The sequence below is a fragment of the Equus przewalskii genome, chromosome 13, assembly GCF_037783145.1.
Source record: "Equus przewalskii isolate Varuska chromosome 13, EquPr2, whole genome shotgun sequence".
Lineage (NCBI taxonomy): Eukaryota > Metazoa > Chordata > Mammalia > Perissodactyla > Equidae > Equus > Equus przewalskii.
In genome coordinates, this window is record NC_091843.1 from 73,858,910 (window position 1) to 73,930,511 (window position 71,602).

The window sequence follows — 71,602 nt, forward strand, 5'->3', positions numbered from 1 at the left end:
GATAGATACCATTATCCACCCATCACTGTGATCTCCATCAGGGGTTCTCTTGTCAGCCGGATCCAACTGCCTAGACCTACTCTATTCACATGATCCGGATTTCTCAAAATTGGGGTAGAAGAGAAAGCGAGGGGTGGAGAATCGAGTGTGCAACCTTGCACCGTGTTAATTGTTTTCTTTCCTCTCAATTACATTCATAAACCTATTTTCTGCATTGCATGTTATTTCTTTGTGCTTCAAAATTGAAACCACGTGCAGCCTTCTCCTCTCTGCACACACAATAAATGCGCTGCCCCCTCCCCCAACCCATCACACAACTATTTACATCTTGGTTACTCACTCCGCGCTCCGCCCCGAAGAAGAAATTGGCCCCATGGGACTAGGTGAGGTTTTGTGAAAGTATCTCTCAAATCCGTATCTCGGGTCCCCATCTCGGAGAGAGGCTCCTGGACTCCCCCCACACACAGGCCTCCCCCAACCCCCTCCTCGCACAGGTGGTTGCAGCTTACTCTGGGAGAGCTAGCAGGGAGGACATCCAAGGAGAAAGACAGCTCTGCAGTGTCCGCCAAGGTCCACCCCACACCCTGGCCCGCCGGTCGGCGGGGGTCAGCAGTGACGGCGAGCGCGCCTCTGCTGCCCTCTGGTCCACGCGCCCTGGGCGCAGCAGAAATCGCGCAGGGAGCGGCCGCTCCCCGGGGAGCATTCCAGACTTAGGTCTTCCCAGGCAAAGAAGTCCCACCGTAAATAAATAAATAAATAAATAAATAAAAAATAATAAATAAATAAACAAACTCCAAAAGGGGGAGGGGTAGCTGGAAAACGGATTCGCTGACAAGGAGAGATAATAAATGAGAGGCGCTTTCAGATAGATATCTCAGACGTGAAATTGCGCCCAGCTGGTTGTGTAAGCAAACAAATAGTTTCATGTTAGGAACTCTCAACTTGTGGCTTGATGAATAGAACACGACAGAGGTAAATGGGTCTTTAACTCATTTAGGAATACAACTCTCACTTTCCAAGTAAAAGGCCCAGTGATGCCACGGATCCTGAGCAGGCCCTCTAACAAGAGTTTTATTCGTCGTCCCCACTTGTGTCTCCCTGCATACCCTCCCCAGGATCCTTCAGGGCTTCCCATTTGCAGAGGCATTCAGGTGATTTGTTCTGAGGAGTCGAGGAGCTTACGGGAGGTGACTCCACCACTGTAGGAGATGTAAGGACTGTCCATGAGCGGAGAAGGAGAAGGAGGATTTTTAAAAAAATAAACTTTTTGCATGCTCCAAACAGAGGAGCTCAGGTGGGCTCGGACCGAGGGGCCTCCAGATCCGCAATGCCTCTGAGCGCAGAGCTGGGTGGTGGGGCCTTCGGGAGCGACCGGGACCCTTTGCTGCTGCCAGAGACCAAGCGTGAAGCACCGCGAGGGACAGAGTTCCAGGAGCCCAAGGTTGTTCTCGCGGCTCATCCCCACTGCCGGGCTTCTGCTGGCCCGGTAGCAGGTGGGGGTGGGGGGTGGGGCAAAGGCCCTATTTTAACTCCCTTGCGACAGTCCCTGTCCCCTGGCGGTGGATTAGGCGCAGCCTCATTCCCTCGACATTCCCGGAAGAAAGCACGTCCCGAGATGGCCTTTTTGATGTTTCCAGCAAACCTTGTGGCTAAAGTAGTTTAAATCAACTTCAAAGCCCCTAAAGTTCTCAGTCTCCCAGCAAGTGTTTGGCTTAGAAAAGCGAACGTTTGGCTTTCATATGTCACAGGTAATTTCCAGAGGGAAGTCACCTTGTGTGGGCCGCTCTCCGACTGCTCGGGTGTCTTTCTCCGGCCCTGGGGACCCCAGGGGTACCACCCCGCCCAGGGTGCCCAGCCCTACTCTCCTGACCCCGGCGGCCGGCGGCCAGGGCTGGGCGCGCCCGCATGCCTGGCTGGCCTACACCTGCTGCGGCCTCACCCCCGCCAGGGCCGCGGCTCCCCCTGGCGCTTGGCTGAAAGCGGTCTCGCTGCTCAGAGGCCTTCAGGCGGCCACCCAGGCAGAGGAGACTGCCACCTGCTCCATGTCGCCTTCTGCCCAGTGGTAGGGAGGCACAGGACGCTGAGTGGGGGCAGCCCGGCCACTACTGGGGCTGCCCCTGGGCCCTGCGACGAAGCGCCAGGCCGCGCCAAGGTCAGCCCGGCCGGGGAGGCTGCAGATGGTGGGAACAGAGAATGCCTCTAGGTTGTGGGAAGGCTCAGCCGGGCTCGGCTGCTGCCGTCTCGCTCCTGACCCGTCCCTCGGCGCGAGCACATTGCTGGGGCCCGACCGGCGCGCTCTGAGCCACGGCTCTGAGCCACGGCTCTGGGACTCGGGCCGCTTGCCCGGCGCGCGGGGCGCCCACGGGGCCCCTGAGGCCCTGCGAGGCTCTGCGTCTCTGGGTAAGACACACAGACACCTCCGAAGAGAACTGTCTCTGTGTGTCATGCAGGCGGGGCTGCCCCAGCCACAGGAGACAGCAGAGGAGAAAGCCACTGCCAGCGGCCCCCGGACGGCCCCCGGCACGGGAGCAGAGCACCTCTTGCTCCTCTCTTGGCCCAGCCCCAGAACCTCCAGGTCCCCAGCCTCGGCCTGTGAGGGCGTCTGGGAGCCACAGGAAGGCCTGCCCTTCTTGCTGGTCAATCCCGGGTTTGGGCAGGGGCTTAGAAAGGTCGCCGGGATTCCCCAGGCCGAGGGCAACGCTCCGGCGCCGTCGGGCAAGAGTCAAGTTCCCACTGTCACCTCTGGACACCAGAGCAAGGGCCCCATACATCCAGGCCTTCCGGGCCAGTCCCCACACTGGGTGCCTTGTGCTTGGGCCTCCATATTGAAATTAATTGAAAAATGCGTTTCCAACCTACAAAAATGTTTATCTGTTTTCATCAGAGGGATCACACTGTAATGAATATATTTACATCTCATTTCAAGAAAGGCAGGAAAGATCGGTGAGCGCCGGGTGGCAGCTCGGCTCCCCTCCCCCTCCGCGCCGGGCAGGAGCCCATCCCTCCCCAATCCCCGCTCTACCATCCATCGGGCAGCCCGGGAGGGCTCCCTGAGACTTCCTGGGAGGCGGTCTGGGTTAAATATGAGCTCTCCCCACGCCCCTCTTGCTTTGGGTGCCCAACTTGCAGCGAAGTCAGGCTGGGTCCAAAGACAGTGCTCCTGGGTGTGGTGCAACGGATGAGGCCCAGTGCGGGGTTGGACCCGGGGAGGACAGGAGGGCCCCGGGGGCCCAGGGCGTGGACACCCCACACACTTTATGTGCCCTGCCACCTTAGGTTTCAGGCCGACTGCAGATCGTGGGCTCACAGGGGCTTCTCCACGGAGAGCATGGAATCGCCCCGTCTGCACTGCACCCAGAATATTAAAACTTCAAGCTAGTTGTGTGTGGGAGCTTGTTAATGCATTTTTAAGGGGAGGGGGGCGGCTGGAGACTTCTAGACAGCAAATTGAAAGCAAAACTTTGCCAATGACTTCTGAAAGTGAAGCTCTTGCCTCCACTGGGCCTGTTGTGGAGCTGGGGGAGGGGAGGAGGTGAGAGGTGTTATTTTAAAAGATCTGGCTTTATTAATACGTTAAGCAAAAGCTCCCTTGGCAGTATGTGTTCTCGCAGCGCCGACTCGGATCCTATAAAACATTCATGCTCTGAAAGCTGTTACAGAGAGCAGCCCCCTCAACCCCCAGGAACACTCAAGGAGAGGCCTCAAGCGGCAGTTTCTGCCCTGAAAGGGCCACTAGGGCCCAAACTCGGCTTCTGGAAAGAACCTGCTCCAGCCTAGCTCCTCAACTCCCAGGTTCCAGGTCCACACCCCTAAGTGCCACAGTAGGGCCCTTCCATCCACCCAACAGAGCTCCAGGGCCCTCCAGGGAACCTCTGTCGCAGCATCTGGAGTGAAGGGCAAACCATAGCCAGCTCTTCAGTGGACCCTAAGGGGGAGCAACGCCAGAGCTCCCAGCACTGAGGCCCCACCTGTCTCCCAGAGCTAGGGAGAGGCCAGATCCTTCAGTCACTGGGACGGTGCAGAGGCATTTCCCTCCGCAATCCCCAGGTCCAGTGCTCACGCCTCTCCCCCATGCTCTCCAGCAAGGCAGGTTCCCACCTGCAGTCACTGAAGCAGGGGGGCCCCAGCCCCGGCCTGTGTGCTCACCGGCCTGCCCCAGCCCCGGCCTGTGTGCTCACCGGCCTGCCCCAGCCTCGGGCCCAGCTGTGCGCGGCAGCCTACCACCCACAAGGCTGCGACTGCTTCAGCTGGCAACCAAGGCCCCTGGGCTCCCCGCTAACCCTGGCCCACGCAGAGCCTGGCCCTCTGCATTGGAAACGCCAAGGCAGTGGCTTGGTTTTAGGAAATAAATCTAGCCAACTTGGTAATGGGTCTTAAAAGTTTTCCCCCTCAAACCCCCCATTCTAATAATAATTGGAGTGGAAATTAATTGGAAGCTTCTCTTGCTCTGATGACATCTGTCAAGCAACCAGACACGTGGGTTTTGCTAAATTCTTTTATTTTTGTTTAAATTTTCACTTCAATTTTAATTCTTGAAGAACAGCCTCGACAACATATATCGCACTCATTATAAGAAGCAAAGGGTTATATCAAAAATTATTAGTATAGAATCACAGGAAATCTGGTTTGGAACCAGAAAAAAATACAAAACAGATATAGATACATAGACACAGGACAATTTTTTATAATTATTTGGAAAATGTTATTTTCCCCTAATTCTTGTTTCCTTTTTTATGTGCATACGATGTTTAAATTTTACAAAAAATGAAAATAAAGACTAGTATTTTACAAAATGAATAACAATGTTTGGGGGGGGGGGGTGTGTGTTTCTACATAGGATTCAGTCCACTTCCATGTGTGTTGTTTTCTGTACAGAATATATCCACATCCGTCCGCAATAAATCCTGGAAGGTCCATTAGTCTCCTTCTGTTTTATTAAAATTCTCATGGTCCTCTCTTCCAAAATTTTTTTTTTTTCTTTTTCTCGGCAGACACAAGGTCCTTTTTCTTTCCTTTCCAACGTGTTCACAGATCTGATCCTTAAAGAATCTCTTTTTCTCCTGGTTTGCAGCTCAGGTTGCATTTCTGCAGGGTGAGCTGCTTCTGTCGTCCCGGCCCTCCTCCCCCCTGCCAGGCCTGCCCGGCCCCGCTGCCCTGCACCGGCTGCCCGGTGTCCTGGAGGCTCTGGAGTCCATGGCCCCCCGCAGGTCCTCTGAGTCTCTAGGGGGACGGGGGCAGGTGGGAAGTGCCCAAGGTCTAGGAGCACTGGATGGACATATAAGGCCAGTTGAAGCTGCTCCCAGACAGTAACATATCGCGGATGAGAGTTTCGATGGGGGTTTTACCTACCAAACGGACGAAGAAGAGCTGCTCGATGACCGAGGAGGACACGGTGCGCAGGGAGGGCAGTCGCAGCAGCAGTTTGCCGAAGCGGCTGGGCTGGTTAGGGTACTGGCTCCTCACGTACTCCTCCAGCGCGCATTGCGACTTCTCCTGCAGGCTCTCGATGTGGGCGGCATCCGACAGGCCACAGGCATCTGCCCCAGCAGCCACAGGAAGGAGAGACAAGGGGAGGGGGCACATGGTTAGGTCAGCCAACAGCAAAGGCACAAAAAACAAGCCGTTAAAAATTTTTTTTTTTAAGGAGACAGGAAAAAAAAAATAGAAGGAAAAAGAAAAGAAATTCTCGCTTCCATGCCTCCCCACTCCTTCACCATTCCCTGCCCCCAGCCCCCAATACAAATAAAATAAATCAAACCCCCACCAAGCCTAGAGGAGCTGCAAAAAAGCAGCACGCACATGCAGAGGCAGCAACCTCTCTAGTCCCTTTGTTTTTCCTCTTTCACCTTTGGATTAAATAATGTACGATGCTAGAGCCATGTTTGCTGTGCGTAGCAAACTGTCCTCCACCTGCAGGGGAGCATCTTTCTGCTGTGCTCATTACAGGGAGGACTTTTGCCCCTGATTTCGGGGTGATGAGGAGCCCTGAAGAAATATGCAGCCTGGAGGCAGTTCTTAAAGGCTTTGTGGAGTCCCCCGCTCAAACCCAAATGACCCCAACCAGAAACCTCAAGGAGAGCCTAGATTGTGTAGTGAACAAATACATGGGAGGGGATAGGGAATCATGGGCTGGCAGTGCCTGGAATCAGATCAAGCCCATGCTGTAGCAATACAGGACTTGAGATCCACTATCTATGCAAGCAGGAACTCTGCAGCAAATCCTTGGTGAGGGTGTACACTTCTATCTGTGCCTCAGATCAAGTAATTGAAAATTGGTCACATCTCTGTAAGCTGTATAATAATCAGGAGGAATATGGCTCAGTTACTCCAGGCTGCAGAAAGGAGACATCTTCAGCAATCAGACACAAAGCTGGGCTGGAGGCAGCTGCTGCTGCTGCTTCAGAACTGGGAGGTGGGGAGTTGAGGGGGGATTTGGGGATAGAGGCTTCCCGTGGCAGGACCAAGGCAGAAAAAGGCACCTACATACAATGACAGCCACTCAAAACCTGTGTGTTTATCTCCCATCAACCAAGGCTCTTCTGGGTCTCCTAAAAATATTTCAAGACAGTTTCAATATTTCAGATTTCAATCTTTCAAGCAGTTTATACTATATCAACTAACTAGAGGCAAGCACATGGAAAGGCAGGTGGAATCAGAGGAATGAAGTGAGGGCTTCCTCTACTAGTTCAAACACCTGTGTTGTTTCTTATATTAATAATAATTGTTTTTAAAAAAGGAAGATCACAGAGGAACCTTTAGCCAGTCAGGAAGTTGACTAGAGATCAAAGGCAGAGTTTGCTAATATATAGATCTGGGAAGAAATTCATGCATGGCAATGTCCCTAAAAGGACATAATATAATTGTGGATGGGCAAGTATGACCCTAAGAAGACACAGCAAATGATTCAAAGTGAAACCTGTGTTTGCTGAGTTTCTGAGCTTCATGTCTTTATATTTCAAGAACTGCGATTTACAAAGCATTCTAACACCTTCATCTACAAGGCTATGGCCTTGAGCAAAAATACAAATAAAACTAGTGATAATTCAAGAACTTCTGAGGTAAGTCTCCTTTGACCCCACATCCAGACTGCGTTGCTCTCAGATGTCTAATTACTCCAGCCAGCCGCTTGGGTACATCCACACTGGCCTGACTTGAGAAGCCAGTGAGATTTTATGGCTAGCAGGATGATGGCAGGAGCACTTTGGGGCTTCACTGCTTAGAGAGGGGACCCTCAGGTCTGCCCTTGGCCCTGCTTGCTAACCTGGCTCCAGTGAATGGCCACCATGCAGACTCATATTTACATATATCTTGCTTTCCATGCATTATCTGCCCATTATGCCACAAGATCCCTTTCAGCCTCAGACAATGCAAAATGAAAAGGACCCACTGATACCCCAGCAGATTTTTTTAAAGACCCATATGGCATCCCCTCAGGTCCGTAAAATATTTATCTGATATTTGCGATTAGGGCCCCCAGAGTGCAAGGTCACTACCCTTCTCCCAGCTAGACCACTCCAAGGGAGAGAAGCCCAGGAAGGGTGTGCTTGGCCCCTTGTGCTGGCTGCTTCGATTTCTTGCCTCCTTTGAAGGCAGAATGCCTGTAGCTGGGCCCGGCTGCCAGGTGCCAGGCGGCCACCCCTGTGGCCTCCCTCAGGCAGGAGCCCTAGCTTCGGCCCAGCTTCCCACTCCAGATATTCATTCCCACTCTGGATATTCTTGCAACAGGATTCCCCCACGTGTGGACAGACAGTATGAGCTCTCGGATCGATTGGGTGGTTGTGGTAGCAAAGCTAGGGAAGCAGTACATATTTACACGCCATGAGTTACACTTCAGATCAGAAAAGGAGGCAGAACGTGCAAAACCCATGTCTTGCTTTTTATATGATAGTGTCGATGTGGGAGCCCTCAATATTTCTTCTACAGTATATGGAAAAGAAATTATGTAAATAAATAACCATTACCGCTCAGGCCCTCCCGGCTTAGCCTTTGTAGTGCAGAGAATGTATTTCATGTTGTGCATTCAGAAGAGTTTAGTGTTCAGGAAATATAGATGTAATCAGCTGCCATAACTAGAAATCAAAGTTATTATTGTGCTGAAAATGGATTTATTGTATTTATGTTAACTAGATGGCTCCTTTCAGGGAAGGTCTCATTTATTTGAGAGAATATTTAGGTGTATGAATTAATGAATTTTTTAAAAAAGTAAGTTCAGGTCACGACCTAGTCCTTGGATGCTGTCCAGAATATTAAGGATTAAACATACCATCCGGAGGCCAAATGTGAAAACCACCACAGGGAACCCCCGTGCCAGCTTCAAATCCTTAGCTGGAGCAAACCTCGTTGGATAATATGTCTAAAACTGTCTTTTCCATCATTCAAAGTTTGCTTAAAAGTTGGATGACTTTGAGAAGGCTTCCCATGAATTCCCTTCTGGCTAGTAATCAAAACAAGTTTAGTCAAAAGTGGAAATGTGTTGTATGGAGGAGGGGGGTGAATTACTACTGACAGCTCTATTTCCATTTTCAGATATTCTGCTTGCAATTTTCCAACAAAATAATGTTATTGTTCACTTCTCGGCCTCCCTTGTACCTTGAAGACTCAGTTCAAGAAACTTCTTTGGGAAAACTTTCTTTTAAAAGGAACACTTTTCACAGGGATGTTTTAGGATGGAAAGTTGAAAGAAAAGCATGAATAATTCCACAGTCTTCCCTGCAGCCTGCACAGTCCTCGCCTCTCTCTGGGAAAGGGCATGAGATCAGAAAAGTCAAGGGGGTTCAAAGAACCTTAGGGGGGACCAGGAAAAGGGAGGGGAGACCTTTCTCGAGAAGACGTCTGTCCAGCTCCAAGTCACATTTCTGCTTCAAGACACCTCACTGGATGGGATTTTAAACCCCAGCTTCCCTGACACTGGCTCGCTTCCTGATTAATTTGGCTAAAGAGCCGGGTAGTGGAGAGCCAGCCAGGCCCCAGGCCTGCCAGAGCTAAAGCAGCCCAGTCGCTGCTTCCCAGGCTCTTTGTCACTTTTGAAAAACACGTTTCCATCAAGAAGACTTATTAAGATAAAATGCATTCAAACACCGAGGAGGCTATTCAATAAATCTTCCATTTGTTTTAAGGTTCACACTTTATCCTCTTGCAAAGAATAACTCCCTCTCCCACTAGCAGACCTGCATTTGCACTGAAAGTAAAAGGGGGGCAGTCCAAGTCCACGGCTCTGGCCACCCTGCATACAAATGAGATGCTCTTGTCTAAATAAATTATCTGCTGTTCCAATCGATATTAATACTACATTTGCTACATTACAATATTGTGCAAATTTAAGAGTCATTTTAATACAATGTAAATACGATTCTTCACGCATGAAAGCCAAGAAATATTGATAGATTACACCACTGCTTACTGCTCAAGAAGGCCTTGGGAAAGGGGTTTTGCCATCTCTGCTCAAGAATGGTTTTAATTTGGCCTTTGGAGGTCCGGGCTCTAGGATAGATTTATTAGGATGGTTTATTTGTTCTCTGAATGGAGAAATTAAAAACAATAGTGCCAATAATGGTGGTAAAACTGCAGCTAACCCAACTCACAGTGGGCAAGGCCCGGGACCAAGTCTGAGCACCTCTGCTCCCCACCAGCCTCCTTTCTGGCTTTGTTTATATTTCCCCCCATTACCTGCTGTCCCGGGTGTTTATATGTTTCCCTCTTGCAGGTTACAATAATAAAAGGCGGGCAGTGTTCTCAGAGGCTCAGACCAGAGCCTTCAAAGGCAACGTTAATGCACTTTCCTGGAAGTTAATTTGAACCATCTATCATAAGAGAAATTGTTAACATGCATGTTACCACCGCCTACATTTAATTTGATATTTTTAAGGCACTCTGTTAAATTTCCAACGTTCGTGTGTTTTGCATGGCTATGAGATTTATCTCCGGGGCGGGAATCCTCCCGTACTTGCGGGCTCTACAGTATTGCTTTTGTTTTTTATCTTTCTTGTTTAGATCGAATCCGTTTTTTACGACCCTCAATAACCTCAGCAACTGCAAACATGAATGGTTTCCGATAAGGGAAAATCAGGCAGCAATAAAGCGGGATTATTTATGATTTATTTGCGCGTATTCTTCTCTTTCCACCTCTGTGTGTGTCTCTCTGTGTCGGGAAACTCATCCAGGGAGCGTGCCACACAGAGGAGAAAGCCACATTCCCACGTTCTCTTCCTTCCCTCTCCTCCCACGGAGACGCTAAGCTCTGGCACACACGCGCCGCGCACACACAGACACACCGCACACGCGAGCACCCAGCCGCATCCACGGCACCGCCTCCCCCCGCACCAGACACGCGCCCGCCGCCGCCGCGGCCCCGCGCTGGGGGCCAGGTCGCTTGGCCGGCCGCCTGCCGCCCGCATCCGCGCCGCCCCGGCTCCCGCACGGCCGCGCTCCCAAGATGGCAGCGGCGCCGCCGGCCGCGTCCCGGCGCGGGGACCGGCCAGGCCCGAGGGCCGGCGGGGCGGCGGCGCGGCGGGGCGCGGGAGGCCGGCCCACGCGGGCGGAGCGGGGCCTGCGGGCGCTCCCGCCCCGACCTGCCCTCCTGGCGACCGCAGCCTCACCTGACGTGAACAACACGATGGCTTTGAGGCAGCTGTACTCGGCCGAGTCGACGTGCAGCGCCTTGAGCTTCTCCACCTGCTCCTGGAAGATGCGGATGTGGTCCATGAAGGCCACGACGCGGTCGGCGGACATGGGCGAGGCGTGCAGGCCTGCGGCGGCCAGCAGCGGCGCCACGTGCAGCGGCATGGAGCACTGGGCCGCGTTGAGCACGAACAGCTCGCTCCAGGTGAGGCGTAGCAGGGACACCTGGTCGGTGATCTGCAGATCCGGGAAGAAGGGGATGTTGCGGGCCCACTCGACGGCGCTGAAGAGCAGGCGCGCGGCCAGCTCGCAGATGTTCTCGATGCCCATGATGTTGTTGGGCTGCATGCATTGGCTGCCGTAGCGCGACGTGGGGTAGGGCTCCGCGCGCAGCAGCAGCGAGATGTAGCCGGACAGGTAGCAGTGGCCGTTGAGGGGGTCCCCGTTGGTGAGTGCGTACTGGCCTGGATTGGGTTGGGTTGGAGGCATTCTTCCTCGCTGAACCGCTGACAAAAAGAAAGAGAGAAAAGAGGCAATGTGCATCCAGGGGGCTTGCGAACACCGCCGCGCCCGAAGAGCACCCGACACAATGCGGAGGCTTTTCCCGCAGCCACCGCATCTTCTCTCGAGCTCGCTCTCACTCACAGCCCACCCTGGGAGGAAATCTGGGGTGAGCCCCTCCGGCTCCGCGGCTCCACATGCCCAGCCATCGCCTGCGCCCCTGGCCACCCTCGCCCTGCCAGAACTAGGCCTGACTTCAGGGCCCCCAGCCCGACATGGCCAAGAAAGTGCCACCCAACCCATCCACCACCAGGGAGTAACACACAGATTAAGGAAATCCCACTCACCCCTCCAGAATGGAACAAATCAGGGTTCAAAAAACCAAAACAGAACAAAACAACAACCAGGCGAAACCAGAGAAAGCTTGTGATTCTAGGTAAATGCCTAGCTGCCTCTTCATTTGCAAGCAAGCAGCGTTTTGCTCAAAATGTTTCCATATTCTCTAAAAATGCTATAGAACTATCCTTAAAATAGTTACAAGTTACATACCCTACTAACCACTTACAACTTTTGAATAGAAAACAAGTATCCTGCACCCCTCCCCTATCCCCACCTCCCCATCGCCCCACACAGAGTTCTCACTATTAAAAGAAACACAAAATTGAAAAATTTCAAGAAAAGAGTTGAACTTACAGTAGCCAAACATTATTGAAAAAAGTGGGAAATATAATTAATGTCTGTCCTGCGCGGTGCCACTGCAACCTGCAGCCAGCTTTTGCCCAGTGAATGCACGAGCTTGCAACTGCAAAAACACTGGATTCATTAACCATCTGAATGCAAAACGTAAGCATGCTTTGAGTTCTTAAAGCTGACCAAAGTTTTTTTTTTTTTTAATGTGTATGTTTTACTTCAACAGTGCCAGCGTTTTAAATTGCCATGTAAACAAAGACAACTTTAGGAAAAGTTAGGGCTACCGAACTCTCCCCCCAACAAATTAATCTAGATATGTCCATGTACACGTAGCTGTCTTATTTCAGGTTGTGCACTATTTTCTTAAGTTTCCTTAGATTCTAATTTTAATGCAAGCCCCAATGCAATTGAAGCTCTTGAAACATAATGGCTAGAATACTTTTTTCTAATTATGGTTTTGAACTTGGCAGTTATTTTTCAATTAAATGAGAGCACAATTCAAAGTTGTTTTTTTTTTTCCAGATGCCTACAAAATCTCCCTGGAGCTAGAAATGAAGTCGTCATATTTGCCTGCTCCCTGAGATCTGAAGGAATTCAATTTCTTTTCTTGTGGCATATAAAATATAATTTTAAAGTCAATTACAAGAAGGAGTAATCTGCATTCTGCAAAATTGACTGGTTCGCTAATTTGACTATAAGACATCTTTAATGATTGTCAGGAGATAAACTTTAACTGTAAGCAGCTAAATATATTTATAAGAAAAGTGCTGCATCTCTTGCTACATGAACATGAAGCATATCTAAATACAACATCAAAAGTTGTGTTAAAAGAAACCAAACCCATACAACACAGGGATTAAATGATGTGGAAGCTCATGCCAGCTGCAGTGTGTGCGTTATAGCCAAATCAGAAGGATCGGTAAATGCCGTTGTAAATTGTAATTTGTATGCAGTATTTAAGCAGAGGGTGGAGTTTGATGAAGAAATAAAATGAGTATCATGCTTTTAAAAAAATGACACAACTATGAAAGCACGGTTCAGTCACAAACTTTCCTTTCAAAGTAGAGGGGTGAAAACAAGGCCACAGCTCTGGAGGAGGCGGCCCCAGCTCGGTGAAGAGGCAGGGAACCAGTGAACAGTCCAGAAGCCCCCCTTCCCCCCTAATTAGACCTACAAGTGCAATAAATCTCGCTCCTTTTTTTCCAGGCTAAGCTTCCAAAAGGATGATGCAGCAATGAGTCTGTGGTTCAGGGTACTCCAGTCCCTGGCCCTCCCCCATTTTAAATAAAGAGTACGAAGAAGTGGAGGAGAAAGTGGAATGAAAAAACACAGAAACAGAGTTTTTTCTGGGGGAAATAAGCACCCCTCCCCAAGTTCATGCCAGCACAGACCCAAGCATCCTGACGCACACGCGGAAAAGAGACACACACCGAGCACATCCAAGACAGAGGAAGGAAGGGGATTTTCAGCCACAGCTCGCGATCCCAGGGATACAATCCTGAGCAGGCAGCGGGCGGGGTGGAGGAGCCGGGGAGAGGAGCGCAGGCCGGGAGGGGGAGGCAGCGGCAGCGAGCTGGGAGGGGGGGACGCCGGGGGAGGAAGGCAGCAGGGACAGGGGAAGCTGGGACGGGCCAGGACCGCAGGAGCCCCAGCCCCATACGCAGCCACCCCCACAAGAGAGAAAGAAAGAGAGCCGGGGAGGCGGGCGAAGCTCAGGGAGAGAAGCAGAGAAGAAATATTCACCTTCCCGCCTCATGCCCACTTTGAGGCACTTCTTGAGGCGGCAGTATTGGCACTGGTTGCGGTGGTGCTGGTCGATGGGACAGTTCCTGTTGGCACGGCATGTGTAAGTTAAGTTCCTGCGGACGCTCCTCTTGAAGAAACTTTTGCAGCCCTCGCAGGTGAATTGGCCGTAGTGCTTGCCGCTCGACTTGTCCCCGCACACCACGCACTCGATGTGCTGCTGGCTCTGGCCCGAGCCGGGCGGGCCCTGGCCCTTGTCCCCTGCCGTGCCGGGGGTGGCGGGCGCTCCAGGCTGGCCCGGGGTCTGCGGCGTGTGCGGCGCGCCCGAGCCCGCCTGCTGCTGTTGCTCGCCGGCGCCGCCGCCGCCGCCGCGGGCCGCCTGCGCTGCGGGGTTGGGGCCGCCGGGGTTGCCCCCGGCCACGTCGTCCTGCGGATCTCGCCAGCTGCTAACTACCATTGCCATATCTTTGGGCCCGGGGAGCGCTGGGGGGAGCCGAGCTGCTCGCCGAGGGCCGCGGGGCGCGCGGACGCGCTGGGAGGGGAAGGGGAAGGGGAAGGGGGGAGGGGGAGGGGGCGGGGGGCCCGCCGGGCGCCCCGGGGTCGCGGGAGCCGAGCCCGAGCCGGGCACCGGCCGCTGCCTCCGCCGCCGCCGCCGCCGCCGCCGCCGCCGCTACTGCCTCGGCCGCCCCGCTGCTGCTGCGCGCCCGCCCGCCCTGCTGGCGTTTTGTTGTGGTTCCTGCTGTTTTCTTTCTCTCTTTTTGCAGCCCCCCCAGGCTCTCAGGCTCCCCCCCCAACACCCCTGCTCCCCTCGCCCGCTCCCCCCGCGCTCGGATCCTGGGGGGGCCACGCTCTCCTTCCCCCCCTCCCCACCCCCCCCCAGCGAGCAAGCTCCCTTCTCTCGCTTTTTTCTTCTTCCCCAAGTTGCAAAATCAGAAATGGCACAGGCGACAGCCGGGAGCGGCGCGGGGCGCAGCGCCGGGGGCGGCGGGCATGGGCCACGGCGCGCGCACACACTCGCCCTCCGCCTCGCCCGCACCCCCGCGCACACACACACTCGCACACACACTCGCTCACCCGCGCCGGGCGCCCGCCCGCCCGCCCGCCGCTCGGGCTACGCTCTGCGCGCCGGTTGAGCCGACATAGAGGAAGCCGGCGAGGGCGGCGGCGGCGGAGGAGGTCGCGGCTGCAGGCGCCGCTGGAGCCGCTGCCTCAGCTGCAGCGGCGAGCGCCGCTGGAGGAGCTGGGGCCCGGGCCGGAGTCCGAGCAGGAGTCGGGGCCGCAGCCGGAGCGTAAGCCCGGGTCCGGGCCGCCGGCGCCGCCGCCGCTGTCCCGGCGGGAGCCCTCGCTGGGCTCGGGATTGAGGGGAGCGCGGTGAGCCGAGCAGGGCGCGGGGCGAGGCTGCCGGCGGCGATCAAGGCGCGCTCGTGTCGGGGGGCCAGGTCCAGGGCCGGACGCAGCCAGCCATTCAGGAAGGCAGCGCTGGAGAGCGGGAGGCAGCCGGAGAGGAGGATCACACACTTTGCTCTTTTTGTTGTGCCGGTGGCGCCGGGCTCTCGCCGCCTTCTTCTTTCGGGAGGTGAAGGAGGGGGAGAAAAATACGAGATAATTCACGCCGGCGACGAATTCACAGCAAAATAGAAAAAATAAAAATCAGAAGAAAAAGAATTGCAAAAAAAAAAAAAAAAAAAGCGAGAGAGACATCCAAAGTAGGTCGAATAAATAATCCTCTTCTTTTTCTCTTTCTTGCTCCTTCTTCTGCTTCTTCTGCTATAACACACAGAGCTAGTTAAAAAAACCCTGGAGATCGCCCAAAAATGTTCTTTTTTTAGTATTTTAAATAAGTGCTCTTCAGCCGGGAACCAACACCCTCCCTCCAAAAAAAATCATATATGTATAAAATAACGATAAGAAGAATACGAAGGGGTGCCTCCTCCTTTTTTTTTTTTTTTTTTTTTAAGTTTAGCCCTCTCTCTTCTGCCGGAATGGAGTAAAAGAGACAAGGAGGAGGGAGAAAAAGGAGAGAAAGAAGAAGAAGACGGGGGAAACAACTAATAGAATATGTAAGAAAAGAGAAGGGAGAGAGGAGAGAGGGGAAGAGAAGAGAGAGAGAGATTGAGAGAGAGAGAGAAAGGCGGAGGAGGAGAGAGAGAGAGAGTAAGAGAGAGAGAGAGAGAGAGAAGAGAGAGAGAGAGACCCCAAAATTGAATGCGTTTAAACGGGAGGACTCGCAGAGCAATGTTTCCGAAAAGGGGATCTGCGCGAATGTCTGTATATAGTGAACTTTGACACTACTATTGAAACTGACACGTTTCTATGGAGATCGCTGCCTTATATGGAGCTCGTGTCAAGGAGCCAAGAGAAGGGCTGCTGGCAACTGATAATCAAAGGCGACTGACTGGTCAGAGCCCTGAATCGGGGGGAGAGAAAACGGGAGGCTAAGGTTAGCCAAGCCTCCCGCACGCCATTGGTTGGAGAGCCCCTCCCCCTCCTCCTTTTCTTTCTTTCTTTTTTCCCCTCCCTCTTAGCTACCTACTGACGGGCAAGGCGAGGGGAGGAGGAGAGAAAGTGAGGGAGGGGGGTGTGCTTCTGACAAGCGCAATTTACATTGAGATCGCCCTGCGCTGCTATTTACTCTGAGACCTGATTAGTATGGGTCGTCTATGGTCACACACACACACATACACACACGAACACGAACACCAGAGGGGGAAGGGATGGCGAGGGGGAGAACGCTTTGCAGTGGGTAAAAAAGAGAATTAGAAGGAAATGATTTGGATCTCTTCTGAAAAGTTTTTAAAATTAGATTTTATGAGCATGAAGAGAGTGTCATTGAAGATGTTAGGAAAAATTTTAATGAGAATTAAACTCTCACCATTTTAATGATTCGTGAAATATGCTGGGTTTGAATTGTTTTCTTCTTTCACATATAAGCGCAATCCAAGTGTGGATTCTGCTCATTTTATATCCTTTTAAGAAACAGGGTAAGGACTTCCTGTTTTTTGGTCCAAAGTATATCTTGGTTTTAAAGGTTTAATTATGACTCCTGGAATTTGCAGCTATTGCCAGAAAATCAATCTGAATCAACGGTTCCTATTCATCCTAAAGATGATTTTAAAAATAAACTTTCCAGTCAATCCTATTTTTCCTTCTTCTTTCTTTCTTTTTCCCCCCTTGGTATCAGGCTGTTCCGAACTCCAAATTACGCTTCAATAATTATTAATAAAACAGTAGTAAGTCGGGGGAGGGGTGTTAGAGCAGCCAAGTCAGAGTCCTAGGAAAAGAGAAAAGGGGCGAGCCCACGAGAAGGGAAGAAGATGGGAGATGGGAGAGGTGCGGGAGAAGAGCGGGGAGGAGAAAGAGACGCAGGAGGGAGAGAGGGGGAGGGAGGGAGAGAGAGAGAGAGAGGGAGGGGTAGGGAGAGAGGGAGAGACTGAGGGAGAGAGAAGGAGAGAGAAGAAGAAGGAGGGGGGAGGAGGGGGGAGGGGGAGGGGGAGGGGGAGAGAGAGAGAGAGAGAGAGAGAGAGAGAAAAACCCCGATTCCCGAAGGCGATTGGTCGCGGGAGGAGGGGCGGGCCGGAGGAGCGAGTCCCGCCGCGGGGCCTGCAGGAATAGCTGGCTCCGGCTGCCACCTAGCGGACGGGAGCCGCGCCTGGGAGGCGCACAGCCGGGTCCCTCCTCCCCTCCCTGCAGGCAGCCTGTGCCTTTTCTCCAAACGGAGACAGCACTTTGAAAATTCTTTCAATGGATTTTTTTCCTTGAAAGATCGTACTGGGGGAAAATGATACTTCTATTAGTTACATATTCTCCAATCGCACACTCGCACCCCCCTCGTTTTGAGATCGCTCCCCTAGGCAGGCTCAGGCGGGCGCGGAGCGGCGCGGAGTGACAAAGCCGCCACTGCCGCCGCCGGGGGTGGGAGCCACGCTCGCCCGCCCGCCCCTCGACTCGGGAGAGCGTAAAAGTTTGTCTCAGCTCCAGCATCCCCAGCCTCAACATGCCCTCAGGTAAAGGTGGGAGTAAATGGCCACGCTGTATTGACAGAGGTAGGGTTTGTTTTTTAATACTACTCCTTCTCACTTTAAATTTCACCAGGGAGGGGTTTGGGAAGCGCTGCGTGTTTGGGGTGCGTTTTGCGCTTCCCGGTCTCTCCAGCCTGCAAGTCGGGAGTCGGCGACCGCTTAGTGACGAGCGACGATTTTAAAGAGAATAAAGGCTTTTCCGTGCCTGCCCCACAGCCCCTCCAGCTCGAATAATGGAGAGGCAGTCAATGCACTCTGCAAGCGGCGGCCCATTGTACGCAGCTGATGGAGAGGAAGCGACTGGGGCCGACAGGGGCTCCTTGCCCTCACCCCTCTCCCCAAATAAACGCGCTCACCTCTCCTGGTCAGTTAAAAGGTGAAACGAACATGATTAAAAGACCAGAAAAAAAAAAAAAAAAAGGAAAAGAACAAGAACAAGCTTTCTATATACAAATTCTAAAATTTTACTCCCAATACGGTACGGAGGCAGGCAGTCGAGGGCAGAGGAAGCAGGCAGAGAGAGGGAGACAGGGAGAAGGAAAGAGAACGTGGAAAGAGACGGAGCGAGTGGAAGAGGAGGCGAGAGCGAGCGCCAGGGAACCGGAGGCCCGCTGGACGCCCGGTCCGCGGGCCCAGCCACCCTCGGACCCTGGACCGTCAGTCATGGGCACCAGAAGCGAGATTCGGCCGAGTCCTGCCCCACCAGGCAAGTAATGCAATGATTATCATTTCTTTTGAACTCGGAGTTGGCAACGCGGACAGGCCGGGAGGCAGCCCTGGCTCTCATGGCCCCTGCAGGTCGGGGCCAGAGTCCTGGGAGCCAGGGCCGGACGAGGAGAACTTTCCGCAGGGCCCGCTCCGGAGCTGCTCTCACCCGGCCTCTATCCCTCCGTGGCGCGGAGGCAGGGATCGCGGCCGCCGCGCCGCCCTGGAGCTGAGAATCGTGCCAGCCGAGCATCAGTCCAAATTCAAAACAGGTCTCCCCCACCCCCACCCTCTACCCCCTACCTCCCCGCCCCCCGCCCCCGGCGGGAAACTGCTGCGGGCCTCCAGCGCGGGGGCGGAGGACCCAGGAGGCGGATCGGCAGGCTTAGCACCCGCCCTGCCACCCCGCCGGTGCCGAGCCCGAGCCGCGGGGGAGCCGGCGGAGGAGTCGGGCCGGGCTGGCCCTGTGGCCCGCGCCTTGCCTGCCTGCAGCCAGGGCCTGGCGACCTCGGCTCCTGCCGCCCACCTGCGGGCGCCGCTTGTAACGGGATCCCCTAACGCAACGCGACTGATGGCTGCTTGTTTGATGTGGGCGATAGTGTCAGCGGATTAAAAGGGACACCCAGCGACTCTCCAGCGGAGAACCCGCGGCGGCGGCGGCGGCGAGAGAGCACCACATCCGCGGCCCCGCAGCCCAGCCAGACTCCTCGCGCCGCGGCGATAGGGCTTGGGGCTGGGAGGGGGTCACCTCCTGGGGGTGGGGACCGAGGGGGTGGTTGTGAAAGGAAGAGCCTCAATTAAAACCAACTGGAGCGCTTTCCTCGGCGCTGGGCAGGGGCGCGCGTTTGCGTCAGAGGGCGCGCAGGGCGGGCGCGGGGGGCGGGGGGAGCCGCGCCCGGGGCCGCGACCCGCGGCTGGGTGGGCGCTGGAATGAGCCAGCCAAGCTTGGTTGGCCTCAACTGTGCCTCGCAGGCTAGGGTCAAGGCAGGGAGGGAGGACGAGCTGAGACTCCCCGGGAGCGGTGGCGCCCACTCACCTTCGCTGTGGGCTCTTCCTGCCAGCCCCCAACCTGAGCTTCCAGACTTGAGAGGCCCCTGGGATCCGCAGTGACCCCGGGGTTTGGGGAGAAGCGGGGCCCTCGAGGCCTCAGGCGAAGCTGCCCGCTCTTCCGGAAGAAAGAGAGGGAGAGAGAGGTGCAGCCCCCGGCCCTAGTCCTGGGGGGGGGGGGGTGCTGTTGGTGGTGGTGGAGAAGGGGGAAAAATCGCGCTCCTGCAGGGCGTATGCGCCAACTTTCTGTCGCGAGAGGGGGCAGGAAAAAACCCAGGCTTTTCGAGGAGAGGCGCTGTCCCCCTCTGGGACTCGTCCAGCCCAAGCAGCGATCAGGGCTCAATTTCTCTTCCAGGGACCCTCTGTTCCCCGACTGCGTTTGCACACCCGCAGAGCGCCTCCACTTGCACTCACAGCTCCACCTCCAGCAAAATGGCTGCCGTAGAGGGACTCAGGGGTCAGCTAAGGTCCTGGGGAGCTCTGGCTTTCTCTCGACAAGGCTGTCGTCTGTTGCTGGTTCAACTTGGCACACTGGTCCTGGGGCCTGATGCACCCCACACTCAACCAGGAGATAACAATATCTGTTATTGTTGTTGGATAGGGCATCTAATAGAAAAGTGATCATATTTTGCGAGAGCACGTAGGTCCTCAAACAGTGAAATTCCACACACGTGTCCAGGCACACTCAACTGCAGAAGCAGAAAATGTAGTTGCAATTTCCACCCTTCTTTCACTATTCTCTTTTCCAGATCTCTCTCCCTCCCTTCTCCCCCAAGCCTTTCATCCCTGGGACCTTCTCAGCCTGTGGACGTGGTTCTTGGACCTAGACCCGCTGTGGCTCTTGCCTCCGCACGCTACTTGAGACGGCCAGCCCAGCAGCCATACATACTTGGCCCTCTCCAAGGTCTCTCTCCTGGTGAGGCCGATTTAGGGATGGGCAAAGCCTCGCCAGGGCCTGGTCTCCCTTCTCCAGTCTTTCTCTGCCCTCCTGGTCCCCACAGGCCCGTTTACTGCAGACACAGTCTCCAGTGTGGGTTCCCCCGAGACACGATGAGAAGGTACTCCTCCGCTTGGGGAACAGGAATCAGGCTGCAAGCTTACAATGCCCCTTGCGGATTGCTAGTATCATGGCTCAGCCTTAATCACTTTTTAAAAGACCTTCCACACAACACTTGATCTCTCCTAGCCGGACAGCCAGTAAACAGTTGCAACCTGGTAGAAGGAGGGAAGCAGAGCTCTGTGGCTGCACAGACCGTATTGACTTGCATTCCAGGCCCCAGAGTCCAGATCTAAGCAGGCTTTCTAGCTGATTAACACCCCCCTCCCCAGTACCTTTCTTTCCACGAAGGCTGAATCATTCTTCACTAATCCTGTGACCTCTTTGATATTGGTATTTCGCTCTCCCAAAACTCAGCAGATCATTCATTTTGACTTTTTGGTAAATCACACTGAACAAAGGTGGCCTTGTAAAACGTTTTCTAAATCTAGTTCAAGAGCTGCAAGACCCTGCAAATGACCAGACATGTGTAGGAAGTTCTCTCTCATACCTCTTCCCTACCCCTCAAATCGTTAAAAATGGTATTATTCTGTTTAAAGAGACCACAGAACAGAAATAACCCTGTTTTATCAAGCCCATCTGGAGAGATGAACATGCCTGCAATCTTTGGGAGAAAGGTCAGTTCCTCTGATCTTACTGCAGACCTTTCCCAAAGAGCTTATTTTAAAGGTGCCGAATCAATTAGTCTCCCTTGGCATGAGATTAAGGCTGGGAAAAACGCAGTTGAAGATGTATTTAAAATGGTCTTGCATAGATATTTTGAAGAAAAGAGTAGAGAGAGGCACAAGAATGCCTGCCTAATGTTTTGTGATTATTAATAAGCAAAAACAAAAACAAACAAACAAACAAACAAAAGCTCTGGACTATGTCAGGAACCCACCCTCTCGAAAGACTGAACTCAGTCTGTATTGTGGCTGCCCAGGTGTAAAAAGTTCTGCCTTTGTCAACAGGAAAGTGTGGACAGGACAAGTTGGGAGTCTGGCTCCTGCTGGACTGCCTGCTCATAGCCTGCCCAGGTAGTTGAACCTCGGATCCAGCAGGCTCACATACTCATTGTCATTCTGGGAGCCTGGGCATTTCTTCTTTGTCACCTTTGGGTCGAAACGCCCAGAGATAAGTGCTTTACCTCAGAAAGTGGTTTAGTTTTCTTTCACACATTGGCCATTTAATGCATGTGTTTTGGAAAAGAGAGATAAGGGAAGCCCTTCCTCTTTTTGCTTGGGCCCCCCAGTTAGAGGGCCCAAGAGTAGCCAAGAGACGATGGCAGGAGAGCAAGTGCTGACCTTTGGATGCAAATCCAGCCTTTTATAGGAGGAAAAGTGGCAATCATCCCTAGCAGACTGTGAAGCCAGGGCCAAATATTTTACTTTTTGTGAAAATCAAGCCTTAGCTATCTAACTGCATTTATGCAAAAAGAAAGAAAGAACTGGAGAATTTTATGTTACAAAACCTATTTCTTCATTTTAAATGCCTGACTTGAGTGAAGAATACTGCATGGCTCTTCTTCCTGGGGAAAATGGGTTGGGTTTGGATGAAAAGTTGAAGTTTTGAAATGAGTTTGAAGCTTGTTAAAGTACCCTGACAATACAATCAACTACACTATGTAATCATTTCCCTTAATAGTTACCTGTCAGAGCACCTATTTCTTTTACTACAGGATCAGCCCATCAGAAGTAGATCTGAGTTGGACATTCCCTGGTTAAAGACGGTTCGAATATGTTTAAGTCTTTAATGTCACTATCTTCACTGCCTATAAAATAAACTAGTGGAAAAGTATTGGCTCACAAAGCCAGCCGATCTGTTGGTAACTACCGTCATGTTACAATCGCCATTTACCTATCAGAAGGTTAATCTAAATAATAAAGCAAACTAACCTAACTAAACCAGTTTAGTTCCTTCTAAACTGTCAGTGGAAAGATATGTTTATTACAGTGTCCTCCATCAGTGAGGAGCGAGAGGGTTTAGGTAAAGTTTAAATGAAAAAGAATGAGCAGAGTACATCACTGATGCAAACCACATGGAGCAGTAAATAATTATGCCCTCTGTTATGCTATGTATATTTTATTTACCCATTTCAGAGGTGGATAATAAACCTAGCCCATCGATGGGAGGAGTTAATAAAGTATTCCAAATGTATGATCTAACAAAACCCGGAGATAGTTCTATGTTTTATTGTTAACCCTTTGCATGAAATCTTCTGAAGCTGAAAAGAAAAAGGAAAGGGCTTTTGTGTTAGTTGATCCTCGGCTATTCTAGGGCTCAGGTTTGTGTGAAAGGGACGAGGAGGTCACTCGAAATCTCCTTTTATCTCCTCTTATTTTCTCTCTGGATCAGCAACTTTGAATAGACATCATCTAATCGCTCTTAATGGAAAGAAACTATGGGAGCAATGAAAATGCCTTTACTCCAGAGGCAAAAACGTGTGTGTGGACAGCTAGCTGAGCTTGCATAGGCTACATCTCTGCACATATGTGGTTAGAGATTTTTTTGGGTGCATGGATGTATACACAAATGTTTCCCGTACATTCTGGTGGAGGGAGTTAATTGGGTGGGTCATTTTGCCCTTACACATATGTATGCACACACATCCACATTAGGATTCTCTACCAAGTCCAGGTGACACTCCAGCTGACTCTTCCTTCAACTTCTTCTTGCCCTCACTCTCTGGGGTGTCATATTTAAGTCCTGAAGAAAAGCAAAGAACTGAGAACACAATGGACGTTCTTTTAGTGAAGACATCTTATTTCCTTTCCGTTTTCAACTGGAAGCCATACTGACAGGAGGATTTCTCTTCAGAAGGTAGAGGTTGTGTGGCAGGTGGGAGTTGATGGAATAAGATGAGACCATTACTTTCAATTTCTCCCCAATAGTTTTTCTTTTTGGTCTTTCTTGGAATTAAATTGGTTAAAACACAATAAGTAAGTGGAAAACAAGAGCTTGGCATTAGGCAATTTAAAAGTTTTTCTTGCTATAGATACGTATCTCCAAATCTTTGAAGCTGAGCAATTGATTATGATTTGTTTTGAAATTAGAATTATTTTAGTAAGTCTCCTACGCTGACTAATGCCATCTAAGTTGTCTTCCTTAGGCGTTGTTGTATTTACTTTCATAAAAGAGAAACAGCCTTCAGGTTGTTAAGTATGAATGGCTATCCACAAAAGGACATTTGATTTCTAGGACTGAAAACACGGTGCTTTACCTCCTAAAAAGTCGTCCCCCCCCCCACACCCCCGCAAAACCCCATGTTCTTCTAAGCAGAATTTGCATTGCTCCCAGAGCCTGGGACACTGCGCTGTAAATTCCTTTAAGGGAATACTAGGTTACCAGGGCTACAAGTTCCCATCTCAACTTGCCAGCCTGCCTGCCCCCTGCTCCGGATCGCAGAGACCCTTGGCTGTCAGGGCTAGGACCTTGAGCCCTCTCCCCTCCTACCCCCAGCCTACGGGGGATCGCAGGATCGCAGTTCCAAAGTTCGAGGTTGGGTGGGAGAGAATTAATGTCTCTTTAACTCCTTCCCTTCCCGCCCTCAATTCTGAACTCCAGCGGCTCCGTTTCCCGGGGTTTCCTGGTGAATAGGAGCGTAGGAGCCGCCCTGTCCAATAAAGATTAAATTAAGTAGAAGAATCCCAGCCGCTGGATATTTGGAAGCTCCGGTGGGGCGTCAAACTGACGTTTAACACATTTTTTCCACTCACTGTGCACAAATCTTGGACCTGTTGGGCTTAACTTCAGAAAGGAGAGAAGAATAAAAGATAAGAGTAGAAGGAAGGGGGGCAAAAAGCAAAGAAAGAAAGTCACAGAGAAACCCCAGTTTTAATGGGGGAAGTGACTTTGCGCTCAGAGAGGCTGAAGGCAGAAGCAGGGCTGCCTGACCTTTCTAGTCTTTTCTTTCCTCCAACCACTCCAAGAATTAGAGGCTCCCTCTCCCCGCTGAGGGCTTGGAATTTTCCTGTTTTGACAGGTCTGAGTCTACCTTTATCCCTTAGGGACAGTTTGGTAGCCCAGGGTCATGACTGGGTGTGTGGGAGGAAAGGTGAGCTCAGAACCCAGTCGACTCCTCTACGCTGACTTTTTTTTTTTTTTCTTCAAACCAAGGTTTTGGTAGCATGAACTGAGCAGTGTTCTTCAGTTACTGCTCAACAGGAGAAACAATGGCTTTCCCTGTCCACAGCGTTCAGCGCACTGGACACTGACCTTGAAGCTGAGGCTGGGACAGGCGCTCCCTCCCCTCGGGAACCATCCCAGCCCTAAAATATAGGCCTCTCACTCCCACCTGCTCCTCTTGTCCCAGAGTGCATTCCGGAGGGGCAAAAGGCAAGTCCCTTAGTGGCAATGCCTCGTCCGTGCAAATACAACACTGAATAAATTAACCTCAAACCAGCTAGTTGGAGTGTAGTAGTTTAGCAGGACTAATTGCAGACAATGGAGCTGAAATGACTTTTCCAATTAGCTGCTGGTTGGAGTTTAGTTGGAGGAACTGTCAGCTCCAGCGATGGGTAATTGCTTTATTGCTCACAAAACTATCATCTATTTAGAACATATGTGCTAATTACTCTGGATGGGCGTCGAAAAAGAGACCATAAATCTAATAGCACTTAAAAAAGTCTATGGTGCTTGTAAGCAACCCCAGTCTCTTGCACATTCTCTCCTGCCCAGGTTGGCGTGATGGATGGCTGTCTTTCATGAAGGCGAAGGTTTGGACTGGGAGGCATCGACGGGATGCTCTGGTCAAATTGCGTACAGAAGAGCGAGCGACCAGTGCATGCTGTGCCGAGGCGATAAATCACTGTCACCAAAACCAGTCCCCTCTTTAGCTGCACCCTTTTTTTCCTTTTCGCAAAAGATTACTTTAGAAATCTTTTAATTGGATTATGCTGGGAAATTAATCTCCTTTAGCCTTAGCTAAATTTATTGTGGTGGCCACTGTCGGGAAGAAAGCCCTGTAACTGCAGTGAGGGCCACGTCTCCTTGCTCTCTCCTTCCCTCAGCCCTCTAGGGTCTCCCAGCTGCGTGAGACAGCGGTGCCCCAAGTCCTCGCGGTGATGGGGCGGGGGAGGGAGGAGGTGAGAAAGAATGGAAAGACACATCTGGGCGAAAGGCCTCGGCGGTCCCTAGTGAATCCCCTTTGTCCTACACGCAGCGTTTTTGTCCGGGAATCCGTAGGTCTGTATCCAGCGTTCCCACTGCGCCGCGTCTTCCTCCACAAGGGGTTCTGGGGGCCTGCTAGTAGGGAAGAAGGAGGCCGGGGTGGCGGGAAGAGGAAGTGGGGTGTGTTGGTGGAGGGCTGCCAGCCAAACTCACTACTTTGCCCTCTTCTCCTTCCTCCCGCCCCGCTTCCGGCTGTCGGGCGGGGAGCTGGGGCTTTGGGTGCACTCTCCACTCTACTTTTCTGCGCAAAAACGCACGGCTTGCTCTTCGCGTTTTCCCTGGCAGAACTCTGGAGACACTTCCCCTTGACGTGTACGGCGCCTGAGGTCGGGGAGCTAGTGGCCTCCCCTCCCCTCTTGGCTCCTGGAGCACCAGCGCACAGTCGGGCGGGGCCATCCTTTGGAGCCCCGCGGCCCCGCGTCCTCAGCCTGGTGCAGCGCGCCTCGGGCAGCTGCGGAAGCTGCGGGTCCGGCCCCGCCGGCAGCTTATCTCAGCGGGAGATAACAACATCTGCCTGAAACGGGATACCTACTTTTGCAGCTCAATTTAGCTCTTAATAGCAGCCCTCTGAGGTGTGGTTAATTGATGGGGGTAAAGACGTAATGACTTGCCAGGGAGACGCCAATGATCCTTTAATATACTTTTAAGAGAACAACCACCATCCCAAATACCGGCGAGTCATTTGCTGGGTGGTAGGATAAGATCGAGATTTGGATGCAGGAAAAGCGGCGCTTGTGCTGTTTGTATCTAGAGGCTTCAGTGAGGGGTGAGCCCTGGCTCTCAGGGCCGGGGCAGCCGGGAGCCACCAGGGCGCGCAGCTCGGGCTGGCAGGGGTTGTCGCGTGGCTGCGCAGAGCGGGGCGGGACGAGGACCCAGGCGAGCTCGAGATGACAGGTGGCCGGACCGAATGGCGGGGAGGAGCCCCAAGCTAAGGTGGACGCCGCCCCTCCCCAGGATCTGCCACTCCATCAGCCCTTCCCTGGCGCCGGGCTGGTTCCCCACACGACAGGCGCTTCCGTCTGCCCTCCATCCCCGGCTAGAGCTACCCCTCATCCAGCGTGAGCGAAATCGTCAAGTGGCCGTGCTCGGCGGGAACTTGTGAGGTTCCGCTGTCTGGACAACCTCAGAGGGACCCCAGCGCCAGGAGAGAGGCATGCACCGCTGTGTGAGTGTGTGTGGGCGTGTGTGTGCAGCTCACCCCGAAATGCAGAGCCAGAGCACAGGAGCCCTGAGCACGTGGCCGCATTTCTGCCAGGTCTGCCCAGAGTCCTGGGCCCGGGCGCCCTGTGATTTGCCCACGCTGGAGCCGGGTCCCGCCGCGGGGTCCAAGCAGCCCCTGCGCACCACCTACTAGCCTTCCGCCCGCTACTCTCTCCTCAGCATCTTCCGTTTCCCTCGCCTGATTTCCCTTTGCTCAGTTCTAGTCTCCAGAGGGTCAAAGGAGTGTATTACCTTGCGCAAGCCCCGACCTTAGGTTCACACGAGCACTAAATTGAAAAAAATCAGGTCTCCTTTTCTGTTTGCAAAAGGTAACCCCCGCCAGGTGCGGGCGGTGGTGTCCCTAGCAGGTTTCGCGAGTGTCCTGTTTTACACGTTGGAGATGGATAACTGATGCGTCAGGTTTGAGCTCCCTCTGGAAGCGGAGGGAGAAATGACTCCAATCATCGTCCACGTTTTATTGTATCGAGAGATCTCAGGTGTTTCGGCTGCTGCCATTGTCTGCCTTCCTCCCTGAGTTCACAGAACAGGGATGAAAGGGGCCCAAGAAACTTAATTTCCCCAAACCCTCTTGCGGAGAAGCCGCTTGTTGTCACAGGGCGAAGCTTTGGGGTCAGGGATTTGAAGAAATGCAATTGAGTCCCACCTCGCAGAATGTGCCTGTCTCGGTGCGGCTCTGTCCTTCCACTGTCACTGTCTAACTTCATCTAGCGTCGTTCTGCCCTCCGTGACGTCTAGGAAACCAAGACTTACCTTAACTTAGACGTCGAGCCCCCACCGCCCCCGGCCCCTCCGCAGCCCCTGCCCGGGAGACTCCCAGCCCGTGGTGTGGGCCTTGGCCGCCGCAGAGCAGGGCAGGCTCCCGGGGCCAGGTCCGTGCCCTGGTCGGTGACCACGCTCCCCAGGTCCCTGCCGGGATGACGTCCGTGACTGGCGGCAGCCCCCGGGGCTTTCCTGAGGCCTGCCCCGCCTTCGGCCGCCGGCTCCTGAGGCTCCTGAGGCTCCTGTGGCGGCCCCTCGTTCGCCAAAGCCCTGGGACGCGCGTGGCCCTCGGCGCGGCGGCCCCAGGGTGGCAGGAGGCGCCTGCCAGAGTCCGCGCCGTCGCCCCCGCGTCCGGGCGCCTCACCCGCGAGCGTCTCCTCACCCCGCAAGGGCTCCCCCTGCAAACGAACTCTGCCCCCTGCGAGCCGGGACCCCTGGGGCCCTCCATCCCTCCCCCGTCCCTCGAGGCCCGGGGCTCGGCTGGCTCGCAGCGCTGCCGGCGGCAGCGGCTCCCGGAAGCGAGGCCCACATCCGGGCACCAAGCCTCGCTAGCTCGCTCGCGGGGTGGGCGCCCCGCGCGGAGGGCTCGGGCCGTGGCTCGGCCGCCAGGCCCAGACGAACCGCCCAAGCCGTGCTCTGGCCGGCGCTGAAGGCCCCCCGCAAGGTCCCGGGCCTGCGCGGGGGGAATATTCAAGAAGGAAGCCAGGCCCGACCTGGGGGTGGCGCACGCTGCGCGAACCCCGGGCCGCGCCCTCGGTCGGCGCTGGCAGTTTGTGTCCCCTCAGGTGGGCGCTGCAAACCTCTCTGGAAGGGGCCCGGGGGGAGCGCGTGGCTGCCTCTGCACCCTGGTAAGGTGCCGGGACCCACCGTCCAACGAGCGTCTTTTGCGCATCTTCGCCATTCGCTTCTCTCCCCTCGCTGGCCAGAGCGCTCTCCGCGCGGGGGCTGCCCGACACTCTGCCCAGCCCTGGGCGGCGGGTCCCTTGCAGGTGGTGGGCTGAGACGGGTAGGGAGCAAGGCCCGGGCGGGGGTGGGGTGGGGGGCGGGAAACCTCCAACCCGGTTTTCTAATTCAAGGAGGAGCTTGGTCATAAGAAGCAGGGCAGTCAGTAGGAGTGAACTTTGTGGCCTTGGGCATTTTCGAAACCATCCGTCTACAAGGCGGGAACAGCACAGAGAGACTGCTGTGTAGTTCGTAAAAAGATTTTGGGAGACCCTGTATTGAGAGTCTCCCCCGAGATTGTTCCGTAATCTCTCATTGGAGAGTTGGTATGTATCTCGCCACCAGCACACTGAAGAGTATCTTCCTTCAGACAGGGATTGAGGAACGGAAATACCACCATCCTCCAGCCAAACTTGTGAGGACTGATTGCAAGGGAAGTGGGGCTCCAGATGTTGCACTAGAGGCGCTGCAAGTGTGAGCAGGTAATGTGGAGAAGAGTGACATTGTTAACAGAAAGCATCTAATTAACAATGACTTCATTTGATTGGAAGGATGAAAAAGCCTTTTTAAATCAATCCAGATTCACTGGCCTAAGCTCAGCCAATTTATGAATATGGAGCCTGACTGGGGTCTGCTTTCTTTCAAAGATGTCATCTTAGGGGTAATAGCATAGGTGAAGTCATTTGGTTACACTGTGGAAACTTTTATAGTGCCTTCCTTGGGAATTTAATTCAGTGCTTCTTCATTTTATTAGGAACAGACTGACTCCATCAACTGTGCTCTCCCTGTTTGGAGGCAGGACTGCTTGAAGCAATTAGGTTCACCAATTAGCATAGTTTTACTGACCCCAGCAGCAGCACCGCTCCTTAGATTATCCATTTCTTCAAAGTCAGGGAAAAGCTGGAGCACAACATGCTTCCCAGGTGTCCAGGTTGGGGAAATAAGCCCACAAGCAGGGTAGCACAGCAGTGCAAAAAGCTTTCTAAGAGTCCCCTGGTGTTTGTTCCAGCACCTTTGGTGGATTTTTCTCCCCTTTTCTGATTCTGGATCCTATAATACCTCCTTACTTTGACATAGCCTTTAACGCCTCTTTGCTTTGGTTGTATTTTGGCAGAATTGCATTTGAGAAAGTGAATTTTCTCTCTTCTTTTCTGTCCACCTGTATGCAAATGATGCTGTGGACAATGATGCTGTGGACAATGTTAGGGTCCAGAGAGAGGAAATTACTGAAGGGTCCTTTAACCCCGTTAGGTGATAAGGTTCCTTGGGTGTGTATGTGTGCGCACGTGCCCATGTGCATGCCTCAAAACTTAACAAGGAAACGCCAGAGGATGGATATGAGGAGATAAGTCATTGTTTTCCCTAAGGTATACTTGCAAGGTTTTGCTGCAATCTCTTCAATGTCACCTCAATCAGTTGGTGGCCAACATCTTTAGTAAAAGAAAAATGTCAGGAGCCCAAAGCAGTCTGGGAAAGAAGGAGCTTTGCTCTTGCTGCTGTCATGGGTAGGGAGGGGATTGTATTTACATAGCTGTTGTGTCTCTCTCCCCTAAAATATATATTCCTCTGTAAGATTGCACTAGATTAAATTGCTGACAGTTCATCAGTGGCAGCAACAAGGTAATACCCCTAACCTTATTAGATCAATAAATACTAGATCCATGCATTGAATTAAAAATGCATCAGCCTGGCCAGGAATTGCAATCGTATGGCCATGGACCTCAGAATCGAAGATGCCACTCAAAAATTGACTAGTTAGCATTTATTTAATTTTCTTTTTCGGTTTTGGATCTGTGATTAGATATTCTGGGTTTTAACATTTCAGGGACCATTGTGACAGGTGTTTTTTTTTTGTTGTATATTTATTTCTTGAATATTATTTCACTAACTCCTCACATTTAACCACGAAAACGATGCATGCATTTAACAATAGTAATACACTGTGACTTTATGATTCTTGTTATTAGTTTTCATCTAGGGAATATACTTCCACTCAGAATACATTACTCTAGCAAGACATACTCAAGTGTATAAATTTCTGCATAGGCATCAATAAATTTAGATGTGTATGTTTTTGTCTAGCTATAAATAAATATACTCAATGTGAATGTATTACTGTACATTGATTAAAGTTTATTTTTAAAAAAGAAACCACATTTAAATTTATCTTCCAGCATTGTCAACTATATTGTAAACCAAAGAACTATTTGTCATTTTAAAACTGTTCATTTATTTATTTATAACCTGATTTGCTTATTGGGATTTATACCACAAAAGATGAAGTTAAAATTTTCAAGTCTTTAAACTTAACACAGTACTTAGGAAGTTACACATATCTTAAATGGTTACATTTTATGTGTGAAAAAATACCTCAGATGTGGTTTACTAGAATTAGTCTGTAGCTTAGTGGGTAAATTTACAGTTAGTCCCTACTGAAACAGGGAACGGGTTTAACACCTGGAAGTTTAATGGCAAAAAGTAATATTACTCTAGCCAGATATTTGTTCATACTGATAAACGATGCTAATTATTTAAAAACATTCATCCCCTATTGATGTTAGCGAGCGTATATGGTACTGAATTCTGAAGATACAGTCATTGGGCCTTGGGTTCACCACACTGTGAAAGAAAAAATCTTTATTTGACGAAATAGGCAATCAACTGAAATCTATCCTCTTTAAATAAACTGATTCCTCAGTATTTTCCCAGTGTTGGTGTAAGTTGTTGTCTGTGATGTCCCCCAGGGCTCTTTCCTCTGCTCTCTGATTTGGTATATAAAAGCAGCTCTGAATGATGGATTACTGTGTCATTGCAGCCTGCGAAGGATTAATTTGTTTCATTGATTTCTCTTTAGGCAGATTGCCAGAATTTGCTGCTTCCCACCTTTCCTTAAGACTTCTAGAAGTAATAGACAGTAATAGCCTAAGACAAATCAGCTCCTTCTTATAAAAATAGAATCGTGAAACTAGGAGTCCCACGAAAGCTATGGCAAACTTTTTATTGGCATATGGGCAGAGCAATCACTAGGCTACTTTATATGCTTTAGAAATATTTTTAATTGAAAAACTTCCTTGACTTGTGACTTAAAATGCATGTTAATGGCTCTTAAGTAAGCATTTATAATGTTTGTCCCCTAAAAATTTTCTCTAATTTGTAGAGATCCTGTTTAACTCAGGAAAAAAATGTGTTGTCTACGTGATTGACAAACTTTTCTTTCTATGCCAGATTTTAGGATCAAATAACATGTCAATATAACTTTAAGTCAATTTACCTATAAATATTTATAGAATTATTTGACTCAAGTAGTTTTTAGAAACTTTGGACAAGGACAGAGAATATTGGAACATAGAAATAGAATTGTTTAATTGTTTGAAGGAAAAATCACCTTTTCTGATTAAAAAGGGAGTATCTGCTCACAATAAAGAATTTGCAAAAGTTAGAAATGACATTTTGTGTATTTTCTCTAAGCCTTTTTCCTCCAAGCATTTATACATGTCTATATATGTGTGTGTGTGTGTTTTATATATATAAAATAAATATATACATGCATACATTATATATACATACATGTATATATAATATGTATATACACACATACATATATGTATTTATATAAAACTGTAGATACCACTTTGTGTCCTGTTTTTTTCAGTTGGCATTATACAATGAAAACTTTCCTATATAGTTAAAATTATTAGTAAAGTCATTTATATTGACTGTATAATGTTTTAACATATATGATTTAATTAATCGTTGTTCTGCTATTGGAGAGTTAAATTTCTAATTTTCCATAATTGTAAATAAAGTTATGATGAGTAGCATTTAAATAAATCTTTAATCATCCCTCTGGTTATTTCCTTACAATTCTTATTAGAAAAGAAATTACTTAGACTGAGGGTGTAGACTGTTTTTTTTTTTTTTTAAAGATTTTATTTTTTTCCTTTTTCTCCCCAAAGGCCCCTGGTACATAGTTGTATATTCCTCATTGTGGGTCCTTCTAGTTGTGGCATGTGGGACGTTGCCTCAGCATGGTTTGATGAGCAGTGCCATTTCCACACCCAGGATTCGAACCAACGAAACACTGGGCTCCCTGCAGTGGAGCTTGTGAACTTAACCACTCGGCCACGGGGCCAGCCCCGGGTATAGACTGTTTTTTAAGGGTCTTGATATCAATTACCAAATTATTTTCCAGAAAGGTTCTTCCAGTTTATACTGGTACTGGTTAAAAAAGGTTTCTCTATAAAAGCACCATTCTAATTCATGTTACATGAGCAAAGAAAACAGAACAACACTCCTTTCCCTGTGTTCTGAAAGCGATGGTAGCACTTTGCATATACTTAGTCTCTAGAAGTGTTTTCCCAACTGCAGATGTGAGATAGGCTGGTTATACAAATCTATTTGTTTCCCTTCTGTAGTGCTGAAAATTATATTGATTTAATGATCTCAAGTTATACTTTTTATGCAATTAGTTGTGTAGTAAAAACTAATATTGTCATGTGCTAATGTCTTTTTTTCCTCTATTGTGCTATGGTAGTAGTCCATGCAATATCAGCAAGTTTATGCTTTTCCTGTGCTTTGCTGAAAGGAAAAAGGAACATCTGTTTCCATTATATCTCTGCATCATAATGATAACAATTAAATAGCTATTATGGTAGTATACAGTTAATATATTTTGTTGAATGACCTATACTTTCTTGTTGGAAAATTTCAGAGATTTCAGAGGCATTTAGTTTTTACAGGTAGTTTCCGTGTAGAGGTTTAAGAAGGCCTTTGGTTACTTTAGGTAAATCATTGCAGTTCCTATTTGTCTCAGTAAAAACAACGAACCCTGAGAATTAAACACTAGGCTCTCAGATGTGATTCTTGAAGATATTTCTCTTAGACATGTGTTTATAGTACAAATTATTAGCTATCTCAGTATTCTTAAATGGGTTAATCGTGCTACTAAGAATGCAGTTCATTTTGTGTTTTGTGCTATTTGTATACTTTTAATATTTTACTAAGCTGGAAATTGAAAATTGTTGTATAAATATATTTATAGCCTATTTCACTCTTTTTTTCCCTCATATTAGGGGGACGTAATGATATTTACCTTTCAAGCTCAGCAGGAGAATGTTTGAAACCACACGCTATTTCTATTGACCTTTAAAATTCCAGAGAAATATTTTCATTTATTTCACTCAGCTTTTGGTTGAAGATGTTTCGGTGGTTACGTAAAAAAAATGATTAGAAAGTATTTCAGACAAAAAAATGGAGTATAAAGAGAAATAAACACCCATGTACTCCAAACTCAATTTGAGAAATAAAATGTTACCACTACAACTGAAGCTATTCCTGATCATATTCCTTATGGCTTCTTGAAGAGATAATCATCATCCTGAATTTGATGCTTATCCTCCTTTTTGACTTTTGTGTGCTTTTTTTTACATGGTTTAAAAATTTGACATAAATGACTTGTCCTTTAAAATAAATACATTTTAAAATTGGAGCTGCGATGGCTGTTAGAACCTTTTTAGTCTGGTCACCTGTGCCTGGGCATGTCTCTCTGCTTTACTGTCCTTAACTGTGAAGTTTGGGATAGGTCTGTGTGATCTCTGATGTCCTTCTAGCCATAATTAAGTTTCTTGATTACCTCTTGTTTTCCATATGAAACAAAATTTAAAAAAAACAAACAAAAGACAGACCCAGAGAGGTTAAGTAAATTGCCCAAGACTGTGTAATAAATCACAGAGCCGGGAATCAAACTCGGTTCTCCTGACTTCCATTCAGGCCCTCCTTTCTCATTCCGCATCGTCTGTCATCCTTGGGTCCTGGATGACTGACCACTGCTCTAGCCTCTGGTTAAACACCGTCCACAGGCTTGTATGATTTTGTGATTGTGCATGCAGGAAAGGTTTTTTCACTTAGACTATCTTTTCTGTAGGGAAAACATCGAAGCCATATCAACCGGGAAGCTACTTACAGAACGAGAAAACTGTGTGTCCAGCAGAGCTCACGATTCCCTTCAGTATTTGCTGGACTTTCCTGGAGAGGAAGGTAGTTTTGGTATTAAGAGACTTTCGATAGGCTGCTTACCCTGTAGTTAATTTTCTGATCTCTTCGTGGTAACTGGACCAGGAAAACAGGGATGGGCACAAACACTAGTGTCTCTTTACATGTATATATCTAAATTTCAATATATTTTGGCAGTCAAGACTTTCACAAATTACTTCTTCCTTTTTTATGTAGCTTATGCTGTAGTCAAATCACAAATGACTTTCATTTCAAAATGAGTTTTTTTCTTGTTTCTATTTAGCAGCCAACTTACCAGAGCACTAAAGTGAAAGTAGCACAAACAGAATAATGTGGAAACGCATTTTTAACATCTCTTTGGAGAAAAACCCCATTCTAAAAATGGCAACTTAGAATTACATGCGTGTACATTCTGTTTCAGGTTTTTACCCTAACAAATTTAATTCATCCTTAGTTGAGATGAGTAAGCTTGAGGCGTAATATTCTCACAGTGCCGTGCCTTGCCTATGAAAAAATAGCAGTATGACTAGAGGTGGAGTTAAGTATCCTATTGTAAAACCATCTTTTCCCACATCTGTTGCTTCAAGATCAGAAAGTTGGTTTAGTAAATTATTTGCTTCCTTCTACAAATACATACTTGGAAACTTGTAATAGTAGTAATCATTCTTTTTAGGGCAGATGAAACTACTAATAGTAGCTCTGTCAATGCTATAAATGTTCTCAAGTTGGTGTGTTTTAACAAGCAAGCCAGATAAGACATTTTTCTTTGGGTATTTTAGGTCAATTATCTTATGGGCTCAGCAGCTCCTGGTAGGAAATTTTCCCTAGCTTATGAGGTTGAGGAGGAGAAACCCAGTGTAATCAGATACCAGCATTCAGTCCCCCTTTTACGTAGTCATTGCTTTATTTGCTCACTTCACTAAATAGTATTTCTTTCATTTCTGTATTATTTCTGTCTGGAGGGAAAGCTCTGTGTATGTGTATGTGTGTGTGTATGTAAATATTTCAAAAGGCAATCTTTGTCTAGTTGAAAGTTCTGATAAACGTCTGTAACGTGTAATATAAGGAATTTTCTACACTGGTTAAATTTCCCTGTGTTGCTCTGGCAAGTAGGTGAAACCCAAGAGAAAAGGTGCAGATAAAGGAAACTTAGCTCCCTGCTAACCTGTTTTCTCCCTGACCACAATATGAATCTGGATGATGGTGGTGGGCATACAGACTCGTAACCACCAAACCAGCAATGCTTAAACTAGAGAGACTGCAGAGAGACACAAGAATCTCTAGTTCACATATAGTCCACATATGTTACCTCACTCTCTTAGTTATAATAGCTCTCTGTAGAAAGGTGATGTGATATTTACAGAAACAACAACAGAATATGGTAAAAAGATAATTTTTTTTTGCCATATATACTACCGGTATTATAGGTGCTTACATATCTGCACTGTTTTTACTCAGTTCTTAATACTTCACTTTAGACTAAGTTGAGATTATTTCAAAACTAGCATTGGCTGTATATTTTCTATTGACATGGCCAACACACAATTTCCAGCTGTGACTTCAGACTTTGTGGGCAAAAGGGGTAGAATTTTCTTCTACTAATGTTAGATTTGCACATTGTAAAATTCTGTTCATGGCCTGTTTTGATTTCCCAGCTCTTTAGGATTTTCCCATTCTTTGCTTCTTAAGAGAATTATGTTACTGTTGTGCTTATTGTTCTTGAGGTGTAGATAGTTAACACCTATTTATTGAGTTGTTGTCATGCTTAAGGCATGTAAGGTAGATAAAGGCATTCCTGCCCTGAGGGGGATACTTATTGATATGGTCTTTTGCCAATAATTTAACAGATTATATTTTCTTAATGTATCTGTGTGATTGTATTAATATTACTTTATTAGCACTTTAAGAGAAAAAGAAAATACATTTAGTTTTCCATCGCTATTCTTTACCTTTTGAAAAAATTCTTAGAATTATAGTTTGGGGTCAACCAAAATGATATTATTCCTTTTTAAAATTATTTTACTGAGATCATAATGGTTTATAACATTGTGTAATTTCAGGTGAACATTATTATTTATCAATTTCTGTGTAGATGGCATCATGCTCACCACCACTAGTCTAGTTTTTATCTGTCACCATATATATCTGCCCCTTTACCCCTTTCATCTACCTCCCAGACCACTTCTCTTCTGGTAACCACTAATTTGTTCTCTTTATCCATATGTTTATCTTCTACATAAGAGTGAAATCATGCAGTATTTGTCTTTCTCTGTCTGGCTTATTTCGCTTAACGTGATGCTCTGAAGGGCCAACCATGTTGTTGCAAATGGGATGATTTTGTCTTTTTTATGACTGAGTAGTATTCCATTGTATATATATACCACACCTTCTTTATCCATTCATCCATAGAAGGGCAATGGGTTGCTTCCATGTCTTGGCTATTGTGAATATTTCTGCAATGAATATAGGGGTTCATAAATCTCTTTGGATTGTTGGTTTCAAGTTCTTTGGATAAATACCCAGTAGTAGGATAGCCAGATCGTATGGTATTTCTATTTTTAATTTTTTGAGAAATCTCCATGCTATTTTCCATAGTGGCTGCACCAGTTTGCATTCCCACCAGCAGTGTATAAGGGTTCCCTTTTCCCCACATCCTCTCCAGCACAAAATGATATTATATTATTCTTAATATAGTATCTTGAATAAATAGAATATGGCATATGCTAACTTTAAATCATTTTTAAAAAAAATAAGATCTATGAATTTTTCTTAATACTCTAAAGTATTTTGTTTAAATTAAGTTTGCCAATCTATCTCTCTGTAAATAAAAAATAATTGCATAACAATGTTTTCTGAAAAGTGGCCTTATGTAACTTATTTAACAAGAAGCAGGTTCATTTTTTTAAAAAACTCAACTAATAAAATCTGTTTGAATTAAAGTTAGGAGCTATACTAAGTATGAAGGTAAAACACGTTTTCATAAATATTTAGAAAAATACCTGTGTTTGGTCTTGACCTCACATTAGCTTTGGTGCTAATATCATTGAATTTATTGTAGTTTTGAAGATTTTTTTATAGTTCACCAAAGCTTATTAAAAGATGTTAAGAATAATTACTATTTGGCTCTCTCACAAGGAGAAGTAGGTTGTTGATACATTTTTCTACAAATTTGACCAAGATAGATAGCTGTTTTAGATAAAAAGGTTAACAAAAATACGACCATCTTCTCTATAATAATTGCAGTCTTTTTGGACTTAATTATGTAGTTTCTTCTATTTCTTTATATGTAGGTGTAGAGGTAAGTTTCGGCTTATAAGTATTGCAATTAGCAGTGGAAGTATAATTTGTATCTTGTGCAGAGTATTTGTGTGATATAACAAAGTCCTTTTGAATTTTGGTGATCGATTGGGTTTTGTACACATTTCTTAAAGCAAGTATACAAATTTCAAAATAAGTCTCTTTTCAATTAGTTACATTTTTGAGATGTGTATTTTATAAGATTTATATTTAAAAAGAGGCAACAACCACATCAGTTAATACATGGTAGGAGGTTACGTAACAGTGGATTACTATTACGCTACTATTACAGTGGCCATACAATTGGAGTGAACCTGGTGTCAGTCTAAGTTGTAAAGGCATGTTTTTTGGGCTGGCTAGAGCTTAGTGATCTAAGAGAATAAAGGAGTAATATTGTAGAGCAAGAAAACCGCATACCAACTGATGTCTGTGACTGAGCTGAAAGTCACTGATATGCTGTTTGTATTTCAATTCCAATATTAATAAGTTTAAATGTGTTTTGAGTTTTCACAAATAGTTTTAAAATTCTGAAAGTCCTGCATTTTATAGTAAGGAACTAGCCAAAGACAATATTTTTATATACAGTATGTGTGATCAAGATTTTTGTTCTTATATAAACTTGCCTAATTATTTGTCCTACCAAGAGGAGTGTAAAAAGCCTTAATTTATAAATTTTAATTTTTATGTAAATAGTTAAACCATATTATCATCTTTATATGCTAAGCACATTTCATATATTATTTAATCCATTTATGTAAAATGTAAAATTCTCGTTTTACTGCTGAAGAACTTGATGCTCAAACAAGGTTAAGTAGTTTGCTCAAGTCAGATAGCTGATGAGTAACAGAGCAAGGATTTGAACTGAAGTATATGTCACTCTGGAGCCCATTCCTGGTCCATGCTGATTTCATTCCTCTTTATCAAGTAACTCATTATACTACCCTTTGATTTTAGTATGGGTCAAATTGTATTCTCACAGGTACACAAAATGCATAAAGCAACTCTCTTATAAAAGAAAAGAAAATCAATAAAATCTCATGTTATTCTCATGTCCCAATTTCTATAGAGTAATAACATTCTCCAAGGTTTGATTATGTGATGCTGTATATATAAATGGTACTATATAGAATGAAGGATGAATCATATCTAAGAGTTTTTTGACACTAGGTTGGTTTAACTATTAAATGGCCCCTTTGCGACCAGATTGAAAAATGAATAGAAAGAAATTTTATTATTTCTGATTTACAATGTTTCTTCAGAATGTTTTTGTCTTTTGTGACTTCCAGGGAAAAAAAATCATGATTTCGTTCAGTAAAGTATATTGTTTTGCTGTAACAAAGTACCACAAATGGGGTATCTTAAGCAACAGAAATTTATTGTCTTCCAGTTTTGGAGGCTAGAAGCCCAAGATCAAGGTGCATGTAAGGGCTGTGAGAAAGAGAATCTGTTCAATGCCTCTCTCCCAGCTTGTGGTGGTTTGCTGGCAATCTTTGGTGTTCCTTGCCTTGTAGTTGTGTTACCATGATCCCTGCCTTCATCTTCACGTGGTGTCCTCCCTGTATGCTTCTGTTTCTGTGTCCAAATTTCCCCTATTTATAAGGATACCAGTCATATTGAATTAGAGCCCAACCTAATAACCTCATTTTAACTTGATCATCTGTCAAGACCCTATTTCAAAATAATGTCACATTCCTAGGTACTGGGGTTAGGGCTTCAACATCTCTTTGGGGGACACAATTCAACCCATAACAATTGGCAATTTTTTCTGAGATCATAGATTTGAAAACTCTTTAGTAGTGGCTATATATGTAAGTTTTCAATTTATCAGATTATTGGTATGATTATATGCACATGTATCCACAAATGAGTTGTGTCTGAATATTTGTTTTGGAATAGGACTGACTTTGAACTAGTATTCTTGTAAAAAACTGTAGGAAGAACAAACTATTCAGGAAGACTTTCAATAAATGATATAAATGGATATCACAATGCGTGGGGCAGATAATGAGCTATTGGTAATGCATGTACAAGATCAGTATAGTTGGTGGTATGATGAAGTTGGGATTCAGAGAAAGAGGATGTTACAGAAGCAAAAAGGACATGGGTTTAGGTCCTGATGTAGGAATGAGTGTTTTATGTATTGTGGGCTGTGGTGGCGAAGGGAGGATTTGAGGCCAATTACGTTATCAAGGAATTCCGGCTCTGGCCCTTCAGGGTTAATGCCAGTTTTAGCTATTAAGTTTTGAGGAATCTCTCTAGGATTTATTTTTAATTTTATTGTGTAGAAAATTTGAAATATATCAGTAACAAGAAGAAAAACGTGACCTATAACCTCACTACCCAGAGCTAGTCATTATTAATATTTTGGCACCTTGGTATAATTCCTGTGAAATTCCTGCCATGCTTTTTTTGAGATTATGTCATGTAAGCAGTTTTCTAAAATAAATTAGAGTCTGTAGTGTTCTCTAAATATATATCTGAATTCGATACCCACTGGATAAGAGACCAAATCGTCATTGGTGATGAATTGGGTCACCATAATTCCATATTCCATAAACCATTAGGTCAAGCCAGCTTTGTCTCAGTTCTTTGCCTTCAATCTTGTCCTTACTCCCATCTTTCACACTGCTGCCAAGATCTTTTCAATGATCAGGTCACTCTCCTGGCTTACCTCCTTCAGTCAGGACAGAGGTCCAGCTATTTAGCATAATAAGGCACCTCTGTGATCTTTTTCATGCCTTTTTCTTCTCGTCTGCTGCTTTCCCAAAAGCTTCTTGAAGTTCTCAGAATATCATGAACTCTTTTGCACCTCTATAATTTTTCACCTCTTCTCTCCACTAAGAATGCCCTTTCTCTGTTTATTCCTTTGTCCAGCAGCTACTCATTTTTTAGTACTCATCTCATATGATATTTCTTTTCTAAAGCCTTTATTCTAAGCCAGTTTTCCCTTCCTTTTAGTATCTGTACCACTTTCTGCAAAACTTTTTGGACACTGATTATGGAGTATTACAGTGACCAATTTCCATCTTTATCTTTCTTACTGTGAGTTATTTAAGGACAGGAATCGTGTGTTATTTACACTAGTATTCATGGGACTTAGCATGGTACCTAGTGGTGTTTGAGCAAAACGTTTGCTGATTGAATAAATAATCTTGTCTTTTCATCTAAAACTGTCCTGCCAGGAATGGTGGCTGTAGCTAGAATAAGTGATAGTTTTTGGGGTGACAGGTAAGGTAGAAAGATGACTAGTTCAGCTCAACTTATCAAGCATTCATTAAGTGTTTACAGTTTGTAAGATGCTCTGCTGGGCATTGTGGAAATGGGAAACCAAAATGAACAGGAGCTTTAGGAGTTCACAGCCTAGGAGAGGACTCCTAATTTTGATGAGGTGGTGGGGGATGACAGTAAGGCATATAATGAAGAGTTTTTAAGGAGAATGACCCAATAAAATCGAACTGTGATTGGAAATGTTTGTATAGTGCCATAACAAAGTTTATTTGTTCCCAGGTGGCAGTGGACCTACGTCACAGGTTGTAGCAAATGTTCTCAACATTTCTATTGAAACCTTTATCTCTGCTTGCAAGAGGAGCCCCAGAGCCTCATCCCTGTGGGAGTGACTGTCCTCTGGTATGATGCTGTGCTTTTCCACTTCATCCTTCCTGTTCTAGCAGAGCACCTGGGTTAGAATTTAGCTGTTTGTTAGTGCAAACAATTATGTAGAACTGAAAGTGGAATGTTTCAATAATATCGATATTGTGACTTCTTTGAGATTGCGTAGTATGCCTTGTTATTTTTATACCTGTTCACAGAACCCCTAAATAGTGAGTGCCTTGCTCATTGTAGGTACTTAGCATTATAATTTCGTTTGAATTGTATCTAGTTGTGACCTGCTTTTTATTAATTTTTAACAGATGCTAATTTAGTTTTTTGTTCCATTAAATAATAAAGAAGTACATAACATTAATTTTACTTATACTTAAGAGCTATGTCTTCAAGTAAAGTTTAACCAGCTCTTCAACTCTTAGGAAGGAGATTCAACTGACCATATTCAACTGATAAAATTCTGTATCAGGAATATTTAATTACAAAACTTCTGTCTGTATTAACACGAATGAACACTGTAGCTAGTAATGAAAATATTTTTTTCTTCATAAAAAGTAGAATTATTTTTCAGAATTTTGGGAAATGTCAAAGTAATTTTGGCTGCAATCATACTGCATTTAAGGCTATTGAGACTATTGCTAACATTAACAAAAATATTCTGTAATTTCCTCAGTTATTGCTACTGGTGATGAGGGTTGCAAAGCTGGCATGCTTTCATGTTTTGAGCATTTTCTTTCTTTTTTTTTGCTTGAGGAAGATTCACCCTGAGCTGACATCTGTTGCCAATCTTTCTCCTTTTACTTGAAGAAGATTTACCCTGAGCTAACATCCATGCCAATTTTGCTTTATTTTGTATGTGGGTCACTGCCACAGCATGGCCGCTGCCAAGTGGCATAGGTCTGTGCCTGGGAACTGAACCCAGGCCGCTGAAGCAGACTGTGCTGAACTTAACCTCTAGGCCACGGGGCCCATCCTTGAGCATTTTCATTATACACTTCTGATTTTACATGTCAGAAGCAATCTTTGTTTAAGTGAAGACAGCTGAGAACATTTTTACTTAGGGATGGAGGTCGGGCTCTGATTATTTGTGTTTTTAGGTCAGTGATGTATAGAATACAGTGAATGTATCAGAGTAAATACATGTACAATTTTTTATGTAACTATTGTATAGTATTTATAAATTTCTGTGACTTTCTTTTTAGTTCATCAGAACATAGTGGTTTGGGACCAAGGCGTAAGTTTCATTTCTATCTCGATCATTTTATTTTGTTATTTTCTGTGACCACTGGTAACACTCATCTTGCAGATATAAGCGTTGTTCACCAGGGAGCTTTGGCAAGAAAACTGGCTAGATCAGCAAGTCCATCTCCACTGTGAAAAAGCAACTTGAAGCTCATCTCTATTGACGGTGAGTCAGTGTCATCTTCAGACAGGGAAGATCTCGTTAGTATTATTTTATGTTTTCAGTGTTATCAAACAACAGTTTGGCTTAAACTTTGTTTTATGTGACATTATTGGGATGTTGGAACATAATGCTTCATTACTTGAGTCTAAAGGATCACACAGAAATCAACCCCACAGTGAAAACGAAAGGAAGTAATAATGTGGTGTTTATGAATATATCTAAAAGTAGTTTGATTAGCTTTTCTCTCTCACCTCCATTCTTATTTCCATATGACACATTCTAGCTAACTTATAATTCATGACTTTTGTTTGAATGAATATTGGCTAGAACAGAATCACATATGTTATGTGCTTATTTTAAAATATATTACTGATTTCAGGAAATTTCAGGATAACTGCAGCGTCAATGTAAAAATTCTCTTCCGTTTTCCTATAGATTATTTGGTCTTTCAATTGCCAGCCATTGTTAATGCTGCTACAGGCTTGCTATCCTACAGATATAGTGGATGACTATATATGTTTAGTATTATTACGACAGTTAGTAGTGTATCTACATAGCAATCTGTAGTTCAGGTCAATATCATTTAATGCATGTTTCATAATCATATAATTTCATTTTACTGTACTAATTACATTTGTGACTTGACCCAAATTTACCTGACCATGAAGTATGTGTATATATGAGAATGTGTGTGTATGTGTGTGTGTATCTATAAGTAACTTGATACAGTTACTGATGTTGCTTTGACCCTCTTTATTCTAGTTTTAGCCTGAGTTATCTCCACTGTCAGATTGTCAAAGTAAATTTTCTTTTACAGTCTTGCTTTGCTAGTATTCTGCCTTTTTTGTTGTTGTTATTATCGTTTGATTTTTTTTCTTTCGGGGTATAAACAAATCCCAAGATCAAAGACTGGTAGGACTGATGCTCACTGAAGTCAAAAGAAAGGCCTACCTGTAGGGAGAGGCTCCTTACACTACAGGTACATGACGTTACCTGATTATAACCAGCCTTACCATCTGTTCTAAATGTTTCTGTAAGAGACCATGAAGTAAAAAAAGGAATAACATGGCACTATATTTGGAGAAAAGATTTGATTGTACAATTTTCTTTTCCTCGAAAAGGCTCCTAGTTTTTCTGCAGTAAGATTGGACTCTCCCTTCCTATGCTGTATAAGGAATTATTAAGCATAACTTGATGCATTTTTAAAAATCTTGTTCCTTGACAACATTATTTTTAGATGATTTGTCTCAGTATTATTATTATTTTCACATTAAGCCTGCCTTCAACATTTTCAGTTGGAGTAGACTTCGGAAATTTCTTTAATATTATAATGCAAGTCAAACAAAATTGTTTTATGTATAAACTTAAGTTTATCATAAGTAGAATAATTTCTATTATAGTTTTAATAATAAAATTCTATTTATTGAATAATTAATATTTGCTCAGCTCTATGCTAATGCTTTCTATAGCTCATTATATCCTCACAACAGTCATATGGGGTAGGAATAATTATCCCAGATTTAGAGATAAGGAAACTAAGACTCAAAGAGTTTAATAATTTGCATAAGGTCAATGGTTGACCCAAGATTCCAACCCTGGACTGTCTGACCTCAGAGTTTCTCTTCAAAGCTCCTGTTTATAAGTGCTGGTAAGCTGCATGAAGCTTTTATGTATGCAACTCAGGGCTGGGCTGCTTCACTTTTGAAGCATAGTTTGGCTCGTTCACAATGGTTTTGTACTGGTGATTGAGGTACACCAAAATGTGTCTGGCCAAAACATTTGCTTTTGTAACTTTATGTGGACATAACTTTTGACAGTCTGTCAGTATATTATGTATACTTAATGTCGTGTGTGTGCATATGCATATATCACATGTATGAATTGTTTAAGTGGACTCTTCATGATGCCTACTTGGAAAACTTGCTGTATCTTTAGTGTCTGCTCCAATCTTCAGGTGGTAGAATTGTTGTTTAATTCACAAGTTTGCTGGAGGCTGAGAGCCTTGTTCTGGGAGATCATTTACGTATGAATATAAAACAGGTAGGCTAAAATGGTGATATTAGTTCTTTAACAGATGTGTAATAAAATGTGAAATGTTAGTTTGACCATTGCTGAGGCAAGCCAAATGCATAAATTGTTTAGACATTATGGAAATCTATGATCCTGTGATTTTTATACTTAAAATCCTTCAATGGTTTCTATTGTTTATAAGATACAGATTGTGTTCTCTTTAGTGTACATACAAGGTGTTTTGTTATTGGACCTTTGCATACTAATTCAAGCTTACCTCTGGCAGCCCTCTCCCTTACCACTCAACATCATATATACTCCTTACATGTCAACCTTGGTTAAACTGAATAGTGTAGTCACCCTACCATGATTAGCTATTTGGCACTTTTGTCTTCATTAGTATTTTCCTTCTTACCATTATGATCTTTCCTCTTTGCTCCCTGGTAAGTACTGACTGTTCATTCAAGATTCAGTTTTGTTATCTCTATGAAGACTTTCCTGACTACTGACCTCTGTCATTGAACCTTATCTTCTTTGAGACTTTTTAGTGCATAGGTCTATTGTAGAACATATATTTTATTGAACTTGTTTACTTTTATGTCTCTTTCTAACTAGACTATAGATTTCTTAAGGGTGAGTGCAAAGGCTATGTGTCTAATACATTTTTGTATCTCCAATTTTTTTTTTTGGCAATGGCCAATCTTCCGCTTTTTGCCTGTGGAAGATTGTCCATGAGCTAACATCTGTGTCAGTCTTCCTCTATTTTGTATGTGGGATGCCACCACAGCATGGCTTGATGGGTGATGTGTTGGTCTGCACCTGGGATCTGAACTTGCGAACCCTGGGCTGCTGGAGCAGAGCATGTGAACTTAAGCACAACGCTACTGGGCCAGCCTCTCTATCTCCAATTTTTAGCCCAATAGTTGGCACATAGTAGGTGCTAAATAAGCATTTGTTGATTGAATGAATGAATGGTTAATCTCAATAGGAATGAAAAGATGATTCTTACAGTTGGTGTGATAATGGTGACAAACTGGATTCCAAGGTGGAGTGCTGTTACACTTTTCAGGGAACATTCAGTTGGACCATGATATCCTCCCTGAGCTCTCACCATAATTGTAATAGCTTCTTGGAGTCAATAAAGTGTATATCTGGAATTTTGTTATCTTGAGCAACCAAACATTTATTATTGGAAATTTACCCACAAAATTTAGAAAGTTGAATTTTTTCATAAATATCAGATGTCAATAACAAATATAATAGATTTTGACTTAGGGATTTAATTACTTTCCTTAAGGAGGTCCACGTGTGCGCTAGTATTATAATCAATCTAAAATTGGCAAAGTTCCTTTCCGCTTGAAAATGATGAAGAGTAAGTCAAAAAATGAGCCTAATTGTTATCACATTTAACGTTTCATTTTCTTAAAACTGTGCAATTCTTATGTCCTGCCATCCTCATTAAAATGCTTATAATGGCCAGTATTATCATAATGACAAATTCTTACATAGTTTAGTAGTTTTACATTCTAAAAACACAAATTTATCATATTACCCCTTTAGTAATATGCCAAGCTTTAAGTTGGTTTATATTTTGTCAATTTATAATTTAATAAGATTATATTTGTTGGAGGTCAAATGTTCTTTGGCCATCAGCTTATATTGTAGTTTTAACTGAGGAAAGAGTATAATGAAGATATAAAAAGAAGCCTAAGTCTTCTGATATTAACCAGATTCTGTTAAATAATTTTATTTGTTTTAGACTATATGGTAGCAACTTAAGAAAATATACTGAATTAGAATGAGCTGTGCTGAAATAACATATTCACTAAATAAATAAAATGAGGCGAGTGTTGAGGGATTGGAAGGAATGAAATTTTCCTTGCTCAGGATGTAAACACTAGGACTTTTAATTTTGTAGGAAGACATTAAATACTCTGGTCATTCAACTTGTGTATCCTTTAGCCTATTTGATTGTCAAAAACTTCTAAGTAAATACAATGATTTAATTTGTGCTGCTGAGAAACAGCGATCAAAAATGGCAATAAAAGTCATGTAATGAAATAAGAATACTAAAAAAATCCAGGGATTTTACTGTGGCTCATTATTCATTCCATTTCTGACAGCCTTCATGATTGCAAATCACTTGATTGACTAACTAGACATTCTTAAAGTGAATTATGAATCAGGTTCATTTTTCCTGGTTGATAGTTGGCACATGCTGTAACTCTTACACTTTGTGATATATCAAATTCTTGTAACAGTAATAAGAGATATAATCAACTCTTTATTTCAGGAAAACTAAATTGCCTTTTCAAAAAATGAAATGCACTTGCTAACATTTTAACAACACAATGTAATTCCTGCCTTTGTATCCCAGGGTGGAATTCACAGTGATGACGTTATTTTTCAGATTAAAAACAAAAAAGTCTTTAGAGTGATTTTCTATCAGGCATAAAACTCCTATTGATATCAGTTCTATAGGCTGCTTGGGCAGTTGCCGGAGCCTAGGTTGCAAAAACAGTTATATTTCTTTCCTTAGTATTTAAAAAATGCATGATGGAGGAATTGCACATTTTTAACATTTTCCTTTGAAGGAAATGCAGTTTTCCCTAAATACCTAATTTGTAATTAGGCCATGATGTTGCAAACTTAAAAATGTGGACATTTTAATGGTTATTAATAGAGAGGGTCTCTTTTTGAGTAGGAAAAAGGGTCCATAGTGACCTGAATCTTGAATCTTTCCAGTTGTAAAACTGAATCAAGGGGGCCAATTCTGCTTTCAAATGCATTCTGTTCTCTTTTGACTTAAGTATTCTTCATGCATAACTACACCGGCAATTGAGTGGCAGGAAATTCCTATAGTACGACTGCATTTTCTTTAATCCCATCCACCCAAGCAATTCAAAATAAAATGGGTGCTCTTTAATGTGACATATTCAAAATTTGAGAATCTTACACAAAATTCAGTCATCGCCTTAGTAAATGTGAGGTCCCTTCATTGAAAATTCTCAGGCATGGGAATGTAGGGCCCAGTTGTTTAACAGTGTTATTATGAGACGCTCTTACTAATAGAAAAAATTGCATATGATAAAGTGATTCTGTGTTTCTTAGGAGGGCAAATCATCAAAGTTAATGGAAGCTTTGCATACATAAGGATCCAGCAGTTCTACTGCCATACTTTCCCCCTGTGTAAGAGCAGAGTGATTAGTACAACAGAGTTATAGTGTCTTTAAACTTACTTTCTTTGTTTTCTTTTATGAATAAGATTTATGTATATATTAGAACTAAAAATTATTTTATTGCTGTACCATTGTCTTTAAAAATATACATTTTACAAAGCGCTTTTTCTGAATAATACTCTTTTATATTAATTTATATGAAAATGTAGAATAGTAATGTATAATTATACATAATTTCATAAACACAATTATAAACTTTTTATTTTAAGGTTTTATTCTCTTTAAAACTGTCTAAAGTTCTTAAACTTATGCTTTAGCCACCTTGAAATTTAATTTTTAATCCTGTATCACCATTAATTAGTGCTTAGTAGTTAAAATTGCTATTAAACATCGTTATGGGATTAAAATTTTATTCCTGATTAGGCAATGAATTATATATATAATTAATTATTATACTCATTTAAAAATTATGGCCAAAAGATTAATCCTCCAAAGATGTTTTTTAGCAGTATAAACCATCCTAATAAAATGGAATTAAGGAATTAGAAATGGGGAGACAAAGGATCAATTTATTAATTATAGAAAAAAACTTTAAATCTTTTATAACTTTGGTAGATTTTGTGAAATAACCATAAACTGAGCTGGGGCCATAAAATACTGCTGTTTTTCAGCCTGGCTTGGTGCTTTTTACCTCTGTGATATAGTGGTACATTTGGAATCTAGAAGCATTATTGTACTTCTTTAGGTACACTGAAGTAAGCACTACATGGTAAAATGGGCTTTTGTTGCTGTGACCTGGCCATAAGACTTGGAAATAGAAGACTTGGGTGGAATGGAAGAGAAAAAAAATATCTTTTAGGCCACAGAAATGGACCGAATCATTTTGATTATTTGTTTATATTGATTCAATAAAATACATTGCTATATTGTCTCCATTTTTTGATGTACAACTTGATTGCTTCCGTGGGACAATTTAACATTAGGACAGTCATTGTGAGAGGGAATGGAACTATCTGGAGCTTATGGGAAAACTGAAGGAAAATATTCACGAAGGAATTTCTGGTATTTGCCTTTCTAGGTAAGTGTATAAAGGGGTCAGGATGTCCAGTATAAATAAAATCTGCCAAAGGCTTGTGTTCCACAGTTTATACTTGAACTCTTGACAGTTATTCTCCCCCCCTTTTCCCATGAAATGTACAAGACCATAAAATTTGCATTTTTGTAACATTGTCCAAGTGTTTTATATGACATAAATATGTATTGCATTTCTAAATATCAACATTACATTGGTGTACTTGTTCTAGTTTTGTACGTTAAAAATGACTTTTTCTATTCTGGTGATATGAAGTATACATAAAGTGAGTTTTTATCTAGTATCAGGTATATTAATACTTATGGCTCTTTTGAATATTTTTGGTTAAATCCTTCCTTGGCCTGGATTTGATGAGCTCTTTATTTCTCTTGTGTAGGCATATGCTATAGGGTGGAACTACAGAGTAATGGGTGTGGGATATACAGTTATGATATCTTACTTTTTATTACATGAATACTAATATGGTATAAGTGTATTCTGTATGATTTTAGGCCTCTGTGCTGTTGATGTTATGGATAACCTTTAAAAGAATTCTTTCTTTAAGAACTTCTTTTTAATTGGATTTAATGATATGTGATTTTTGATTCTGAGAGATCTCTACATTATTATGCAAAAAGATTCAAGGGATGTGAATGTTAAAGGTGATAGATGATGATTGGAATCAGTAATTTAAGATTGATATCAAAGAACAACGTTAAAAAAGGCGTTTTGTTTTAGTTAAAACCAGAGGCCGAAAGCAACATATAGTATCATTTGAGGTGTTCTACTTTTGATGTTTACTTAGTACATTAAAGCCCCAAAAAACATCATTCACTTTTGTTGGTGTATCAGTCAGGGTTCCCCAATGAAACAGAACCAAGAAGATACTATAACCTATACATATACACACACACATTTATGATTTATTTTAAGAAAGTGGCTCACACGAATGTGGGGACTCCAAGTCTAAAATCTGTAGGGTAGGCTGGCAGACTGGAGATAATGCTGCTGTTGGGAGGTAGACTTTCTTCTTATCCAGAACCCACAGTTTTTGCTCTTAAGGCCTTCAACTTGTGGGATGAGGTCCACCCACGTTATTGAGGATAATTTCTATTTCTTGAAGTCAACTGATTGTAGGTGTTAGCAACATCTACAGAGTACCCTCACAGGAACACCCAGATTAGTGTTTGATTAAATAACTGGGTACTATAGCATAGCTAAACTGACACATGAAATTAACCATCACAGTTGGTCATATGTATATTTTTTAATATTTATGTTATGAGTCACAGAAATGCCTAGGTTCAAACTATCACCACAGAACATATTATGCAACTTCCTTGAAATGAAAATTATAAGTTTCAGAGATGATAGCTTATATCCATTTGTTCATTAACAAGTATTAATTGAATTCTCTGTATATGCCAGTACTGGAAAATAATGGCATGCAAAACCATGAATGGACTCTACTTTCGTGTAGTGTCTCATGATTAATGTTGATGCTTAGGAAAGAGGCAAAAAGTGGTTGTTAACCCAAAGACAAACTCATTGGAAAAAAGCCCAATTTTCCTCTGATTTGCCTTATTTAAATTTTTATTACATAAATCTTATATCTCAATGTCTAAAGTTGTCAACTTTCTCTTTAATTAAATAATTTATATTATTTCAATATTTTTCTTTAGAGATTTCTGAGAATGGATTTGGCAACTTTTCGTATTTTAGTTTGTTGGTACTGTGGAACTGTTCTTAAAGCACTGTGCCCTTTAATCTGTAAGTAGAAACTCCTCTGTGTATTTACCTACTGCCCTAATGTTTATTGATTAAATGCCATAATGATAATAATAAAAATTCTTTTTAAAATAAGAACTTATTATATGATAGATACTTTACAAACTTTCTAATTCCTTCAGTCATAGTTCCATTTTAGAGATGAAGAAACTGACATTCAGAGAAGCTAAGTAACTTGCCTATGGATACACAACCAGTAAGTGATAAAACAGGATTCAAACTCAATTCTCTCTGAATCTGAAGCCTATGGTTTTTTCCCACTCCACTCAGCTTGTCTTTGTATCAAACTTCTTGGCTAGGCTACTGGATCTCTTTTCTGTTTTCCTCTCCCTTCTTGCTTTCTTTTGGATTGATGTGGTAATTAATTTCATGTGTCAAGTTGGCCACGAAGTGCCTAGATACTTGGTCGGACATTCTGGGTATGTCCATGAGGGTATTTCTGGATGAGATTAACATTTGAATCAGTAGACTGAGTAAAGCAGATTGCCCTCCCCAGTGTGGGTGGGCCTCATCCAATTTGTTGAAGGTCTGAATAGAACAAAAAGGATGAGTAAGAAGGAACTCTTTCTGCCTGATTGCCTTTGAGCTGGGACATCGATTTTTTCCCCCACTTTCAGACTCAAACTGAAGGATCAGCTGTTCCTGGGTCTCAGACCTGCTAGCTTTTAGACTGGAACCATATTATTGGCTCTCCCAGTTCTCAGGCCTTTGGACTTGGACCAGAATACACCATCAGCTCTTCTGGGTCTCCAGCTTGCAGACTGCAGATCTTGGGACTTGCCAGGCTCCATAATTGTATGAGCCAATTTCTTTCTCTCTCTCTCTGCACATGCATGCACACCCACACCCACACCCACCCACACACACACACACACACACATACCACACCCACCCACCCCCTATTGGTTATGGTTCTGTTTCTCTGGATAACCTTAACCAATACAACTAATACTTTTTTATTATTCCGTTTTACTTCTAATGATTTAGAAGTTATATACTTTCTATTTATTTGTTACTTTAGAAGTTATGATAAACATAATTATCAAAATTTCAAGTTAATCAATACCTTTAACCTCTTCTGGATAATATAGAGACTTTAGAACATTTTAATCCCATTACCCCTACTCCTGACACATAGTTGTTAATTTATGTATATTTTTTAATCCCATGAGACTTTATTATTACCCTTTTTATATTTGATATTTATGTACATATACTCACATATTTGTCACTATTTGCTGTTGATTCTTGCATGTTAGATCTTATATCTGGGAACTCATTCCTGCTACCTATAGTTTATTCTTTAGCATTTCTTCTAGAGAGTATCTGCTAATGACAAACTCTATTTCTATTCTGAAAAAGACTTTATTTTGTGTTCATTCTTTAAACATTTTGCTGGGTATAAAATTCAAGATTAGCAGTTATTTTTGTCATCATATTTAAGACCTCATTCCCCTATTTTCTAGGTTTCAGTAGTGTTTTTGTGATGTCAGTTATCAGTCTGACCTTCATGTATGTATTTATATATGTATACATACATGTATATGGCTATGCATATATATATATGTGTGTATTTATAGCTTTGAGGCATATTTTGCATATCATATAATTTATCCATTTCAAGTGTATAATTCAATGAATTTTTAGCAAATTTAGCCAGTTATGCAGCCATCACTGTTGATCAGTTTTAGGCCATTTCTATCACCTGAATAAGATCTCTCCTGTCCATTTACTGTTAATCCCCATCCCCCGCCTTTACCCCAGATAACAATAATCTATTTTTTGTCTCTATAGATTTTACTTTTCTTAAAATTTCGTATAAATTAAATCATACAATATGTGGTCTCTTGTGTTAATATTTTTTCACTTTGCATAATATTTTTGAGGTTCATGCATACTGAAACATGTATTAGTAATTTGTTCTTTTTGTTGATGAATAGTATTCCAGTATATGGATATGCCGAATTTGTCCGTTTATCAGTTTATAGACATTGTTTTTTCCAGTTTTTAACTATAAATGTGAATAATGCTGCTAAGAGCATTCATGTGTTAGTCTTTGTGTGTATATGTGTTTTCATTTCTCTTGGGCAGATACCCAAGAGTAGAATTGCTCAGTCATTTGGCAAATTTATTTTTAACTTTTTATGAGACTGCCTCACTGTTGTTCAAAGTGCTTGCACTGTTTTATATTTCCGCAAGCAAAGTATGAGGATTCCTGTTTCTTCACATCCTTGCCAACATTTGTTATTATCTGTTATTTTAAAAAAATTATTATAACCTTCCTAGTGGGTATGAAATTGCTTCTCACTGTGGATTTAATTTGCATTTCCCTAAACTAATGAGTTTGAGCATCTTTTTATGTGCTTACTAGCCATTCATATATCTTCTTTGGTGGAATGTTTTTTCAAAAATTTTATTCACTTTTTGATTGAGTTGTGTGTCTTCTTATATACAAAGAGTTCTTTGAATATTTTTTATACAAGTCCTTTATAAGATATATGATTTGCAAATATTTTCTCCAAGTCTGTTGCTTGTCTTTTATCTTTTGAAGTGCAAAAGATTTGACTTTTGATGAGGTCTAATTTATCAAGTTTTTTGAAATGAGCTGTGTTTTCAGTGTCATATCTAAGAAATTATTGTCTAACCCAAGGTCTTGAAGATAATCACTTGTGTTTTCTTTTAAAAGTTTAATTGTTTTAGTTCTAACATTTAAGTCTGTGATACATTTTGTGTTAATTTTTGCATATAGTATGAGACAAAGGTCTAACTTCATCTTTTGGCATGTGGATATACAGTTTTCCTAGTACCATTCATTAAAAAGGCCATCCTTTCCCTCATGAATTTCCTTTGTACTTTTGTTGAAAATCAGTTGACCATAAATATAAAGATTTATTTCTTTACTCTCAATTCCATGTCTTGTGATCTGTATGTCTATCTTTGTGCTGGTCCCACATTGTATTGATAACTACTGAAGTAGGCTTGTCTTAAATTTTGAAATTGGTATGTATAAGTTCTCCAACTTTGTGTGTGTGTGTGAGGAAGATCAGGCCTGAGCTAACATCTGTCACCGATCTTCCTCTTTTTGCTTGAGAAAGATTGTTGCTGACCTAACATCTGTGCTAATCTTCCTCTATTTTATGTGGGATGCCACCACAGTATGGCTTGACGAGCAGTGCTAGGTCTGCACCCAGGATCCAAACCTGTGAACCTGGGGCTGCCAAAGTGGAGCACACGAACTTAACCACTATGCCACCAGGCTGACTCCCCAGCTCTTTCTTTTTCAAAATTGTTTTGGCATTCTACATAAAGTTTGCAATTTTAAATAAATTTTAGGATCATCTTCTGCCAAATTTCTTATGTCAGTTTCTGACATCTTCTGTCAATTTCTGCCAAAAGGCTGCTGAAATTCTGGTGGGGATTGTGTTGAATACATGAATCAACCTGGAAAGAGTTGCTATCTTAACGATATTGAACTTTCCACTCCATGAACCTGGTATGTGACCTACTTTTGAAGGTAATTTCCCCCCACCCCCTAGTTGCTCTTAAGGTCTTTCTCTTTCCTTTTGGTTTTACGCAGTTTCATGATGATGTGTTTAAGTATAGATTTTCTTCTATTTATATTGCTTGGGAATTTTTTTGTTCTTAAATATGTGAATTGGTGTCTTTCATCAATTCTGGAAGTTTTGTTGATGTCTTTAAATATCATTTTTCATTGAATCTAAAATACCATCACTTGTAAGATGCATCATTTGTATACCATGAAAGAGAAAAAAATACTACTAGTTCTTTAATAATAGTATGATGTGTTGTATGAATTGGTCATTACTGACCCTGGTTGCTTAGAAATTTGTCATTTTCCCAAAGGATTTGGCAAACATTTTCTCAGTTGCATTGCTCTACTCATAGTCTTTTACATGTATCTCTGCAAGAAAACAGCACAATTTCATATACTTGTATCTTTACTTCTTAGGTTCTATAAGTAATTAGTTATTGCTCTGCAAGACATTTGAGTCAGTTCAGATTGCTATAACAAAATACCATAGACTGAGTGGCTTAAACAACAAACATTTGTTTCTTACAGTTCTGAAGGCTAGGAGGTCCAAGATCAAAATACTGGCAGATTCAGTGTCTGGTGAGGGTCCTTTTCCTGGTTTGCAGATGGCCACCTTCTTGCTGTATCCTCACACGGTGCCGAGAAAGGTCATCTCTCTCATGTCTCTCTCTCAAGACCGAATTACTTCCCAAAGGCCCTACCTCTAAATACCATCAAATTGGGATTAGGACTTCGACATAGGAACTTTGGTGGAACACAGACATTTAGCCCATAGCACAAGAATGTAATGACCGCTCATTTGTGGCCAGTGTTTCAATTATAAATATTTGATTCACTAATGTCAGAGTGTGTGCCTCTCTGTATATACAATAGCTTTTAAAAAACTTTTTTGAAGTACAATATATGTTGCAGTAACTTCTCAATGGCAAATCATAGTTTTAAAAAATTTGCCTTTTAAAGGTATACAACATGATGCTTTAATATATGTATACATTGTGAAATAAGTGCCACAATCAAGTTAATTAATGGATCCATCTCATATAGTTGCCGTTTTTTTCTTTCGCGGTGAGAACACTTAAGATCTACTCTGTTAGCAAACTTCAAGTATATAATACAGTATTATTAACTATAATGCTGTACATTAGATCCCTAGAACTTATTCAGCTTATAATTGAAAGTTTGTACTCTATGACCAACATCTCCTCATTTCTCCCACCCCACCCCTGGAAATCACTATTCTACTCTCTGGTTTTATGGCTTTGACTTTTTTATATTCCATATATGGGTGTTATCATACAGTATTTGTGCTTTTCTGTCTGACTTATTTCACTTAGCATAATGTCCTCCAGGTTCATCCATATTGTTGCAAAAGGCAGGATTTCCTTCTTTTTATGGCTGAATAATATTCTATTGTGTATGTATATGTGTGTGTATTTGTGTATATGTATATATGTACATCACGTTTTCTTTATCCATTCATCTGTCAATGGACACTTAGGTTGTTCCCAGGCTATTGTGAATAGTGCTGTAATGAAAATGGGAGTGCAGATATCTCTTTGAGATAATGATTTTATTTCCTTTGGATGTATATCCAGAAGTAGGATAGCTGGATCATAATTTCATATTTCCATTTTTAGTCTCTTGAGGAACTTCCATACTTTTTTCCATAATAGCTGTATCAATTTATATTCCAACCAACAGTGTACAAGGGTTCCCTTTTCTCCATACCCTCACCAACATTTGTTTTTTCTTGTCCTAACAGATATGAGATGATATCTCATTATGGTTTTGATTTGCGTTTGCCTGATGATTCGTGTTGTTGAGCACCTTTTCATATACTTGTTGGCCATTTGTATGTCTTCTTTGGAAAAATGTCTGTTCAGATCCTTCCCTATTTTTCATTCTAGTTATTTGTTTTTTTGCTATTGAGTAATATTAGTTATTTATATATTTTGGATATAAACTTCTTATCAGATATATGATTTGTGAATATTGAGTTTTAAATTTCAGTCGTATTTTTCATTTCAAGAAATTCCATTCGATTCTTTTTCAAATCTGCTTTTACACTCTTTGTAGTTTCCTATACCTGCAGTATTTTCAAGCAAGCTATTTATTTTTTTAAAATGTAGTAAGCATGATTTTATAATTTGTATCTGATAATTATAATTTGAAGTCTTAATGAGTCTCTTTCAGTTGTTTTTCATTTATTCAGGCTTTTGCCCATGGTGCTTTGTTTCCTTGTATGCGTGGTTGTCTTTCTCATTGCCCTTGCAAAATTATTTAGAGAGTCCTGGAGGCTTGGAATCAAACTGCCTTCCTATATGGAGGATTTACATTTGCTTTTGTGAAAGAGCCTAGGATCATTTCAACCCAAATCACAGCTTGAGCTTCCCTAATCAATGAAGGTAAGGAGAACCTGGTGGGCAAATCCCTATAGGGGCCAGCCTGTGGCCAAAGATTCTCAGGACTGGAAGGCTGGGAGTTTTATGGTTGCTGGTCTTACATTTAAGTCTTTAATCCAGTTTGAGTTAGTTTTTGTGAGTGGTATAAGATAGGGATCCAATTTCATTCTTTTGCATTTGAGAACAGAGGTCCCCCTCTTTCCCTTTCCTTTTTTCCCTTTCTCCTCTTTGTACCAAGGTAACCTTCACTGAAGACCTAGGGGTAGGGTTGGGAATGGGGAAGACAGGTTTCATTCTAGGTATTGTCTTTGAAGTCCAACTTAATATGGAGAGGGTTTTCTCTTAGACATCCCACCTTAGGTGGGGCTCTTTGCCTTTGATGTTTCAGGATCGAAGCTTAAATTTACCAACTGGCAAATGTCTTTAAGGCAAAATTGGCTTAGGTATTTGATGTTCTGCTTACTATAGAGATAGCACTGGGTTTTATATTTCACTCAGAATTTGGCCTGACAGTTCCCCATTATCACGTTAACTCAGTACTTTAAGGTGATTGCATTTTTAAAAAATGTATTTTCAGTTTTCAGCAGGAGGGATGGTCTCAACTAGTGATTCTCAGCTGGGGATGATTTTCACTCTCACACCAAGGGACATTTAGCAATGTCTGGAGACATTTTTGGTTCTTAGAATTGGGGTTGGAGGAGCTACTGGCAGGTAGTTGGTAGAGACCAACGATGTTTACAAACATTCTGCAATCATAGGAAAGTCTCCTGCAACAAAGAATTATCCAGCCCCAAATGCCAATAATACCAAGGTCTAAATAACTTACTGAATAAGTTACTGAATTTCCATTACTGAAAATAGAAGTTCAAGAAGATAGTTTATAATTTTAAAATTTGGAGGTTTGAATGAATTGTCATACTTCCACAAATTTTATTTTATACTAATTCATATCAAGTTTCATATTCCAACAACAGAAAATTTTCTAAACCAGTTTTTATTTATAAGTATTACTATTAAGATCACATTTTTTCATCTAGCATGTCTTATTCTGGTACTTGTGGGCAGAGTTGAAACTAGGGTGAGGTAAGCAGTGCATTTGCTTCAGGCATAAAATACACAATGAACAAAATATCAGAATTTTAAATAAAGACAGAGTCACTAAAGTGCTGTGCTATATTGGAACCTAAGGAAAAAAGAAAAATCAGTATTACTAACTCTATTTGTTTAAAATTTTGATATTTTGTTCATCATAATATGTTTTTGGCAATATTTTTGATTGTTTAAAATATTGCATTAAAATATTTATCTTGATTGCTGAGTTTTTTGGCACCCTCTTCAATTTGTACCCAAGGTAAGTGTCTTAGTCCTCGCCCTGCTTGTCGGTGAGACCTTCTGGCTAGGGAGCTAACATAGGATGGAGGGGCTGGGGCTGACACTAGATTTTATTTCTAGGGCAGGACAGATGCTAGGATTGCTGTTCTAATATAGGGATGAGGGAAGTTTGAGGGACAATGGCGTGATGTTTAAATTTTCAGTTATCTCTAGTTATACTTTGAGTAAAGACTCTTGTTCAGGAGAGTCAAGATAAAGTTGCAAGGGTCCCATAGATATACCAAGCATAGCAGTGAGAAACAGAGTTGGCAATTCTAATCTAAGACAGTAGGCATATAGGAAGCAGTTGATTGATGTCTTTAAGGGAGGAAATATGGCCACCAGACTTAAGACCATAGCTGTTAGAATTAGGGTTGTTATTTCTGCTGAGGGAGATTGAAAGATCATGGCTTAACCTGTTGTTCCTAGCAACAAAAGGGTAATGAGAACCTATTCTTTCTGACTGGGGTACATAAATGGCAAGGGAAACCTCAGAAACTTGGGTTTGGTAGCCCTGTGTATCACATGGGAGGAGCAAGGCCCGTGGAAACCAGTTAGTCAGCCTTTACCATCCTCACCGCCTGTGCTTCCCCAGCTCAGTGTGGTGAATGACTAAAGGATAAGAGGTACTAAGTTGGCATTGAAGCAAATTAGGTACTTCTTACCTCAGTCAAAATGAACTCAGATACAAGGCTAGGACAGAGCCTGCTGGTGGAGGGGGAGGTCATTGGTGGACCCTTATGGGGAGTTGGAGAAGCCTGAGGTAGGAGAAATAAGTGAGAACTAATGTTGGAAAGTGTTTTGAAGCATTTATTTCTAAACTGTTAAAGTGAAAAACCCGTTTTCTTCTGTTAAACCTGCCAGATGTGTGTCATCGTAAGCACTCATGTACCTACATGTACAGTAGAATAGGGTGACTCTCTTCCTTTACTGATGTTTCCATGCTTTTTTCCCCAGAATCTCCTAATTGCAATCGTATCACAGCAATTTTATTGTATTTTCCAGTTGGCAAAAAGTGTCCACTTGTGAGTGTGTGTATGTTTCAAACTTTTTTGAAAGAAAAAAATTCTTCTTTGTCCCTGAATGCACATTTCTAGGATATGTTCTTCTTGTAGATTTTAGCACAACTCTACTAAAACCAATAAAGGTCACTTTTGAGTTGTGTCAGAAATTATGTTAAAACTACTTCTGTCTATTTGCATTATAGAGGACATGCTGAAGGCTTCAAAGCAATTTTTAGTGTTGGAATGTCAGAAAAGTAAATGGATGCTGGCAATCAGATAAGATCCCATGAGGACAGCCCTTTGAACCTGTTTGGTAAAGCATCAGAACTACAAAATGATGGGCATTGCAAGCAGCATCTGCAGAATGGATTACAGCCCTTGAAATAAAAAGAAATAAAAATAAATGGAATCCAGCAACGTCCTTATGGAGAATAGGCCTCAGGCACTACTCTGAAAGATCTTACCTTTTTGTTCTTTGTAAACGGATGACACACCCTCATCAGAAATATTCCTCCTTGAGCAAAGAGGATATCCAATATCGGTGACTTCCCATTTTCTTTTTCATGGTTCATTTACCCTGAATTCCCAAAACAACATTTTTTTTTGCATATATACATAAAATCAACGCCACATATACATAAGCACATATTTTGCACATATACATAAAATCAACGACAACTATAATATGTATTTTTTGAAATAATAGCAGTAGTGATTTAAAAACATTCAGACTAAACTTATCACATGGAAATTTAGTAAGTTAATTGGCAGCCTAGAGTACATTTATGGTCATGAGGCATATTCTAGAAGCTAAGTGATCTACTTTTTTGAATGCAGATGGTAGGTAGTCTTGTCAAAAAAGCTTACCCTGGACTAATCCATATAGGTCTTAGGATCTTGTGACACTGGCCTGCATGTAAATAATTTGCTTTATTTTTTCTCTCTCTTTGTATCTTTTTATTCCTTGTTTTGTACAGATTTATTCTGTTGTATATATCAGCTTGTTAACATTGTGTTAAAGTTTTGTGTTGTCATGTTGTATGCTGATTGTTTAAAAACTTTTCCTCTTAAATTTATCATAGAAGGAATTCTAAGGAGTTCTATTTTAGTTTTCCTTTAAAAGTCTTTATTTCTTATTTATTCTTTTTAAACAATAAATTTAAAAAAGTTCCATAATATATTTACTTTCATGTTGTTTATTTGTTTCTTTTTCTTCTGTCTCTCATTTTTTTTAATTTTTTTTTTTACCATGGTTACAGCTATGCCACAAACATAACCAAAGCGTGAGTCTCTATCATAAATGAGCAAAGATAAGGCCTTATTCCTTCAATTTCCCTATAACAGGTCTCTCGTTCAGTCTAAGGATGGCTTCTTAACACCCCTTGCCCTCTAAATCATGGGCTAGCTTTCCTTACCGTCCTTCCTGCTCTGCCAATGTCATATTCAGTCTTTTGGAAAAGATATTGCCTCCTAAAATTGCATACCATCCAACTGCTGTAGCTATCTGTTTTAAAACCTATGATTTCTGAAATAGTTGTTGACTTTGGACAAACTGACAATAGAGAACCAAGAGTTAAGAGAGTCCTACATGGGAAATGATCTTCCATGTAATATGCCTTGCCTACTCTTGCTGATAATCCAGGTGATGGTGAATCCCCTTAAGAATATTCATGGGAGGTGTACCAGTAGAGATTCAAAGTCATACTCTTGGTATAGCTTTTACACCAGCCTGGTCCTAATTTAGTTATTTCCTGGGTGATCCTCTTTGCCTGGCAGGGTCATGGGAGCTCTTTTTCCTCATTATTTGAATTAAGAGTGTGTTTATGAATACTAAATAAGGAAAATGAAAATATTTCAACTAGGAATTACATGATTTTAAGATCTGGAAATGGAATTTATTTTCACTAAATATTTCACTATAATATTACCTTATTTTAATGTTAAATTGAGAAAGCCTTTGTTATTTCTTATATCGATCTTTTGGAACTTCTTCATTCTACTTGTCACTGAGTGAATAATATTCATCTTAGAAAAGATCTTAGCGTAAAAGAAGGACTCTTTATAGTAGGAAAGACATCCAGTATGGCATTAAAATACCTGGTTGGCACCCTCACTCTCTTATTTACTGGCTAAGTGACCTTGGAAACATCAGTTAACCTTTCTCACCTTTAGCTTCTTCATTTATAGAATAGGAATGACGTTATCTCACAGGATTATCGTGAGACTCAAATGAGATATTTATGGAGGTGCTTTATAAAGTATAAAGTGGTGTATAAGTATTACAAGTCTCAGTAATAACGTGTTATTTCACTGGTACACTTGGTAAGTTGTTTTCTAAGGGCCATGGTTTGAGAGGCAATAAAGTTAAGTCACATTGCTTACTTTCAAATTCAAAATCTTTCTCTTACTAGAGGTATGACCTGACCTTTTTTAGCTTCACTTTCCTCTTCTATAAAATGAGAATGATAATAGTATCTGTCTCATAGGGTTGTTGTGAAAATTAAATTAGCTAATTCATGTAAAGTACTTACAACAGTGTTCAGCACATTCAATAAATGTTACCTATCATCATCATCCTTATATTAAAAAGGAAGTTATTTTCCTACATTAAAAACCATATTTACCATTTGTCAAGTGGCCACTCTGTTGTGAAGTATCAATGCAATTAATTAAATTTTCCCTTATTGGTGAATACTTATGTAAATACAATGATACCGTTTTCTTCACTTAAGAAAACTCATTGATATTGTACTTATTTCAAATAGTAGATGTTCCTGATAAGTTTTATCCATATAGTATTTTGACAAATTTAATTATATTTTGAGTACAGTAAGGAAATTCAGAAATAACTCCTGAAAATAAGTCCATTGAATAAGAAAGGACTCTTTGGATTGTGGTTGCTCACTAATTTATTCATTCTTAAAATCAATTTTCACATTTGAAAAAGGAAATCTGGCTACGTTTATACTCACTAATAATTTGTGAGAGTTAATTAATTATATAATCTATTTTAAAAGAACCACCAAAATGATCAAAGCAGCAGCCTTGAAGGATTAGTTCAAACGTGCTGGAGATAATGAACTTAATCAAGTAATTTCTTCAGGTAAATGCCTAATGTAAGGTAAACTCTGACTACAACAGATTGGAGTTTTGAAAACACATGAATAACTAAAAGATTGTGTGATTTTTGTTGTGTACTGATGAATTTAGCAAGATCTAGGGCAGTGTAATAGTTGAGACTAACTTGTAATATTCAGGTTAAAACTTTATGCTTTTTCTGTTGTCCATGGGAGGCATGACTTTTACCGCGTGTAGTTCAAGTATGATTGTTTTCACATTGTGTGTGTTAATACTTTGGTGAAGTGTACACATAAAAGTAAATTAAATGATTGATGATTGCTACACAGTCCAACACTGATTTCAACCAGTCAAAATGTTGAAGTTTTGGCTTAATTACAAGAGAAGTCTGAGGCTGTGGTTTCTGTGACAACCCAAGGTCAGGTGACCTGGATATATCCTGCCAAGCTGTTCCTGTGGAATAAATAGGCTGTTTGTAAACAGGATGGCTAAGCATTCCCTCACAAGATTTCAAGTTCACGGAATATGAGACAACTGGTTGAAAGGTCAAAGGTGAAAGGTAATAAGCCATTTTGGGCCTGTTCTTTTGTGGAGCCTTTGGCTGCCTTTCAGACTGAGGTCTTGGAAATAGTTCACACACGGGCCTTTTGCCAGAAGACTACTGAGAATTGGCTCAGGCATGTTTCTATTACAAAATCCTCTCCTTGTGTTTCTCTCACTCTCTCTTTCTGTGTCTTGCTGTCTGAAATTTATAAAAATGCGAGAAATTTTATAAAAACTTAAGTATATAAATGAAGCACCAAAGAAATTAATGTTTTACATAAAATAAATTTAGAATGACTTTTCTTGTTAGTGACAGAGGTCTTCGAATTGAATTTATTATGATAAATCTTGCAAAATTGATTGCAAAGTACATTTCAGAAAAAGAGAAAGTATATCAAAATAACAAAGAAGATTAAAAATATTGGCAGAACAACTTGGGGGCAACTTTAGGCTTTCTTAAGAGGTAGTATATCTGTTCCACCTAAGCCCCCAGAGGCAGTCTTTAAACAGTCTAGTGAGATATTTTAATTAATGAACTCTTCTACTATTATATATTATGCTATTGAGTGTTAAGATTTGCTGTGTATTATGAAGAAAAAAGGGATAATCAGGCTTCCTCAAAATTTCTTCTCTCTCTTTAGATTTATTGCTGTTGTTATTCTTGCTCAGAGTGGGAATTCATTCCAGGAATAGAAAAAACAAAGTGAATGTTAGATTTACTTTCTTTGGCATTAAACCTTGGCTTGAAAAGCTCTCTTCAGTTCCTTGGCTATCATATTTGCCTGCATTACTAGTTTGCTTTCTCTTGTTGGTACACTACTACAGACTTATAACTTCTATTTTGGTCAATTTTGGCATATTTTCATTCTTGGCTTTGAAATACTTTGTTAATAAAGATGTGGGGCACTGGATATTCTTAATGGAGAAAAAGGTGGGGCAAGGGACAAGAAAAAGATGGCAAAACAGCCATTCTCAATCACAAGGTATGAGCCATAGGCCATTTTAACTGTAAATACACTTTCTTTGGGATGGTAGCAATTACAAAAAAATCACCCAGATAAATGGAAAAATAAAAACATTTCATTAGGAAAATTAGTGTAACTCCCGGTGGAAAGCGAAGCATGCAGTTTGGATCATAAACAGCGATACCTTGGCCTTCATTATTTTATTGCACTAATGAGGACAAGCGTGGGAAGGATGGGACTTTCCAGTGTGTTTCATAAAGCCTGGATACTTTATTCTTTGGAGAAAAATGAAACAAACCCATTTGTCTTTCAAACAGAATTTTATGAGAATATCTTTATTCACAGGTGTTCTTGTATTCATCTATTTTTTTCAGAAAACTCTATAAAAATGTTTTTCTGAAGTTTGGGAGGTCATTTGCCATTGTTTCTCTTTCCTTGAATTTCTTGGAATCAGGAACATGGCTGCAGTATGAGGGATTACGTATGTTGATAAACAGGTTTCTCTACTCTGTTTGTTTTTTACTAAACAGAATGACAAGTTCATTTTCCTTTACTGACTTCCAGCCAGACTGCATTGGACAAATTAGAAAATGACAACTTTTAAAAAAATTAATGCATTAATTAATTAATTAATTAATTAATTTTGTGAGGAAGATTGGCCCTGAACTAAGACCTGCTGTCAATCTTCCTCTTTTTGCTGGAGGAAGATTGCCGCTGAGCTAACATCTGTGCCAATCTTCCTCTATTTTATGTAGGATGCCATCACAGTGTGGCTTGACCAGTGGCACTATGTCCACACCTGGGATCCAAACCTGCGAACCCTGGGCCACCGAAGGCGAGTGTGCGAACTTAACCACTATTCCACCAGGACGGCCCAGAAAATGGCAACTTTTAAAGGAATGTATTTAAAAAGTTTGGGCAGATCTTTACTTCTTTTTCCCATGCAAAAGTTGTCAAAGAAAAACTGGAAAAATGTTTACTACTTTTTTAAAAAAGTTAAGCTTAAGAAAAGTAACGTTGGACATGTCGCTGAGCTGCTCTGAATCTATTTTCTTATAAATAAAATGATGGCTAGAACTCTCTCTTTAAGGTTTCTCCCAGCTCCAAACTATCTTGCATCTGACCAAATATTGTTTCTAGGACTGAAGAACTCTCTGATTTGCTCTCAAATTTGGTATTTCTGTCATTTTTCTCTGTGAATGAAATGTTAGCTAGAAAGTAAATCAGGACTTATGATATGAAAGATGCCATGAATCCATTTTCAAAGGGCTGTTAGCATTATGTCCCTTTGTTTACTCCTTTCTCTTTGCTGCTCTTAGTACTATTGAAGTTATTACCAATGGTCCTGCTGCTGCTGCCCGGGAGGAAAGGCAAACACAAGCTGATGAGGCCAGCAAGTGAGATTGCTCTAGGGCCGAAAGGAGAGGAGCTAGCTGATCCCTGCTGGAACCAGAGATTCACATTCCTGGCACGGAAATCTGTATTTAAGAGCCATAAATGAAATGACCATTTAAAAACCTCCAAATCAGGCAGGCTCTCTGATCTAAATTCAAAGTACAGACATTAGGTTGTTTCCTTATATTGGCTATTATGAATAATGCTGTAATGAACATGGGAGTGCAGATATCTCTTTGATATCCTGTTTTCATTTCCTTTGTATAAATACCCAGAAGTGGAATTACTGGATCATATGGGAGTTCTATTTTTAATTTTTTGAGGAACCTCCATACTCTTCCCCATAGTGGCTGCACCAATATACATTCCCACCAACAGTGCACAGAGGTTCCCTTTTCTCCACATCCTCGCCAATACTTGTTATCTCTTGTCTTTTTGATGATAGCCATTCTAACAGGTGTGAGGTGATATCTCATTTTGGTTTTGATTTGCATTTCCCTGATGATTAGTGATACTGAGTGCCCTTCCATGTACCTGTTGGCCATTTCTTTGTCTTTGGAAAATTATCTATTCAGTTCTCCTGCCCACTTTTTAATCAGATTGTTTCTTTGCTATTGAGTTGTATGAATTCTTTATATATTTTGGATCTTAACCCCTAATCAGATATATGATTTTCAAATCTTTTCTCCCATTCAGTAGGTTTCCTTTTCATTTTGTTGATGGTTTCCTTTGCTTTGCAGAAGCTTTTTAGTTTGATGTAGTCCCACTTGTTTAGTGTTGCTTTTCTTGCTTTTTCCTTTGGTGTTTAATCCAAAAAATCATTGCCAATACCATGTTAAGGAGCTTACCCTCTATGTTTTCTTCTAGAAGTTTTACAGTTTCAGGTCTTAAATTCAAGTCTTTAATCCATTTTGAGTTTATTTTTGTGTATGGTGTAAGATAAGGGTTTAGTTTCATTCTTTGCACATGGCTGTCCTGTTTTTCCCAACACTATTTACTAAGGAGACTATCGTTTCCCCATTGTATATTCTTGGCTCCTTTGTTGTAAATTAACTGACCATATATGTGTGGTTTTATTTCTGGTCTCCCTATCCTGTTCCATTGATCTATATGTCTGTTTTTATGCGAATACCATATTGTTTTGATTACTATAGCTTGGTAATACACAGTCATGTGCTGCGTAATGATGTTTTGGTCAATGACAGACCACATATATGATGGTGGTCCCATAAGATTAGTACCATGTAATTTAGGTGTGTAGTAGGCTGCACCATCTAGGTTTGTGTAAGTACACCCTATGGTATTCGCACAATGAAGAAATTTCCTAACAATGCGTTTCTCAGAATGTATCCTCACGTTGTTAAGCAACACTTGACTGTAATTTGAATCAGGAAATGTGATGCCTCCAGCTTTATTCTTTCTCAAGATTGCTTTGGCTATTCAGGGTCTTTTGTGGTTCCATAAAAATTTTAGAATTTCTTTTTATATTTCTGTGAGAAACACCATTAGAATTTTGATAATGATTGCACTGAATCGGTAGATTGCTTTGGGTATTATGGACATTTTAACAGTACTAATTCTCCCAATCCATGAGCATAGAATATCTTTCCATTTATTTGTGTCTTTTTCAGTTTCTTTCATCCATGTCTTATAGTTTTCAGTGTATACAGCTTTTACTTCCTTGGTTAAATTTATTCATAGGTATTTTATTCTTTTGGATGCTACTGTAAATGAGATTGTTTTCTTAATCTCTCTTTCTGGTAGTGTGTTGTTAGTGTGTAGAAAAGCAAGTAATTTTTGTATATTGATTTTGTGTCCTGCAACCTTACTGAATTTGTTGATTAGTTCTAACACCTGTTTGGTGGAGTCTTTAGAGTTTTCTATATTTAATAGCATGTCATCTAAATAGAGACAGTTTTACTTCTTCCTCTCTGATTTGAATGCCTTTATTTTTATCATGTTCTTGTCTAATTGCTCTGACTAGGACTTCCAGTACTATGTTGAATAAAAGTGGTGAGAATGGGCATCCTTATCTTGTTTCTGATCTTGGGGGAAAGCTTTCAGTTTTTCACCATTGAGTAAGATGTTAGCTGTGGCCTTTATTATGTTAAGGTATGTACCCTCTATATCCACTTTCTCAGAATTTTTGTCATGAATGGATGTTGAATTTTTCAGATGCTTTTTCTGTATCTATTCAGATGATCATATGATTTTTATTGTTCATTTTGTTAACGTTGTGTGTCACATTGATTGAGTTGTGGATATTGAACCATCCTTGCATCCCTGAAATAAATCCCACTTGATCATGGTGTATGATGCTTTTAATGTCTTGTTGAATTTGGTTTGCTAACATTTTGTTGAGGATTTTTGTGTCCACGTTCATCAGGGATATTTGCCTATAATTTTCTTTTCTTGTAGTCCTTGTCTGGTTTTGGTATCAAGGTAATGCTGGCCTCATAAAATGAGTTTGGAAGTGTTTCCTCCTCTTCTGTTTTTGGAAGAGTTTGAAAAATATTGGTATTAATTCTTCTTTAAATGTTTGGTAGAATTCATCAGTGAAACAGTTTGGTCCTGGATGTTTGTCTGTTGGGAGGTTTTTAATTACTGATTCAATCTTCTTACCAGTAATCAGTCTGTTCAGATTTCTATTTCTTCTTCATTCAGTCTCGGTAGGTTGCACATTTCTAGGAATTTATCTATTTCTTCTAGGTTGTCCAATTTGTTGGCATATAATTCTTCATAGTAGTCTCTTATCTTTTGTATTAGTGTGGTATCAGTTGTAAAGTCTCCTCTTTCATTTCTAATTTTATTTGAGTCCCCTCTCTTTTTTCTTGATAAGTCTAACTAAAAGTTTGTCTATTTTGCTTATCTTTTCAAAAACCAGGCTCTTGGTTTCACTGTCTTTTCTATTGTCTTTTTAGTTTGTACTTCATTTATTTCCACTCTGATCGTTATTATTTCCTTCCTTTTACCAGCTTTGGACTTAGTTTGTTCTTTTTTTCTAGTTCCTTGAGGTGTAAAGTTGTTTATTTGTCTTGCTTGATGGTCTCCCATAAGTCTTGTACACTATCTTCATTCTTTTTCATTATTTTTTCCTCTTGTTCCTCTGATTAGATGAATTCCACTGCCCTGTCTTTAGAGGTCACTGATCCTTTCTTCTGCTTCATCTAGTCTGCTGTTGATCCCCTCTGTTGAATTTTTCAGTTCACTTATTGTATTTTTCAGCTGTGATTTCTGTTTGGTACTTTCTTATGTTTTCTATATTTTTGTTAAAATTCTCACTTTGTTCATGCATTGTTCTCCTGACCTTGGTAAGCATCTTTATGACCATTATTTTGAACTCTTTATTAGGTAAATCGCTTATCTCTGTTTCATTAACATCTATTTCTGGAGTTTTATCTTGTTTCTTTTGTTTGGAACATATTCCTGTTTCTTCAGTTTCCTAGACTTTCTGTGTTAGGTTCTCTGCCTTAGATAAAACATTCACCACTCCCAGTCTAGACAGAGTGATCTTATGTAGGAGATGAACCTTATTGTTAATCTCAGCCCTAGCTCATGGTTGTCTCTCAAACCTTTGTGATTGTTCATGCCACCTTATTTGCTCTTAGTTGCCCCTGGTAGTTGAGGATGTGCCAGACCTGTTTTGATGTGAGTATTTTCTTGTTCACCTGATGTGTGTCCCTCAGCCAGCTTCTGGATTTCTTTTGGATGGAATTGCTGCATGTATAGCTGTAGATTAGGTGTGCCTGTGGGAGGAGGTGAGTTCAGGAGCCTCCTATATTGCCATCTTGGACCAGAAACAAGTTTTGATACAAATTTAAAGTAAGGGTTCTGGATGTCACCTACATGGCACACAATTGGTATCCCAGCCTGCTTCTGTTTTGGCCAATCAATCCCTCTGTAGCACTGCTCAGTATATGAGCTTTTTTTTTTTAAGTTCCATCAATGGATGAATTGATAAAGAAGATGTGACAGATATATACACACACACACATACATATATATGTATATATACATGTACATACATATACACACATACAATGGAATATTATTCAGCCATGAGAAAGAAGGATATCCTGCTATTTCTGGCAATATGGACCTTGAGGACATTATGCTAAGTGAAATAAGCCAGACAGAGAAAGACAAATACTATATGGTATCACTTATATGTGAATCAAAAAACAAAACAAAACAAAACAAAAAACTTCAAACTCCTAGAAACAGGAAGTGCAAAAGTGGTTACCAGGGGCTGGGAGGTGAGGGAAATAGTGAGAGGTTGGAAAGGGCACAAACTTTCAGCTATAAGATATGTAGTGTCTAAGATCTAATGTAAAGCATGATGATTATAGTTGATAACACTGTTTAAAAAAGTAGTCTGTCAGTTATGACTTCTGTGATTTAATTTTGGGAAAACCATTTAACATGTTTGAGCCACAGTTTTTAATTTTTAAAATGGGCATAGGGCTATTGTGAGGATACAATGAGTCAATTTATGTGAAATAACTTTGTAAACTATAAAGCTTATCACAAAGGTTACCTACTGCTTTTGATAAGTGTGAAAGTTGTGACTATTTGTACAAAATAAAGAAAATAGCTTTTCCCCTTTTTCTGCGACATGGCAATTTATTGTTTATAGTAACAGATCTACATGAATAAAAGTGAAGTTAGAGTTTTAATATAATATCAGTTCTAAATTCAGAGCTAGACACCTAGATCCTCAACATCTTCATAATATGAATTGATTTCTATTATTCAAAATGAGGCATCATGTGATTAAATAATTCACCTATGATCACCTTGGCCTTAACTCCCCAGGAAAAGGGAAGTAGATAACCGTAGGTAGTTTAAAGTCAATAAACTATTAAAAGAGGATTAAAATGTTTTTTGATACAATTTCTCTTTCAGTTAAGATAATTGCCAAACTTTTCACTATTTCTATAATCTAAGTGTTACTGAGTTGGTGGTGGGTCCTAATTGATTTTAAGCTTTTGATGCCTTTGTCTTTCTTCTAGCATATATGTGTTGGCATTTGGCCCCTTTCGGCATTGGTATAGTAACCAGTATCTTTGGTGAGCCTCATACCTGTAATATAGGACTACTTTAGAAAATTTTATTTCCTTCTTATTTCTCCAGCAGTTTTACCAACTGTCATTTGATTATGTGAGAAATAAATAATCTTTAGCATCAGTAATCTTGGCTAGCCAGCATACGTTGAAGAAGACTATATATACTATATACATGTGTATATGTATATATATATATATACATATACACATATACACACACAAACACAAACACTCATGCACACACATATACACATACAGATACATACAATTTTCTTCATTGCGCATACTCTGTTTCAAATTGTGCTAAGTCAAAAATAAAAATTGTCCTTCATGGTGTCCGTTTTGTAAGAGATTGAATTAGTTATATCTTCACTCTTTAAATTCATAAATAAAGCATAGAACATTGCAAAGTCATACTATTGAATCGTTGTTTTCAACGGGTATTTAGAGCCTGCAACATGTAAAACATTTATAGTGTTATCATTTCATCTGTTCATTGATGAAGTATTGTGACATTTCCAAATGTTTGATTTTGCAACTAACATTCTCATTTTGGTCAAAGAACTATAGAAATCACAGTGTTTTCTTTTGGACTAGGAATATGTAGAAGCCTTATTTTGTCACAGAAGGGGAGTACTATATTATTCTCGTGTTTCAGCTATGACTGTCATCTACATTTTGTTCATTTAAACAGTTTCCTTTGTTTTTGATGGAAGATGAGAACTTATTTGGATTCGTTGGAGTCTCCATCACATCTGGTGCAAATCCACTTAAGAATGGGTTGTATTACTCTTGAAAATTTTCTTGAAGTTCATAGGATGAGAATCTGGTCCTAGATTAAATACTTTCTAATTTAGATCAAGGCATTCTTCATTCAGTTGAACCTGTATGTTTATTCTTGTTGAATGAAAAAGGAGAATATGAATAAAATAAAATTATTTTTTGTTTGATCTTATTAAAATTTCAATGATTACTTATTTAGAAACTTTCTTTTGGACAACTGGGCATTGTAAATATGTGAAAATGAGACTAGATTTGACAACTTTTTCAGGTGGATTTGGCATCCTTTCTTCAGAAAAATGAGAATCTGGAAGTATCCATTAACAAAAAAGTGGAGACTAAGCAAAACAACTCTATTTCCAACCTTAAGAAATGTAAAAGTAAACAACTTAAAACTAAATTTTTTTTTTCTGAAGAACGTTTGCCCTGAGCTAACATCTGTTGCCAATCTTCTTCTTTTTTGCTTGAGGAAGATTAGCCTTGAGCTAACATCTGTGCCAATCTTCCTCTATTTTGTATGTGGGTCACTGCTGCAGCATGGCTGATGAGTGTTGTAGGTCTGTGCCTGGGATCTGATCTTACAAAGCCAGACTGCCAAGGCCAAGTGTGCCAAACTTAACCACTACACCA

At 42.2% G+C, this 71,602-nt stretch overlaps 2 protein-coding genes and 1 long non-coding RNA gene across 4 annotated transcripts; 1 reads left to right on the forward strand and 2 right to left on the reverse strand.

Annotated features, from left to right (window-relative positions):
* Positions 1–4,481: 4,481 nt before the first annotated feature.
* On the reverse strand, positions 4,482–14,169 carry NR2F1 (nuclear receptor subfamily 2 group F member 1). 2 transcript variants are annotated; one of them, XM_070571466.1, is made up of 3 exons: positions 13,552–14,169; positions 10,596–11,123; positions 4,482–5,537 (listed from the first exon to the last, which is right to left on the reverse strand). In XM_070571466.1, the coding sequence occupies exons 1-3, from the start codon at positions 14,012–14,014 to the stop codon at positions 5,257–5,259; spliced, it is 1,272 nt and encodes a 423-aa protein (XP_070427567.1). In that variant the 5' UTR covers positions 14,015–14,169; the 3' UTR covers positions 4,482–5,256. The 2 variants fall into 2 exon arrangements, with proteins under 2 accessions (XP_070427567.1, XP_070427568.1); XM_070571467.1 differs by lacking the exon at positions 13,552–14,169 and adding an exon at positions 11,812–11,949.
* LOC139075349 (uncharacterized) lies at positions 11,012–12,822 on the forward strand. The gene is made up of 2 exons (XR_011525687.1): positions 11,012–11,961; positions 12,331–12,822. It is a non-coding gene; the product is annotated as an uncharacterized lncRNA (long non-coding RNA).
* A 4,062-nt stretch (positions 14,170–18,231) lies between the features above and the next one.
* LOC139075216 (uncharacterized) lies at positions 18,232–25,923 on the reverse strand. Its single transcript, XM_070570003.1, has 5 exons — positions 25,681–25,923; positions 24,574–24,736; positions 22,987–23,064; positions 19,312–19,772; positions 18,232–18,504 (listed from the first exon to the last, which is right to left on the reverse strand). Exons 1-5 carry the CDS (start codon positions 25,921–25,923, stop codon positions 18,232–18,234), a joined length of 1,218 nt encoding a protein of 405 aa, XP_070426104.1.
* Positions 25,924–71,602: the final 45,679 nt, after the last annotated feature.

Excerpts from the sequence above, each read along its gene's own strand:
- NR2F1 (XM_070571466.1), bottom strand. The coding sequence starts at position 14,014 with ATGGCAATGGTAGTTAGCAGCTGGCGAGATCCGCAGGACGACGTGGCC. Across the intron at positions 11,124-13,551 it reads AGTGGGCATGAGGCGGGAAG|CGGTTCAGCGAGGAAGAATG; the intron begins GTGAATATTTCT and ends TCTTTTTGTCAG. Across the intron at positions 5,538-10,595 it reads CATCGTGTTGTTCACGTCAG|ATGCCTGTGGCCTGTCGGAT; the intron begins GTGAGGCTGCGG and ends CTGCTGGGGCAG.
- LOC139075216 (XM_070570003.1), bottom strand. The coding sequence starts at position 25,923 with ATGGCCCCGCCCGACTGTGCGCTGGTGCTCCAGGAGCCAAGAGGGGAG. Across the intron at positions 23,065-24,573 it reads GTCCCAGCCTCAGCTTCAAG|GACTTAAATATGACACCCCA; the intron begins GTCAGTGTCCAG and ends GCTTTTCTTCAG. Across the intron at positions 19,773-22,986 it reads TGGAGTGTCACCTGGACTTG|TCCCTCTACGGCAGCCATTT; the intron begins GTAGAGAATCCT and ends CTGACCCCTGAG.